This window comes from Corvus hawaiiensis, chromosome 14, assembly GCF_020740725.1.
Source record: "Corvus hawaiiensis isolate bCorHaw1 chromosome 14, bCorHaw1.pri.cur, whole genome shotgun sequence".
Classification (NCBI taxonomy): domain Eukaryota; kingdom Metazoa; phylum Chordata; class Aves; order Passeriformes; family Corvidae; genus Corvus; species Corvus hawaiiensis.
In genome coordinates this window covers 19988823-20060145 of record NC_063226.1, presented here as the reverse complement: position 1 = coordinate 20060145, position 71323 = coordinate 19988823, and the positions used below count along the sequence as shown (strand labels likewise).

General features: G+C 45.7%; 2 long non-coding RNA genes across 3 annotated transcripts; both read left to right on the top strand.

Annotated features, from left to right (window-relative positions):
- Nucleotides 1-35473: 35473 nt before the first annotated feature.
- Nucleotides 35474-54914, top strand: LOC125333463. 2 transcript variants are annotated; one of them, XR_007206865.1, is made up of 5 exons: nucleotides 35474-35700; nucleotides 35784-35905; nucleotides 41805-41879; nucleotides 42250-42303; nucleotides 45229-54914. It is a non-coding gene; the product is annotated as an uncharacterized LOC125333463 (long non-coding RNA). The 2 variants fall into 2 exon arrangements; XR_007206866.1 differs by lacking the exons at nucleotides 35474-35700; nucleotides 35784-35905 and adding an exon at nucleotides 37910-38096.
- A 10157-nt stretch (nucleotides 54915-65071) lies between these two features.
- On the top strand, nucleotides 65072-66090 carry LOC125333315. The gene is made up of 2 exons (XR_007206830.1): nucleotides 65072-65297; nucleotides 65795-66090. It is a non-coding gene; the product is annotated as an uncharacterized LOC125333315 (long non-coding RNA).
- The last annotated feature ends 5233 nt before the right edge of the window (nucleotides 66091-71323 follow it).

The window sequence follows — 71323 nt, the reverse complement described above, 5'->3', positions numbered from 1 at the left end:
AATGGACTCACTGTAGCACTTGACTATTATTGATCCCTGTGCGTGTTCGCCTGTCCTATTTCCCAGAGCCTTGCGAGCGTAAGGGAAACATCCTGAAGTGGGTCAGTCCTCCTTTCTTAGGCTGAGCAGGGGGAGCCCTTCCCAGCTCGGAGTGATGCTCAGAGTTCCTGCCCCGAGCATTTTTCTGAGGGCACAAGCACAGTTTAAACTCCCAGCCCCGATGTAAGAGGAGGTCTTGATTTTTATTCTGTGCATGCAGCTCTGCAGTCCTGGCGCTTACTGACCCAGAGGGGGCTGCCTTGGGTACAAAAGTAATGCACCAAAAGGCAGTGGTTTACTGAACTGAACTGTTTTCTGGACATGAGCATAATAATGAGCACAGATGATGGGGGCTGGCTGTGAAAGAGAATAGGAGCAGGGATTTTTGGGGTACAGTACCAGTAGGTCTTAGATTGGCCCAGCCATTTTTGGCACAATCACGCTTCTTTCAAGTGTGAAGAGAGTGGGAGAACTGGTGAAACAAATAAAGAGCCAGCAACTCACGAGCTACATGAATTTACTGCCTCCACTGTGCCACCCATTCTCAGCAGGATTCCTTGGCTGCCCTTATGCTAAATCTGATTTGGCAGGGCTGAGGCTGTAGCAAGCCAGGACATCGCTCTGCTGCAGACTTTAGAGAGGTGAATGTTGTGAGGTTAAGGTGGGGAAGCGTGGGACTGGGGCAGGGCCCTGGGCTCTCTTTGAACCCCTGGCTGCTGCAGATGCCTACAACCATGACAGCGAATTTCCCCTTCCCATCTGCTCCGAGAGGTGCCCTTTCAATCGGGCCCGGGTCTGCCCAGGGTGACCTGTGCATTCCTGACCTCCCGACCATTCAGCGAGGCCACACATCCCGAAAACTCCAGCACAAAAGGCAGCGATCAGCTCCCCTCGCTTAGCAACAGCCAGCACGGCGAGCACATCAGCCTGATGTCCTGCTCTGAGCACCACAACTGAATGCAGAGTGCAGGTCAAGGTCTCTGCCTTAACTCTCCGAGCCCTTTGCAGCACCGGCTTGGTCATTCCCCCAGGACAGCTCTGCTGATAAAATGGGAGGTGATAGGGAAGGCTCTGGGGCAATTTCAGGGCTGTGGAAGCAAGGCAGGTTGGGCTCCTGTCGTGTGTAAATGGATTTTCCTGAGCGTTTCTTCTTGGCCTCTTTCTTTTTTCTCGCATACATTTGGCACAGCGAAAAAAAATTAAAATCTGCCCTAGGTATTCCTAATATCAAAGAAAAAGGGTAAATGGTGCCTTTGTTTTGGTTTATAGGTGTTTCTAAAGCGTTTGAGTGCAACTGGAATGGGGCAATAAAAGCACCTAAGGAGATCTCAAGAAGTTTAAGTGCTGAATCTGAGTCTGGGAATGATGCTACATCCATAAATCAAAACGATCCAACCAGCCCCTTTGGAAAAAACCATCCTGCAAAGCAACATCCAAACCTGCAGACCATGAAAAAGCAACAAAAAATTACCCAAAATCCCACATGACTAAGCGACTGGTCTTCTGAGATCAAAGTTTGGCTTCCAGCTGGTCTGGATCCAGTTTTTATTTGGGAACTCATTCCTAGTTCAAACATTATTATAGACAAATTCTAGGAGGAAAAAAAGAAAGTTAAGAACAAAATATTGAAAGAGTTCTAGGAGTTCTTGCAGAAGGAAAAGGAACATAACCACAACAGTAAATTTAGCTGCTTGGTGTCATCTTCTAGAAAAAAAAAAAAAAAAAGATGCCTAGCATCACTTGTTTGAATTTTGTTGGATGGAATGGAAAAGGATATTTCCTAATGATCTAAAATTACCAATGAGTATCAGATAATGATTAGAGAATTGCACTGGTAATTTGTAGTTTATGGTAAAGGGCTATAATAATCAAGATATCCCGTGTCATCCACAGATACCATGTTTGAGGTCCTTCTGTCTCATCCTGGTGTCAGTTGTTAACCATGGCCCCAGTTCAGTGGCTTTCTGCTCTTCAGTAAAGGACAAGATGAGAGAAATCCACCATCACCTGTGATGAGCTGTGAGAACAGAGCCAAGTAAGTTTTAACTATTGAAATCAGGGAAAAATGTGGTGAAGAGTATAACTTCCCTCTCTTTCCTTCAGAAGTCTGGTGGAAAATGTGATCAATCTCTGCAGCCTCAGAGGGAATCAATTTACTTTCCATAATTTCACTCTATGTCACCATTTCTGGACCATGCCTGATGTGCAACAGTCACCAAAGTTTGGGGGAATTCTCTGTCGTTTTTCCCACTTTTAATTTCTTCCTTAATACCATTTTTCAGAGTGACTAATTATGGTATCTAGAAATGAAACGAGGTTATGCAGACATGGGTCAAAGGACATGGGTCCTCCTTTCCAAGAAAATGTTTGAAAGCCACGCCATCCTCTCCCTGTGGTGCTGGAACAACTTTGGCACCTGTGAAGAGCTGCTCTGTTGTATTTATGGTAACTTAGCTGTAAATAATTATCAGCAGCTTCCTCAAACACCTGACACTGGTGATTTGTAGCGCTCCAGAAGCACAGTTTGTGTGTGCACTGTGAGCACAAGCAATATTTTTATCTGGGGTTTTGGGTCATTTAGGAAATTTGCCTCAACAGGAAAGCCAGATTTCATTTTTAATGTCAATATAATGACTCTTGTCATGTTTTAGGCTGTTATACTGTTCTCAGACTTTCACTTTGGTACAAGCAAATGCTTCATTCCTGAATAGGTGTGTTTGTCTCCTGTATGCCCAGACTGTGATTTGCTTACACGATTGGGACTGTGGATTAAGACTTGCCATTAATTAGGCTTTTTTTCCTACCCATTTTTGCACTGAGGGTGTCCTGAAGAGCTGTGTTCCCTCTTTGAGTCCCATGAATTCCCCCCGTGCTTATTTTTCATTCACTCTCCTCTGTCCTGTGCTGGAAACCAGAAATGAGGTAAGTTCCAGTGTGAACTTTTTACTCTGTGTTAGGAATTTTGGGTTTTGTCCAAAAAAACTGTGACCAGCTAGCTGAGGACAGCTTCCAGAACAGTGGATACTGCCTGTGGGAATACAAGAAGGAGTAAAATTTCGGGGACAGACTGAATTTTCCCAAAGGGGAAGGAAGCGGCAGCCACCATTATTATTATTATTATTATTATTATTGTTATTATTATTACTACTACTACTACTACTACTACTACTACTATTGTTTTTGCAAACATTAAAAATGGTGAACCTGCTAGTCAAGGCCCCAGTTCAGCTCCTGCAATTCAGTGCCCCAAAATTCAGCTTTTATCTTTGGGTGCCTCAGATGTGTTCATGCACAGCTACTGCAGCTCTGAAAGGGGACCCTCTAAAACCAAGGTGGCACCCTGAACACTTCTTTACCTCTGCAGAAAACCAGCTTTCACAGGGTTATTGCAGGTTGGGCTGGGGTTTTCTACCCCACCACATGCACAAACTGCTGCTGGTTCAGTCTATTTTAAAAGTATCTCGTTTCTGGCAAAATATTTGCAGAGAACAGCTGCTTGCTTCAGCTTTCTAAGTGGAATTTTTCATTCATTTTTCACTGCAGAATTTTTACAGGAGGTTATATCTGTTAGGATTATTTTCTCTTCTTAAGCTGCCATTGCCCCTTTCCTTCAAAGGCTTATCTTGAGAAATACAAGTTTCCATGGAGATTTTATTTAAATAGCTCCTAGCTCCTATTTAATTCAGAGATCTATAAATCAGAGATCTATAAACCATACTTCTTTCTTTTTTAAATGTGCAAGGATATTTTTTTGAAAGGGGATGTTGTTCATTGGCTTGTCAGTCCAATGTGTATTTGCAAACACTGGGGTTTGGGTCTGGCAGAGCACAGACTCGTGGTTTGAACAGATTTAGTTTATTCATAAAACCAAGTTGGAAGAGAAGCATACTAAGCAAACAGCATACTAAGCAAACAGTATACTAAGCAAAATACAGATCATGTGATTTCAAAGCACCAGAAATGCTTTTTTTTCTCCCCAAAAAAGCCTTTTCCATAGTTATCTTGTGTGATATATCACGTTTTAAGAAGAAAATCTTTTATTTTAATCCAAATGAATGGAAGTCTCGAGCAGATTTGAATGTGGCAAACAAAATCATCTCCTGCATATTTCTAATATGATGAGAATATTTCTAATAACTGACGAGAATCAGCAGGAGAAACCTTTGCTAAATTAATGTCTCTATCAAACACGGGCACAGGTAGAAGCCAATTTTATTAACTAATACTTGGCTGTTTTATGGCACTCTTGCCCATAGATCTCCACAGTTGTGGGTGACTGCCCCATCTGCCCAGGGAGGAAAGGGAAGCAATGCTGTATCCAGGTTTTTGACCCTTCGGATCAACTCTTGGCAGCTGCTCCCTGCCCCAGTTCACCACAGTTTTTCTGCACAGCTTCCCAGACTGGCCAACTTGCCTATACTGACAAAGGAGGACCAGATAATTAACCCAAAGCACCTCAGACTTCCAGCTGCTTTCCCAGTAAAGAAGGTGGGCAGGGGAGTGAGGAAGTTTATGGAAGCAAGGAAAATCTGACCTTAGTGGGAGCAGCAGAAGAGCCAGAGCCGTGTAAGCACTCACACAGCGAGGCTGGGACACTGCAGTAAACACAACATCAGATGCATTTTCAGCTGCCATAATCGGGTGAAAGAAGGAAATAAAGAGAAGGAGAGACGGGATGATGAGGAATGCCTGCAATCACTGCAGTAGCCAGAGCCCAGGGATGGGATCTGGGGCAGCAGAGAGTGGCAGGCACCACTCACGGATTGCTGGGTCCAGCAGGGAAAACGCAGCCAGCCACCTCCAGGGGATGCCAGGTGATATTTAATACAGACAGCACAGCGTTAGCGCTGGGTTTGGCAGCTACTCAGGAACCCCCTGAGAATTCCTGCCACTAAAATGATATTCTTGGGCAGCATTTTGGAGAGAAACATCCTCTCTGAGCATTGTTGGTGTGTCCCGAGCCACAAACTCCTCTTTGAGACAACTCTAATCCTAGCATTGTTATCAGAGTATACAGCACCCTCCTCCAGCAGGATCAAAATAAACCTTTGCGTAAAGTTTTTTTCCTTATTACTCTGAGATGGGATGAGAGGGGAGAAATAAAACTGCATTTCAGTTGCAGTGAGATATTATTCTAACCAGAAGTGTGCTGGGGAGGTAGGAAATGCCAGCTCAGGGCACTCATTTGCTCCATCAGTTGAACAGTTGTCCCAAATGATGGCTAATCAGAGATAAAGCAGGCACCAGCCGTGCAGTTTCAGTAGTGCAGCTCCAGCAGATTTGCAAGGGAAATTCAGATCGACAGGTGGTCCTTACCTTTGGCAGAAGGTCAAAAGAACATCACAACTTTCTTATCTCCCTGTTTTATCTGCCAGAGGTGGGGAGAACTGGGGAAACAATCTGACTTTTTGTAACCTTAACCATTTAAATTGAGACACACCCTTGCAGGGGCTGAATGATGTTTTCAGGATTTTAAGGATGGCAAAATTAAAGGGGTTTTTTCCACAGTACAGAGCTGCAGTTTAGAGCTTGTTCTCTCCATGGAAAAGCTATGAATCCTGATATTCAGCTCCATGAATATTTGTTTAAAAGTTACTGTGGCATTATTTTTGACAGCTTTTTCTGCAGAAGGAAAAGAGGTTTAAAACTGTAAATTTTGTTGATTCTCATCTTCTGTATCATTTCCCCCTTGCTCAAGCCCTACAAAAATCTTTGTTACACTGAATAAGCCCAGTAGTTCAGGTGAGATAATGACTGATCCACACAACCCTCGATGTCAGGTCATTGCTGGATGCCAGGGTCAGGAGTCAGATCCAGATTTCTGACACTCCTGCTCAAAAGGCTGGAGGTTTGGAGCACCACAGCAGCTCCTCAGCAAGATCCCTGATCAAATCAACTGGAGATTTTTCCAGTCTGAGCTATCTTTGGTATATTGGTAGCGATATCCTGGTGTCATTCCTTGGGGATCTGTGAGGATGGGAGAAGTTTTGAACTGGTGTCAAGGTATTTGTGTGTATTTTCTCCAGCAAACCACATCCACTCAGGTGGTTTTCTGTGCTGGAGCTGTCCCTGAAGCAGGTTGGTAGTGGGTACAGAAATCTCCAGCTGTTGGTCTGCCATCTTCTGCTATGCAGCTGGAGCTGTGTGGGTGATAAAGTGGCTGCAAAGCCACTTAAAAATAATGTTTTAAATGTAATTGAAGGAAAAATAATTAGATTATTCACAGCTGGAGAGCCAGAATCTTTCTTTGTAGATCAATGATGAGCCACACAACAGAGCTAAATAAAAATTATGAATGTTCCTTTTCTTTTTGCAAGAATAAAAAGTTCTGGCTCATTCACAGCATTGTTGCACAGATGGACAAGGGGAACAAAAAGTAAAGGTGATTAATTAAAAGAAGAAGAAGAAACAGAGGGTCAGGAGAGGCAAAGTGATGTGAAAGACAAGGTAATTTGTACTCTCTGTGCTGTATAGTTGTAATAAATGTTACAGATAAATTTGTTGTTTGAAATACATGCCACAATTGTTTACCCAACTGCACAGCTAGCTCGGGCTGTCAGCTGAATTTCTGATTCTGTGATAAAAACTTGTGTTTGGTCTCCCCAAATGCTGAACATCTCCTGTTCCTGGGACCTTCAGAGACCCCAAAGCATTATCATTGTCTGCCTTTTCCTTTGGCTGAGTTTTAGAGTGATTTTAAATTCCTCACTCGGATGGTGTTGCTGTTCCTTCCTTGGGAAATTCTGAATACCTGTAGATTCCTTTGTATCTGCTCTTCTGGATAATTCTTTGAAGAGAAACACGACTTTCAAAAGAACAGGAAAGTTTATTTTAAGTGTTTGATTTCCTAGTGAAGAGAATCAGCTTTGCTTTTAGAGCAGATCTATGCATCTGTGGGCAGACAAGATAGGTTTGAGTTCCAGTTTACCAAGTTGGAGAAGAGCAGGTAAATCTTTGGTTCACATCTCTCACTCTTTTTTGACTTTTTTGTGGTTTTTTTTTGGTTTTTTTTTTTTTTTTTTTGTTTAGGAAACCTAATCAAGGTAATTGACATTTAGCAATCAGGTTTTAGGATCTTGACAGTTCTGCAATGTGGTTTGTGTCACCGCTCTGGGAAAGCAGCACTGAGGAGGAAATGGGAGCTATCATGTCATGGGGATGAGTAACTGGCTCAGACAGAGCTTCCTTTGTGTCAATGCTTGAAGTCACACTGCTGCCTTATTACAGCCTGTGGCTATTGCAATAAAAAGCAGGTGCAGAAGGGAAATAGGAGGAATGGGAAGGTTTTTAAAAATTCCTCTTTTTTTATATATGAACTCTCGTTTTTTTAAAACTAACTATAAGTCTTGGGATGTATTTGAATTCTTCAAATCTCTGTACAAAACTGACTAAGTAGATTTTGTCTGCAGTGTAATTTACTTTATCAGTAATCTCAGCATGAAGCAGATTTTTAGCAGCCACTCTTGGGTGTTTGTATCACTCTCAATCACACACAGGTAAATGTTTAGCTCTTAGGAAAATGACTCACCTGTCTTAGGTGCTTGTAGCTAAATATTTATGTTCTTTCAACCAAATAAGAAACAATACACAATTTAAACCCTCGCCATGTTCTAAATCATAATTTGCCTTTGAAGAACAGAATTGAAACTAAGTACAGAGTTGAACATGGAAATGCATTCACCAAATCTCCCTGCTATCAATTTGGCAAAGTAAAAATCCTTCAGATGCTTGGCTTTATGTGTTTAGCTTCTCACTCAATTCCTGTTTGCTATTTGTTTTATTTAAGCTCCTTTATTTCCTTGCTGGGAAGAACTCAGCAGAATAGCACTGGGAATTAATTACAGGCTCAGGAGTGGTGCCCCTCAGATGTCTGCACAGCTTCTCAGGCACCAGAGAAGTACAAAAGATTCTTTTGCAGGATCTAGCCTGTGTTGCAGCACAAAATTTCAGATAGATGTGTAAGTTGCTGTTAAGAGCCTGTAATTGCACTTTGACTGATTTAAAAAAAATCTATTTAGGCGCAGCAGTCTGTGTATCCTCACAGAGAGCAATTCTAACTTCAGAGCTTTGAGTAGACTTGAGTGGGTTTGTTGTGGTAGGTGACTTTAATTCCTGCAAATCTGCTTTAGAGAGTTGACCATCACAGTCATCCCTGGATTCCCCGGTACAGTGCCTGGATGCAGCAGGCTGTGTGGACAAAAGAGGTGGTGGGAATTCTTCATGGCCCTCTGATACTGATAAAGATAATTCAGCCTCTCATCAGCAGCCCTACAGAAGATTAAAATGTTTCCGTATGCAAACTCTCCAGGAATGCTGGTTTTGGGAAGCATGGCTCAGCTGATGTGGGTTATTCTTCCAAGGTGTCATAGCCAAGTTTGAGACACTTCTTGGGAGGTTGAGTTACCTCAGGCTGGGCAAAAATATCAGTGGGAGTTTTCCACAAACCCCTGCTGTATTCCCATGTCTGTGTTTGCATTAACAGGGCTGAGCAAGGCCATGCTCTGCACTGCTGGGCTTTGGAAACACTTTGCAGGTGCAGCAGCATTTCTTTCACCTCTGACAGCTCAGGTTGCCCTCAGACTGAGGACTCCCCATCCCTGGAAGTGTCCCAGATCAGGTTGGACAGGGCTTGGAGCAACCTGGGATATTGGAAGGTGTCCCTGTCCATGGCAGGGGGTGGAATGAGATGAGATTTAAGGTCCATTTCATCCCAAACCATTCTGGGATTCTATGCCAGGATGTCAGACCTCAGCTGGCAACAGCTCTGGGCAGAGAAACCAATGCATTTCTTAAATTCTTAAGCTTCCCTCTAGTAATATATGAATAAGCCTAAAATTAGTTAAATAATTATGAAAATACCAGAATTGTTGGTGGCTGTAAATTGTCTCAGCTGAGCTCATGTGAAAAAAAGGTGGCTCTAGTTCTAACCCTGCAAACTGAAAAATCAGGAGTTCCCTTCCCTGTGGGGTATTTAAACCTATCTCATGCTGGGGAATACAGATGAGAAAGGCAGATATCAGCATATCTGAAATGACTGCACTCACACCAACCCTGGTATCTCTTCTATGCTTTCTATACAGCTAAAAACCTTGGGTCTATTTTTATAGAATGTCATCATCATCATTATTATTATTATTATTATTATTATGATGTTATGACAACTGTAGAAAATGTTTTGAATTGCAGGAAGTCTGTCAGGGAAATAGTTTGTCATCTTGTTTGCCTCTAGCACTGTTTTGATAAGGAGTACTAACAAAAGTTTATTGCCTAAGGTGTTAGTGATATGTGTTTTGTTAGCAATCTGTATGGAAATGCTTTCATGCTCCCAGATTTTCCTTCTCTGGTACCACTTCTAAGATTTGTTTCTCTCTTACATCAATACCATCTCGTTTATGTGCCTGGCATTCTGGAACTAATAGAAAGATCACAGTTAGGGTAAAAAAAACACCCCAAAATCAAAGTAAGCCTTGTTTCCTTGTGCTTAAACGTGTCCCACAGTCTTGATAGGTGTGAAAATTAGAGGTATGTTGCCAATAGGTTAAATCATGGAAAGGAGTGAAGATCACTGATTTTAATGTTTAAATAGTCTCCAGCACTGCTTGGGAATAGCTGCTATATATTAATTACACACGGAGTAGGAAGTTTTAAGACAAGTGGTACTGCTAGAAATTCTGCCTGTCAAATTTGTCATAGTTTATTTAATTACAAGTATGAAGAAGAAACAACCTGGTAGCTTTTCACAGGCTCCCCCCAAGGGCAGATGGGTATTAAAGCCAATTCAGTCTGTTTCCTGATTGCTTCAGGCTACAGAAAATTGTTCCCCAGGGAAGAGAAGTAAATCAGTTATGATCTTTAGTCTCTCAGAGGGAGATTAGAGCCAGCACACTGGTGAAACAGCAGTAGGCTTCCTCTGTGTAACTGATTTCACCTTTAATCCTGCCATTGATTGAATATTGCTAAGAACACTGCCATGCATTTTAAGGTCAAACCGATGATGAACACCCCAGGGAAAGGAAGTTATTTACACAGAAAGGTAAAGACGAGCCTTTAGCTTTACTATTTCAAAAAAGCAGTAAAACATCTACTTTGGGGGAAAAAAAAAATTATTCCAATTTCAGCCATCAACCTTTCCCAAGGTTTTGTAAGGCTGCTTATCACAGTGGTATCTGATCATCTTCCAGGTAATATGGAATAGTGAAGGCTTTTGTGGGTTTTACTGAATGTCTCACTCTTCTTTCTTTTCCAGGTAAAGGTTGCCCTTAATGTGAGGCTTTTATTCTTTGTCTGTTGGTGTTAATTTTCTTCTAGGATTAAGTAGAGTTGGGACAAAAAGTGACCCTAAAGTTGCAAGAGTGATTTTATGGCAGAAGACGGTTTTATAGGAAAGGGGAAAAAAAAGTTTTCTAAGAACCCCTAAATTTTCAGCTACTGCTGAACCTCCTCTCTTAGCCTGTCATTTTATTTTTCATATCACAGTGTGGTTTTTTTTTCCTTGATCTATTATTTGTTTTTAATCAGTACAAGAGGATTCTTCTATCTCTGCTGGACTGGAAAGCACAAAATGTGCCTCACAGGAAAGCTTTGTATGGTTGTATGCAAAACCTGTGTGCACAGAGCTGTGAGAATTACTGAGTATAGGCTGTGAAAAACGAGCACAATGTCTTGCTATGGCTGCAGGTGAGATCTGGCACAGAGAGGTTCTCTGTTGATTTTGTGTTGCTGCTTAGAAACACTGATTGTTGAGAGATTCATTTGCCTTTAATAAGGATGCACCTACCCCTGGAAGGAGAGCGAGGGTAATTTCTTCTGCCCTGGATGTTTCAGTAAGCCTTGTAGAGCTGTTTATTTGACATGATACTTGATTAGGTCTGCAGATGTTAGTCTGCTGGGAATCTATAAAGATCAATCTCTTCTTTTTATTCTGATTCTTTTGTGATTTTATATATCCAGCCATAGCAGGATTTGTTTCCACTCCTTCACACTTGAAATGAACCTCCCTGGTTTTCCATTGCAGAGGTTTTCCTCTAGAGTGAGAACTTGTATTTAGAGCTCATAATTACGTGTTCCTGTCTCTGGAATGCAGCTCTGATCTCTTGGGTTATCTTGGACTCCTATTTTCCTTTCCAAGTGATATGTGTGCCTCATACTGGACATTGTTGGGGGCAGAAACTTGGAGGAGCCAGCTCTTAAAAGAACTTCAAAACTTTTGGGAATTCTGATGATGACATATTTAGGATAATACAAACCACAGTGAGACCTAGAAACACATGCAGAATAGGTACTTGGAGATAAATTACTGAACTGAACCAAAGTTGAGAAAACACATTAAATGAGAGGCAGCCCTCTTTTAAAACAACTTTGTTTATTGCTTAGTGTTTGGGACAAAGTCCTGCCTCCTTCATGCGATCACAGAATTTCTGAGGTGACCTTTGCCTGCCTTAGGTACCCCCTGTATCTCTGGTTTGTTGCTCCCTGCCCAGGACCCATCTCACATGATGCTGCTTGGTGCCAAATGTCCTTTACCTGCAGCTTGGGTCCCTGCCCTTTGTTGCCTCTTAATCCCAGTATTGTGGGAATCCTGTCAGCCACTTCTGTGCGTGGGAGCATGGTTTCATCAGTAGCCACAGAGCCAGTGCTGGTCCGTGGGCAAGGAGCAAGGACCCAGCCACCTCCCTGCCACGCCAAGGCCTGACTTCGAACCAGCAGGTCCCTTGCAAGTCTGGGGCCATTTAGGACCTGCCACCCACGCCTGGCCTTGTAGGGGAGAGTTTGGAGTGGCTCCAGCGCATCTCCAGGATCAGTGGGCAGCAACCATTTGGGCTCTGTCCGACACCATCAACTCCCCAGAGCAGGTTCCCCCCAGCCCAAGGCAGCAGGGCCTGCAGTGCCTCTGGAAGGTGGAGGTCAGTGCTTTACTGACCACTGCAGACCAGAAGCCAGTCCCCAGGCTCAGGCTGACCTTCTCCTCTGCACAGGAGGGGGGCACCCAGCAAAGCTGGCCTTATTCTCAGGGGCTCTTGGTCGCAGCTCAAGCCTGGCTCCTTCCTGCCCCTCACACAGGGGATTAGATGGATTTGCCGCTTCACTTCGCCCAGGGCAAGCCCCACTCCCCTTCCCCCTTCTCCTGCCTCCTGCTGGGAGGAGTTTTAGGGCCAGGACTCCTGTTTGCATCCCAGGACTCTGTGAGGGACTGGGGGGCACGGGGGGAGCAGGCAGGCAGGGGTTGTGCCCTCCTTGGCAAGGGGGTGTCTGCAGAGTTACACCATTATTTTGCAGCCTTTTCTTGCTGTTTTCCTGGCTCACTTCATGCGCGTTCCTATTCCCAAGCACTTCTCTGGGTTAGCCACAAGGTGCCATCAGTAGACACTTCTACACCAGTATTCCGGGGGCTGGAGGCAGAGAAAGCCAGGCAAAAACGCCCTGATGGAGACGGAAAGGCTGATTAATAAAAACCATAAGCAGGAGGAGATCAAAACACAAAGGAAAACACACCAAGGACAGGCAGCTGGACCTGTGTGTCCCTTGCAGGGTTTTTGCTGCTGCACTGACCATCTCATCAGTTCAGATTTTGGTGGGGTTTTTTGTTAAACTGGTTTTAATCCCCAATGCCCCTAATGACAGTGGCAGCAAGCAGTGTCCGTGCAGCCCTGCGTCCCATTGTGCTGGCTGCTGTGAGAGCACAGATCAGAAGGCGTGGCCCCTGCCTCCGATGGAAGGCAGGAAGCACATCAAGGGGAAATAATTGCAAAAGGGAGAGCCAGAATAAAAGAAAAGTTAGGGGGAGAGCAGATCTCCTGGAGCATCTTCCTGAATGTGGAAGTGCATTTTCTGGTGAGCTTTTGCTGGGTCCCTCTCAGGTGGCTGCTTCACACAGGCAGAGGTCTGCTAAGGCAGGTGACAGTGAATTTACAGAGCAGCTCTGGAAGGAACAGCAAACAGGAAGGGAAGTACAGGACCCACTTGAAATCCCAGCAGCAGATCTGGTGGAGACAGGTGTTGTTTACAGAGCAGGGCAAATTGAAGTCTTTTCAAGTGTGTGATGCCTCTGCAGAGTTAACAGTTGTTTTCTTACAGGCTGAGCTTTGGAAATTGGGATGTAGCTCTTGGAAAAGCAGGTTATCCTCCCTGGGAAAGCAGAGGACATCAAGGTTTTCCCAACATGAATAATTATATTTTTTGCTCTGTGGCAAAGTTTGGGTGGTAGGGGCTGATTCCCACTAGTCTGGAAAGGAAGAGCCAGGATAAAAGTAGGTGACAGTGGGAGAAGTGAAGAGGATAAAGATGATTTTGGAGGAGCTGCTGTGCACAAAAGCACAACACCAGTGCCAGAGCATGGGGGTGAACGGGAAAGCTTGGGAGGAATGTGGGCAATGCCTGGAGGTGAGGCATGTGTTACCTTCTTGGATGTGAGGAACTTCTCCCTAATTGCATTTCTGAGTGCCTCTGACACAGCCTGGTTTGTTTGCCGAGTTTCCTTTTTGGCTCCTTACAAATTGACCCATTTGCTTTACTTTGTGTATTTTTTAATTTTCCTTTGCAAAATAGCCTCACTTTGGGCTCATTTGGTAAATTAATATTAGCGTTTCAATAAGGCTGCTATCACTCCTTATTTTACACTAAATCTTCCCTACAAGTTTTTCTTTCTCCCTCCTCCTCTCTATGACTAATAGATATAATTCCAACAGTTTGACTAACTGCCATGTTACAGAAAAGGCAGTAATTTATACTGATGTAATGGCTGTGATAAAAATCATTTGTGTGCTGATTTTATAAATTAGGTAGGAAATGTGAGTGCCTCTGAAAAATGAAGTGCTACCACATGAATTCCAGTGTTGTTAATGCTTCATACCTTTCTGCTTCATTAAACCAATTTCACGGGGAGATGAGTTAGAGGAGGAAGCTGTGCTGCTTAAGAGACGCAACAATGGTTTATTGAAAGAAATGGGGATAAGATTAAATTAAGTGCTACTTGAGAAATATGGAAATACAAAAATATTCAAGCTTAGAGATGGCGAATTCAAAAATATGATAAGTTAGCTCTTTCATACCCAAAGAACTGTCTCATCATAATTGCATAGGCTGAATTCACAGGCTACTAATTAATATTGAAGGCTTTCTTGAACCACTCTTATAAATGAATCAGAGTGCCCTAGAACTAATTTATAACTATTTCCTTTTGGAAATCAAGACAACTTAAAATGCTTTGCTTTCTGTGCATTCCTGTCTTGGCTGCTACATCCTTTGAAATGATTTCTGCCATATATTTTATATTTATTTATTATTTCACATGTTCCATTTATCAGCTGAATTTAAAGGGAGCACTAAACAAAAGGTGTAAGATTAAGAAGCCTTCAGGTCTGGTAAGACCCTTTTAATTTAGGATAATGATCTGGAGCAGCCTAAAATAACTTTTCTGACCACTTTTTGATCTGAATTCAGCTGCATTGAAACCAATGCGTTTCAGTTAGATTTATACCAGAATTTTATTCTGATCGAAGCTGTGGAATATGTAACTTAAGAAGGAATATGTTTATGTCCACAGAATGCCTTGGAGATCAGGTAAGATCTACAACTAAGAGGCTAATTGATTTTTTACCACTTCCATAAAATAGCTGCAACTATTTCCACACACCGCCCCCCCCCCCCCCCCCCCCCCCCCCGAGGACGAGAAGTTTTCATTCTCAAACCACTAAACCCTATTTGTCCTGTGGATGGTGGAACATGTAAATACAAAGGGAGTCATTCATTAAATAAGAGGCTTATGCATACACAAGTTTTAAAAAATGCATAGTTTCAAAGCCCAACTGCGAGGCTGCCATTTTCCCCCTGCTTCACAATGAGAACCCTGTGTACAAGTGACCCAAGTGCTGGGATTTGGGCCAGCTCTCAGATTAGCACAGAAAACACGTCGAGACCCCATCCCCCTCCCCCCGATGATAATGGGGGCTCAAACTGTGCCCAATGGGGCCGTGTGTGGGATCTCAGGGACAGCAGCACTGCCCTGCTTTCTCCTGGCCACATCTCTGGGGGTGCATCCCCTCATGCCAGCACTGCTGCCCACATGCTCTGGTTTGAAATAAATCACCCTCCGAGGTGGGATAATGGGCCAGGCAGCTTTGAGGCCGCATCAAGTGCTCTCGATTCCCCACGAGGGGTAATCAGAGCTGAGGATGCTCAGTGCTTCTCTGGAGCAGCTCTGGGGTATCACAACACTGCTCATGGCAATGCTGGCAGGGATCTTCCCAACCAAGTGCTGGGCACCATCCAGTCCCAGCGCCGCTGGATAACTCCAGTGGGATTTGGCACCTCCTGGGATTGGCCTGTGAGATGTAATTAACCATTCAACTCATCTGCAAGCACAGTGCATAGCGGGGTTTACTTCTCTTCCTCTCTTGCTTCCAAATCTGTTTGTTAAGGAAGGAAGGAGGGAATAAGGTAGCAATAAGAATGGAATTTCTATTTGTGCAAAAATTCTGAGGGTCCAAAGCCTTCGTTACTGCACGTAACAGAAAGTTACAACCTTGGAATTTGGAATGATGAGATTTTTGAAAAAATCTTGTAGAAATAACATGTTTTGACAATTCTTTTTCAGAAAAACAAAAGGAACCTGTACATCCCCATCAGGATTTTTAGTATAGACATCAATTTCCAAGAAAAAACTTGTGCTTTGAAGTAGCCATAACTGCACAGGACCCATATGGCTCATCTTTGAATTACTCCTTCTGTGAGCTTCTCCCTCCTAACTGTACCAGAATAATGTTTTTCATTATCCTGTGGAGATACCCAGACATTTTCTCTGCAATTTGCTGAGGTTTTCAGGGGTTTGAGCAGGAAATTTCAATCTCTGTGTAAGTTTGTTCTTGCCCATTTGCAGGCAATCCTTTCTTACTCCTGCTTGGATGCTCAGGATGGAGCTGAGGCTCCTGCTGGATTTGGTGTGAATTCCTGCCTGGCACTGGTGTGTCACTGGTGTGTCACTGGTAGTGGTTGTTGTCACCCAGGCTGGCAGTGGTCAGATCTTGCTGCCACTGGGCTCTTCTGAGCAGGGATGAGGAGCTCTGCTTGCTCCTGGGGGAACTCAGTGTGTTTATTTTTAAGATTTAGATTTCTTTCTCTCTTTGATCATGTATTTGATTTTATCTTTCTGTCTCTTTTGAATAGTTTTTTTTCCCTTTTTTTTTGTCTCTTATTTTTTCCTCACTCTTTCCCTTCCCCTTTACTTTTTCATCTCTGTACTCTGCCTTTTATCCTGCACTGAGTGAATGCAGCTTGTTTTGAGTCCAGGAATAGAAATGCTTGCCACTTCCCCTTTGCTCTGCTCCAGGCATGTGTAAAGCAGCAGATAAATGTTGACAGCATTTTGTCTTTGTACAAGTTGGGCTTACTGCAGGCATTGAGTGCAAATTGCAGAATAAATTCACGTGCTGAATACTGGAGAAGAATTACTTCAAAGATCTAATAATGAGCAGCAGAAGCTGCCCACAGTTGCTAAAGCATTTAGCTTAGTGAGACACTTATAAAAGGTAAACATAACCACAAAAAAGAACTCTGTAGTTTGCCTGTAGAGATTCTTGAACTCCATTCTTTTTTGTATCAATGTGCATTTTGAATCAGTTCATTAGAAAAGAATGAAAAATAGAGTTTGGTTTACAGTGGCCACAAGATTTTGGCACGTTATGAGATATCTCACTCTTTTAAACACTGAGTGAGCTGTACAAGAAAGTCTCACTTCCTAACATGTTTTCTACCCCCAATTATATTATTACCCTGGTTGGTTTAATTTGGAGGCTTTCTAGACTGAACATTCAGTATGGAAGAATTGCATGTTTGCTTTTATTAAAAAACTGCTTGTGCATCTTGGGACCAGCTTTGCTGTTTATGTTAGAAAAGTTGTGGGTTTCTTCTATATTTTAGACAATCTGTATTAATTTCAGAGATTTAGTGGTAATGAGTGACTATGTCCAGAAGTAGAACTTTGTAACAAAAGTGTGAAATTCCCAGGATTGAGGCGCTTGACCTCTGCTGTTTGTGTCAGTTTGCCACAAGTCCTGCTGCTGCTGCTTCCAAATTTCCTTCCCATTGAAACCATGGCTTGGTAGGCGAAAGGACTGAAATATTCTTTATCTTGTCCTAAACTGGTTCTTCTTTGTTCTTCCCAACTGCTCTCAGCTCTACCAAGTGAACAGTTTGTGCAAAGGTGTGGGATTTAGATTCTCCTCTCTTACTCCCCACTGTCATATCAATGATTTCCTACCCTCAGAACTTCTGGTGCCAACAGGAGGGATTGATTTGTTTTGCACAGTGGGAATGGGAGGGCTTGGTATGCTCAGCCCATGGAAAATCTGGGCACAATGAAATGCTTTACTGGTTCACCTCTAGGTGAGTTTCATGCACATCTCTTGCAGAGTTACGAAACCAAACTCTCCAGAGTGCAAAACAAAAGTCTGAATAGTTCTGTGGCCCTGCTCATCAGCTGGCAAAAAATCATCAGCTCATTGAGGCTGGATGCCTCATGCTGTACATGGCACTTTCTGGAATGTTTTATTCACTCACTGAGCATTTTGAGCCGTGGAAGTGACTCATGAGCACAAATCCCAGTACGTTCAGCCTTTTTCACTTTAGGTTGTGTGCTTCCAGCATCAAACATTTGTTGGATTTTCCTGTCAGAATAGCAACCTCTAAAGTGTAGATTCAGTGCCGGCATCAGAACAGACTGGTAAAAAATCCTCTGTCTGATATCAGAATGGGGCAAATACCTTTCTTTTCTATCCCCCATTGAGATGCATGTTCAGACTTTTGAAAACAGCATCTGAAGTTTTACATTTTGTCTGATTTCACAGCCAAGACACTGGGCAGAAATTTCTGGGGGGCTTTTAGTGCAGCTTTTCTCCTTTAATGAAGCTGAGCAGAGCTTGTTCACCACCAGCTTTAATTGTTCACCACCCCTGTGCTCACCAGGCTGATGATGCTACTGGTGAAGTAGAGATAAAGTTTACTCACCAAAGTTTTTTACTCACTGAAGTCTTGCCATCAATCATTTCTAAACAAGAGTGACAATCCTTGGTTAGCAGAAATGTCAAAGAGTGGGTGGAACGTTCATAACAAGGAGCTATCGTGATATCTCGAATAAAATAGGAAGGAAAACATGATCACGGAAGGGACCAATGATCAACACCATTTGTAGGCAGTAAGAGGCCTCCCATCCACTCCCCCAGCCATGGGCCTGGGGTTTTCATACTTTCTTATCTCTTGACATCACTGTTTCCTTTATGTTATTGACCTGCAGGATGTCAAGTGTGAGGAAATGAAAAGTGCTTTTGGCAATAATGTGCATGACTCCAGAGATGTGAGGGGAAAAGTTAAACTGAGAACTCAGCAGTGCAGTGGGAAGTGGTGAGTGAGCAGAACTGGCCCTGATAAATAGCTCGAGTCAGTACCATAACGAGCAGTGCCTCTGTTCAGGGTGTTTTTCTGCAGGAGGTTGCTGTTCTTTGGCTGTAGAAGTGACACATTTGCCTTTTTCTGAAGGCAGTGGTCTTATTTTCTCTAAATGTGCCATAGTAAAAAAAAAGCCATGACACGCAACCATGATGACTTGGCCTGCCTTTATCCCCGTGTTTCCTTTCTGGCAGTGCTGGAAGGAGAAATGCTGCGCTTGAAAGTCATGTGGCTGATGACTTAGCAGAGTTGGGCATCTTCTGGCACAACCAAATATGTTCTAATGCCAGGAAAACATTTCACAGAGCAATGGGCCTTTGACCCTCTGTTGGAGCATTAAAACAAGGTATTATAAGTTAATTTTAACATCCAGCTTCTCTGTCTGTTGAGGAACTACAAATCCCCTTCCCTCCTTAAGAGTTTCAAAATCAAGTTGTGGCCTATGTAGCCTATTCTAGAGACCCTCATAAATGGGAATAGTGCCAAGACAGGCCATCAGGAAGGTGTTGCTATAATTAGTGCTCTTGCAGAGAAAGAGAGAAAACTAGTCTGAGGTTTCCTCTTCCTTTTATGGATAAGAAATATAATAATATATTACCTGATGATAGCATGATTCCAATGCAAATGGCAGGGGCTGGTGGCTTATTTAACAGGTCTGGCCTGTAGCAAGCCTCCCTTCCCCGCTTCAGTTTGAAATTGATTATTTTAATACAGAATTCCTGAATGAAAGAGGTTCTTGGCCTTTTCCTGGGCTGTTGAATAATGTATGTGGGAGAAAGCAAATAGAAGCAGAGGGTCTCAGCTGCTGGAACAATGGGCTGAGCACAGAGCTGAGGGGGCACATTAGTTTATCATTGCCTTGTCAATCCTCATAGGCTGGGAATCGTGGGATAGCCTGGAAAGAAGCAGCTGCTGAACGTGTGGTAAACTGACCGGGGCACTTTGGAGAGACGACTGCATTTACACATCTGAAAACAAGATATTGATTTTCCCCACAAAGCTGGGGAGAAATGGCCATCCTGAAAAAATGTATCTGGATCGTGGCTCGTTTGCAAAGCCCTGGTGCTTTCCTGGCTGTGCCCAGAGCTGGGAGCTTCCTCGTGATGGGGCTTGCAAATCTAAAAATAGTCTTTGCATAAACTTTGCTTTTCCTCCTGGTTGATTGACTGCCCTCCTAATCCTTTTAGTGATTCAGTACAAGTGAAATGTAAATGCAAGCCAGCTTTGTGAGTGTCAACAAAAATATTTTCCCTCGATTAGTAGATTTCTCTTTATTTTTTAAAAGTTACATATTCCCTTTCGTGGGCCAAATTGATCTCGAAGATTCATTTGTGTGATATCCCTGAAATCACAGCCCTGCCCTTTCTAATGGAAGTGGGATTCACTTCTGAGTGCCAGTTTTGGTTTAGGACACATCTTCAGGCAGAGGAGTTTCTTCAGAGCTTTCAGAAGCAACAAAAATAAGAAAGTGAAGCAATGCTTGACAGGAGCAGAGTGGGATGATTAATTATTTTAAACAAGGAAAGGTTTAAGGCAGAGATGAGCACCCATTTCCGAGTGATTAATATTCTGTAAGACGCTGATGTCTTGCTCTAGGCCCAGTTATTATCTGGCTTTATTGCCACAAGTTTATGATTATTATTTTAGCTATCAAAAATCCTATTTATGACGCAGGGTTTTCTCTGCTGGGTGCATACAAGAACGTGTTCACCATGTGAATCACAGTATGTTAAGAAGTTTCAACTGAAAAAAAAAAGTGGCTTTCCAGAAAGGACACATTTTTTGTCTGTGGAGGTCTAATTGTGGATCCAGATTCCCCACAGGAGTAATGAGTTGGTTTGTCCTTATCTTTGCAGCTTGAATGACATTGCAAACATGAAGATTCTTGGCTTCATGAGCTGCTTTCATGATTTTGTCTGTCAAAAAGCAGCTGCCTCAATACTCACAAGCTGGTGTAAACCTTCCATTTTAGCACTCACAGTATGTGTTGTAAAATAAAACACTTAATGCTTTGATATTGAATATCATCATCCATAGTCAAAAGGGCCTCCAAAAGCAGGACAAAATGAAGGCATGAATTTGGCCAGGGTATTTCCAGATTATTACAACGTTTTCCACCTGGGCAGATATAGGAAATCAGGCTCCTCATTGCCTTCCAGGCTGGTACTGTGAGAGCAACAGTAGAATAAAACAACAGAACAGAATAAAAAGAATTTTCTGCATCTTTTTAAAGTCAAGGAATGTTTAACACCTGTAGTGTGGTTGGATTCCTCTATCAGTGAGCTGTATCACAAGGTATTACAAAATATAACCCCTTCAAATCAGGGTTCTAAGTCTGCATCTGATAAATGAATAAATGCTCAGAATGGTTTTCTGGTGTTCAGAGAAGCCAGATCTTCCTGCTGACCGCAATGAGAATTCAGTGATTTTAAAACCAGTTTCATTCATTCATATTTAGACTCATTTGGGTATAGGCAGCTGTTGTCTTAGTTAATCATTTCAGAATAAGGGATCAAGGCAGATTTTGCTCTCAAATGTGATCAAGGTTAACCTCTTAGGAATTCACAGGTTTCCCATAGAAAACCAGAGGCTTCTCAAAACACAGTAATTGTGTTGTGTGATTTCCTGACATCTCTGGGCTCTGGTTTGAGCTGGTCCCTGTGAATGCTGTCCTCAGGAATACCCACAAACAGAAAATGTGAGGGGAGACACTTAAATTCTGTGGTGAGAGAATCCTGACTAAGCAGCGAGGAGAAAAGGCTGAGTGACATCAGCCAAAACCCAAGGTTATCACTTACTGGAACTTCACATTATATTTGCTTCAGAGATCTTTTTTGAACAGTCACAAGCTCAAAGTGCCCAGCCTTTCATTCCTTTCCCTGTGACTTCAGCAGGAATTTTGCACAGGGTGAGCCAGAAAGGATCCTCTTAAACTGTGAGATAAAGGAAGGGTTGTTTCTCCTCATAGCTGTACATTCATATAATCCTACAAGGTTTACTTGAATTAATTGCATGGGCAGAAAGTAGTAACAGAGCAAGATGAAGTTTTGACCAAAAAGATGCTGTTTCAGTATCTTTCCTTGGTGAAATAAATGCCAACAATTTATAAACAAAGGAAGATTTGGTGCAGTTTTACTGAGCACTTTTAAGACGAGCCACAGACTGTAGATTCATTAAAATTCATTAAAATTCATGACTTATAGAGTGATGTGCCTGTCAGCTCAGCTCAGTTTTCATTCTGGTGGCACAATCGTGCCTCTTGTCCATGGGATAATCTCATAAGCAGCATGTCCCAGGTTATATGTTTGTCCCTTTTCCTTAAACTCAAAGCAAGAACTGCCTCAGAAGTGAATATAATGAGGGAATACACCCAAATATAGGCAAGTGTGCTCAGTCTGCAGATGCAGGGGTTGTAGATCCCAGACATACCTGGAAAAACCAGCGGAGATGGTGGGTTACTCTCAAATACCACTTGCAGAGTTAGCTGCCACCTTACTCTTCTCCCAGCTGGACAAACACTCCGTTCTTGTCCTGCTCTTCCTCACTGAGCAGTGCCCAAACCCTGCTGTTCTGGCCATCCACTGCTGGCACAGAATCTCCTTTCCCCTCTTCCCACTGCAGGTCAGGGACTTTTGTGCCTCATTTCCCCCCCAGACTGGCCCTGCATTGCCAGGCTCCTGCAGCATCCCTTGCTCGTGGCTGTTCCCATCACACCCCAGCACCTTTCCCTGTGACCTTTCCTTGTTTCTATTCACATTTCCCTTCTCCCAGTTTACAAAGCATGCTGCAAAGTTAAACACTGATCTGCCCTCACCTCCCAGCCCCAGAAAGGTGCTACCACGCTCTGAGTCCTGCCTTGGTAACAGGGCCTCTATTACAAGGAGAATAGCAATATTAAAGTAATTTTCTCAAAATATTTCCTTTCATGTGTGTGTGGTGTGGGGGAGAAGCAAGAAGGAATACCTGCATTTTCCTTCAGAGTAAATGCTTTTCAAATTACTCATTCTGCAGAGGAGCTAAATGCCTTTCATATTCCCCTAGAATGTCTTTTTAAAATAGGGGCTGATAGGTGTGCTCCCATTTCAAAATATTTTTGGAATATATGAAAAGTTTTAATACGGAATAATTAGTCTTGTTTTGTTTCCACTGATGTTACAAAAACATTTCATTCTTTTTCCAGACCAAGAATGCTTCGTAGAATACACTTTTAGAAAAGGTAATCCATGTGTTTTGTTTCAGAGGACAGAAATAAGATTAATCAGAGCTGTCTCTGTAGCATAAAAAGTAGATAAATTTAACTTCAAACAGTGAGGGGGTACAGAAAGACTTTGAATGTCCTCATTCCTTCTTGTCCACAGTGTTTGGCACTGGATGTGGTCTTTCACATCAATTTTTTTGTGTATAGCTGGCACAAATTACCTGTTGGTAATGTTGGTGAAAGTGCAGGGAGCGAAGCCCTTGATTGAGAATCTGAGTTGAGTATCCTTTTCTTTTAGTAAATGGTTTGTTTCAAATTTGTTGCTTCTGTGCCCTTCCTGCTGTGTTAACCTAGAGGGAGAGGAAACCCGGCGTTTTTTGCTCCTCCTCTCCCTGAGTCCTATCTCTAAAATCAGTGATCTCCTTAATCTGGGTCCCCCTTATCTGCTAAGAGATAAGGCTCAGTGGCTTGGTCAGAAGTTAAACTCTTCTCTTCCAACTGGTTCACTGTGATTTATCACCTTGTTATTGTTCAGAGGAGATGTCCCAGCCAGGTGCAATGTCAAAAAGCAGCCCTTTGCTACCAGAGTGCCTGTTGGGTTTGTTGTTTTCAATACACTGCATTTTCTTACTGTTCCACTAGGAATTCATCTACCAGCTGATGGTCTCCACTCCGCCTGTCTTTCATGGAGAAATTTCCTTCTCCTGCTAGCAATTGCACTGTCTTCCACTCCTGGAAGAGTTACCTTACCCTGGGGGGGTGAGGAGGGGAATTTGTGAGTGCTGTCCCTCCGCATTCAGGGTAGTAAATGTGTTCATTTTCCCTTGGACTTAAAATGAAGCTGGTGAAATATAAATCCAGTTTAATGTCATCTGATGGAGCAGGACCTGTATTTTTCTGGGATATCTGCCAATGCATCTTGTTGCCACACCTGAGAGCTTCCAGGCTTCATCTCAGCAAAGCATTCATCAAATTAACCAGTTCTTTTCATGCAGGATCGAGTATCTCCAGATGTGGCCAAGCAGCGGCCGCAGGTCCTCTCTGCACTCAGGCCCACAGGGAGGCGGCTTCTTAACCTCACTTGTGGTGTGGAAATTGAAAAAAACAAACCATTTTCAGGTAATCTGTAAATACCTCTGTTACATTATGCACTTTTCACTAATTATTTTCCTGTATGAGTCAGACTGAAATCAAAGGCAACTTTCTGTCAAACCTTGCTGACACTGCTGCAGTACGTGCACCCAGGAATTCCCCTGTTTTCCTAAACCCCAGCATTGTTACACTGCTGCTGTCAGGGACCAAACATGTCACTGTCAGCACTCACTGCAGCTTCTCCTTTGTAGGAAAGGCAAAAACCTGGCCTGATGTGTGAGAGATCTTTATATAGGTGTCCATACAGAAGTGAATACCAACTTCTCTATTTAGTGAGGTGAATCCCCCACCAAAACAGTGGTGCTGCAGAGGTTGTGTGTGGAAAAGGTGTCTGTGGTAATTTGTCCGGTGAAAATGTATTAATGTGGTTGGCATATGTCTAATGCCATCTGTATTCAGATAAGTCGGGACATCAGTGAGATAAGATTCGTGCAGGAACTCTGTCTTCCTCCATTCCCCACAGATTTTAGGAGGTTATTAAGGTCTGTTTGACTTTGCTTAGTTTAATGTTGTAATGAAAAGTGACTTCTTCTACCTCCACAGCATCAGGAAACTCGGGTCTCTTCTGGGGGATAGGGATCTAAATCAGAAAGTTCATCTGGATGCTCAGTGCTCCTTGGCCAGCCTTGGCTTCAGGCAGCACTGCTCTGCTGCTGGTGCCACTCCCAGTCAGAACCAACTGCAGGAGAGCAGAACTTTCCAGGTAACACTCTCACAATTGTATTCTGCACAATCCAAGGACTGCACAACCATTTCTGATCTCCTTGGAGAGAATCAGCCTCCTGCTCTGCTCCTCCAGCACAGACCTGCTCTGCTAAATGCTGAATATGGTCCATGTGGGAAGCCCAGAATGGGACCATCTGCTCTGGCCTAGAAGAGCATTTATTAATGTATTAATCTGTATTAAAGTATTAATACAGATTAATACCTCAGCTTTTCCTGGTCAAAAAATATAGTCTGATGTGGCAGTGTAAGAGGAGAGGTGAAAGGAAAACTCAGTCCCCATGGGGGAAGGAATTTGTACATTGATAAAGCAAAGAAAATCTCAAAATTACAAATGTTTCATCTTGCTTATGGCTTCACTGATTGCTAAACTATGGAAAGGAAATTCCTAACCATTTTCTTAGAGGTTACTCCAGTTTCCCCAGTTAACCTTTAGATTGCCTAAAATGCTAACATTTTCAATAATCCATGAAATAAATACAAAGTGAAAATATTCAATTAATGGGAAAAAAAGAGTTTAAAGATAATTGTGGGCAACTATATAAGCTCAGCTTATGAAAGATCTCTTTATCCCCAGTCTCCTTACATTTTTTAAAGTCAGCCTAAAGCATATTTTCTTGTGCCAGCACTGCTAGAATTCAAGCTGCATCTTTAACTGGTTTAATGGAGCCACAAGGCATTACATTAGACAGCTTTTTCCTAGTTCACAGAGGTCATATTGACATGTAACTCGTGGCATTTCCTTGTTTCCAAGATAAGATAAAACAAAGGGGAAGCGTTCAGTTCCAGGTGAGTGGGAGAGGGCACAAGAAATGGGAAGCAGATAAGAGTGTTTGATGCAGGTGGGAATTCATCATGCAGAGTCTTTTTCCTCTCAGGTTGCAGTTGCAGAGGAGGCTGCCTGCTCACAGCACCTCAGCCCTGGCTGAGGAATGCAAGCAAATAAGGGAATGATCCAGTGGAGGAATGAACTGTTGATCAGTCAGTGTCTCCTTTCAAATCTCGTAAGGCTGCAGCAGGTTTCACAATGCAGGTGGAAAGATGCTGGGATAATTCCCGGGCTCCTCTCATGTCAGAATAGCAGAATAAATGCAGGTAAAGGCTTCTAGTGGGTGGTTTTTCAATCCTGTCCTCCCAGCAGAGTCGAATAAATTCCACAGCTGCAAAAAACTGGATTGGATGTTAAAAGTGGAACACAACTTCTTTTCAGTAAAGAGATTTATGAGTCTTCTCCTCTCTTCAGTGAAGTGTCTTCTACACCAGTGCAACCTTGGCTGGCAGTGATGGCAGTGGTCCCTCAGTGTTTACTGCTGCCCTTGCTGAGTGCAGCTGAGCAATGGCACAAAGCTCCTAAGATTCCCTTGTTCTAGGATTCCCCTTCCCACTGGGAACAGCAGCTCTGAGCCTTCTGTGCAGCTCTTGTAGAGGTGAAGATGTCCTCTCAGTCTTTTTCTTAGGATTTTCTTAGCATTTCTTGGACACCAGGAGGAATTTCCTCACAGAAAGGGCTGTTAAACTTGGGAAGGGGCTGCCCAGGCAGGTTTGGAGTCCCCATCCCCAGCGATGTCTGGATGTGGCACTCAGTGCTCTGGGCTGGGTGGTGAAGGTGGGGATGGGTCACAGGTTGGGCTTGATGATCTTGGAGCTCTTTTCCAAGCCATTAATTCTGTGATTCTGTGATTTTTTGCCAACTCGTGGCTGCAAGGGACAAACTGGAGTTCATGATCAATGGCATTGCACACGGAGGATTATTCTTAGAGTGGCTTTTTGTGTCCAGTTATCTTGAATGTGAGCATTATTTTTGCTTCCAGACTTGGGGCTCACTCTTCAGTGGATGCCATGGATTTGAAAGGCAGTGGGGATGACTGTGGTCATCTAATTTAACTTCAAAATCTGATGGGAAAAGTTTCTCCTCACAAAATACATCTCAGAGCAGCTCTGTCTCATCACTGAGTTTAAATGAAAGGGGGAAATAACCATAATGTTGCCTGCTCCCAAATTTTTCATCGTCCAATTAATATTTTACTAAAACAACATATTTAGGCAGAAAAAATGCTTTGGAAAAATCATGGTGAGTTGTCAATTGTTTCTCCATTATTGCCTTAGCAGTGCACTCCCCTGTGAATTATTGCTGCAAGATCAGTATGTCAGTAGAATATCATCTTTAAAAATGCTTTTACTCATTCATGCACCATTTCTCTTGACCCTTGGATTCTCTAGTATTTGTTTTTGTATTATAAAGGCCAGATTTCAGGAACAGTAGCACCAAGTCTGGGTATGAGGGTAAAAATCCTGCTGTTCCTGGAGATTCTTCTGCTTGTGTGCCCCAAGATTACACTGGCTCCTTGCTCCTTTATTATGCAGGAGATTAATTTTCATCCACAACCCCACAGATTTTTTTTCAAAGTTTCCAGTCCCCCAGATAGATTCCCCAGCCTGCTATTGTGGCCTGCATACTTTATTTCCAGGTTTGTAATCTTATATTTGGCTCTACTGAGATGTGTATTTGTTCATATTTGTGCACAATTTACCAAGCCATCCAACTTACTCTGTATTGCTGGTCCAGTCTTTTTTAATTAACTCTAAAAATAATACCATTGAGACCAAGAAAATATCCATCTTCTTTACTGATGGATTATTTTTAAATAGGTAAAATAGCCAAAATGAAGATTGCACAGATAAACATTGTGATGATTTTTTTTTTTTTGAGATCTAATCATCATGCAAAGCAAGAAAATAAAATTACTTTATGATGCAGTGATAGCTAATGTTGAAACATGTTAATATCTAGGGGTAAAATACTTGCATTAGTATAATGCAGCACAATTATTTCTGTGCTGTTAGATTGTATCTAAGTACAATCTGGAGTAGCCTTTGTTCAAGAAAGCAGAAATCCGTGAGCAATAATACCATGTGTATATTGCCTTGTGTGTCTCTTTCCCTGAATATAATAAGCAGTAAATCACCTTCAAAATCTGATGGGAAAAGTTTCTCCTCAAAAAATACATCTCAGAGCAGCTCTGTCTCATCCATGTGTTTAAAGAAAAGGGGGAAATAACTGTAATGTGGCCTACCCCCAGATTTTTCATCATCCAATTAATATTTTACTAAAACTTCATATTTAGGCAGAAAAAAATGCTTTGCTAAAACCATGGTGAGTTGTCAATTGTTTCTGTTATAGAGCCTCAGTAGCTGCAGATGCAGATGAGCATTGCCAATAATTCTTCAACAGAAAATGCAATGTATCACCTGTATACTTAAATTCACAAGCCAGAAAACTGGATAAATGATACAAAGAAACAACCTGCCCTCTCTGTTCCATAGGAATTTTGAGCAAAGCATTCTGGATTTATAGAAAAATTAAGAATTTTCTGAGAACAGTTCTTAGAGCGGGTGCTGAGCTGCTGCCTGGTGTGTTGACACCAAGTCAAAAACTCATTTCTGGAAAGCCAACGCTGCTTCTTTCCCCCTTGGGGTGGGGGGTGACCCTCTCTGCTGTGGCTGTGGTGGCACAGAGGGTGCAGTGGGGCTCTGAGCAGGAAGGGTTATGCTTTTTGGGAAGTGCATTGTTCGGAGTTTCCCAGCGGGCGGCTCATCTGGCAGCGCTGCATCGAGGTGCAGCAGTCACGGAGCCTCATGTCCGGCAGCCACGAAGTCACCTAATCAGATGTGACTGACGCTATTTGACATGACAAGTCACCCAGGAAAGTGCAGGGAAACAAAAAGCATATTTTTTAATGAAAATTTCTGGTGAAAGCCGCTGCGTTTCCCCAGGTTTTGTTCTACACCGCGCCAAAGAACGCGCGTTTGAGAACGGGGCAGGGGGAGGGAAAACGCATGAAAAGGTTTCCTGAGGTAGAAAAAACACAAGCTGCTGTCGTGGGGGCACAATAAAACTCGTGCAGAAAGTGGTTTCTTGCAGTCTTTTCACAGGGGAAGCCCTTGGGAACATGATTTGTGTTTGGGTGTGAGGAGCTGAAGGGCCAGCAGTGCGTTTGTGACGCAGGAACAAACACACGCTGCACACACGGGCAGGAGGGCTTGGGACAGGATCCACAAAAGAAATCGGCCACCTGTGTAACTTTATATCATACTGGAGATTTCTGCTGTTTGAAAGTACAGTTCTGGCAAAAAAAAAAAGCACCTGAAAAATACCCCTGGGTTTCGCAGAGCTAAGGAGAAAGGCTCTTCTTCCAGCAGAGCTGCTCTCTTTGCTTCTGGCTCCGTGCCGTGCTCAGGCCATGAGACACAAAAGTTTCACAGGACTTCCAAAGTGATTCTCAGGATGAATCACAGCCTTCTTCCACTTCTGCTTTGCCTGAGCATCCACGCACAAGGAATGCAGCTGAAAAACCCCTTGTAAATCCTGTTACACCTGCTTAGAGTAGGGATGTTCTTCACTTTGATTTCACTTCTCTTGGAATGCTGCATAATTAGAAATGTCCAACAGGTTTATGCAAAGAAGAGTTCAGCTATGCCTTTGCAATGGTGTTCTCTCTTTTTTGTTAAATAAATAATTGATGGCTGTATTTAAAAATTGATTTCTTTTTATTATTTACATATTTATATTATACAGATATCATTTATATATTTATTATGTTTATGTTTATGTTTATGCTTATGTTTATATTTGTGTAGATGTAGATGTAGATGTATATTTATATTTATATTTATATTTATTTCTATGTAGTTTGGACATTATGACAGTCTTGTAGGAGAAATGCTTGGAAGAGGTTTGTGAGAGTTCAAACAACGTAAGATATAATAGTTAAAACTGGCTGAAGAATGTTCAGGTCCTAAGAAAATGATCCCATAATTAAATTCTTTGTGGTTTTCTATTTAGCTGTCTTACTCCTTGTAGCCTTTTCTCATTCTTTCTCAGTGGAGTTAAGCAGGCAACAACTTACGTGCAGGAAAGCATAAAGGTGTAATGTATACATACATATAATGGTATAAAGTTCAGGTTTCTACTGCCAGGCAATGAGACATCAACATTCAAAATAATGAAGGCATTTGCTTCCTTTGTTGTTACATAAATGTGGATTTAGGAGTTTAATTGTAAGTCCCTGAGTTGATGTTTTGTGCCATGTAACAGTCAGATCCGTGCTGTGAGAAAGTGGCACCTCAGGAAGCAAGAAACTGAGGGATCAGCTTTCAAGAAGCTGCCTTTCATTTTACTTCTGCGGTATTTATCCCCTAAGACTCCTGTCAAGCACAGGAGGAGAAGCAGCTGTTTAAAATTAGAACAGTACACATGTTAACAAGTGCCCGTACATCCCCTAGCAGGGGCACGGGAATACACTGGAAAATAACAAGCTTTTAAGGCTGCTTTAGCAGCACTGACAATTGTTGGTGTCTGAGAGCTTCAGGTTTCTAGGTGTGACGTGTTTTCCAGCCAAGGCTCCTCAGCTGCCTGCACATTTTCTGTAACCTGCCAGGGAGCTGGGCAAACAAGGAGGAGGCAAAACTGGCAGGACACCCCTATTTTGGCACAGATTTTGTATTGGCACAGAGCATTCTGCTCTAGAGGAGTTTCTGTGATGTGAGCATTGCTCCCATGCACAGTGTAACACTGGAAGTCTCTGATTTCCTATATAGAGAAGTGTTTATATTCAGCCAAGCACAAACCAATGTGCTGAGTTGGTGACTTGCCCTGCCTGTGAGTGTCAGTCTCTCCTCCCAGGTAATGAGTGACAAGCTAGGAGGAAACAGCCTCAAGTTGTGCCAGAGGTTTAAGTTGAAAATTAGGAAAAATGTCTTCATGGAAAGGCTTGTCAAGCATTGAACAGGTTGTCCAGGGAAATGGTGGAGTCACCACCCGTGGAAATGTTCAAAGAACGTGTGGACGTGGCACCTGAGGACGTGGTTTAGTGGTGAGCACGGTGCTGGTGCTGGGCTGATGGTTGGAGTTGGTGATTTCAGAGGTCTTTTCCAACCTGAGCAATTCCAGGATTCCACACCTGTGCTTAGGGGTAACTTGGCCTGAGTGGGGCTGGTGATCTTTAGTTTTGGGATAATTTTGCTCTCACTGAGAGCAGGGAGAGCATCACTCATCCTTCCCCTTGCCCTGCCCTGGATGTGCTTGGACAGCTCCACATCCACATCTGCTGCCCCTTCCCAGCTCCCAGGGTTGCCTTGTCCTCAGAAAGACCCTCTCAGCCTCCTCTCCCCTGGGGGACTGGAAACCTGAGCCTGTGAGCCTGCAGCTCCCAGGGGAAGAGCTCTGCATTAGCCTGGAATGGTGACCTGGCCAGTGGTGTTTCCCCAGGGGTCTCACAGGATATTATTTCAAACCTGGGATCGCCTTCCCAGAGCCTCAGGACTGAGTGTCAGCAACATCCCCTCTGTATTTCCAGAGCTCTTCCACTGTAATCCTTCTGCTCTCCTTTTCTTTCCCTCCTGCCCCTCTTTTCCCCTCACAGCAGCTCAGTGTCCAGGTGAATCTCTGCATTCTTGGGCTAAGTTTGTTACTGTTTGTGTTCTATAAACCCCACCCTTCCAAAAACATGGATTATTGAGGTTCTTAAATATAGGTACCTTGCACTTCCCAATAGATGGTTAAGGGTCGATTTTGTGTGTTTAAAAATTTCTTCCTGGAGTTTTCCAAGTCCACTTAAATAAAAACCAAACAAATGAAACACTGCAAGGTGGCAGTAATAGAGTTCTTGAAGATGACAGTTGAGACCCATCTGTGAAGATGAGTCTGTATTACTTCTGTTTCAATCACATGGAAATAAGGACTGTACTGTAGACAAGTCCTTGGCTACTCTTTTGTAGTATCAAAAAGAGCCTTTCCAAAGTGCTGTGGTTTTGTTGCCTGTTACTCTGACAAGAGGTTGCAGAAAATATAAGGTTAAACTTCATGTTGCTCTCCCAGTTCCCTTAAAATTCTGTTTGTCATGCATGATACAGTCATTAACACCTGGATGAACAAAGCTGTCTTGCAGAAGTACTTCTGAATATTTGATTCCCAGCTTAGTGGATTGAAGCAGGAAACATAATTATTCTGTAAAGTATGTAAAAAGAATTATTTCTCTTCTCAAAAATAATAATAGACCCTTCTAAATTAATTTGTACATATCCTTTTTTCAGAGGAGATTGTTTTATTCCTGCTTACAAGTGTTTGGCTTTTGTTACTGTGGTTTTGCTGTAAGTTCCCTCCCCCCCTTTTTTTTTTCTCTTTTTCCCATTAGAAAGCCATGCTGCAACCTATTTGCTCAAACAAAGATGTTTCCTCTCAATAAATCATCAGATGAGCTATTGGCTTCATAATCTTTACTTAAACCCAAAAATATCCACATGGGTGCACAGCATTTGGCTAATTAATTTCTGATAATTTGCAATGTTCACAGCCAGCTGCCAGGGGCTCCTGTGAGTGTTAATCTGTTAGCCATGGTAAAATGATTGGAGATCTGCTCCTGCTGGTTGCCAGATAAATTCTTCCTATGACAATGTCACTAGGTTAATTAATTCAATTAATGACTCCCAGCGCAATGTTTTTCTTTGTCTTTTTCATTTGCCACAGGCTGCTGAACAGGTACTCCCAGGGATGTATTCTGGAGCTGTGTCACAGATAAGGAATTATGTACCATTTTCATGCCTAGTTCTGAAGTGTCTTAATTTTTTAAAATGAACTTTAGAAGCTGTTAATTCCATCAGAAACCAGTTTGTTTTCTGTTTTCTCTTACATGTAAGCAGTCAAAGACCCATCACCTTATTATTTTCAGGTACAGTCATGATTTTAGGTAACTTTATTGTTAGATAATTTTTATTCACTGTGTAACTTCACTCTACAGATGCCACAAACTGCAAATTTGCTTTCATCCTTGAAAAGAGGAACTTCCAAGCTGGACCAGACCTCAGGTGTATCTTCCTTATCACCCCAGCTCCAATAATAGAACTGTTCTCTGTTTTGAAGTTCAAGAAGCAGAAAAATGCGTCTTACATAGAGCTGGTGGTTTTTTATTAAGGAAAAAAGTGAAAGGAAAAGTGCTTCCAAAAGGGACACGTGGAAAGAATCTCAGAGGCACCCTCAGAGACTCTCAAGACTCCTCTATCCTGAATGCCACCTCATTTTTCTGGGCAAAACTGGGAGGGCTTGGAGAGAGCAGCCTTCATTTTTCAGATTAGCTCAGATAAAAGTGTGAGTAAAGCATAGAGCAAGCAGTGAAGTGAGAATGAAAATCAGCTTTTCTTCTCGAGCTTCAGCTAAGGAGCAAAGCAGGGGCATCGTGACACCCATCCCAGTTATGGTCTCTGTTGATCTGGTTGTGCACCACCACCCCTTGGACTTCCTGCAGATCCCTGTGGATTTACGTTATACACTGATATTTGTACTGAGCTCACCCTGTATTCACTCTTCTCTGCTTCCCATCCATGGCTTTATTTTTATTCCTTTTCTTGACTATGAGGTGAAAACATGTTTGAATGTGAATTCTGCATTTGGAAATGAACTGAAGCAAGTTGTAAATCCAAATACCACCACCACCACCACCGAGGTTCTGCCCTGGCAGCTGTTTTGGGTTAGCCCCCATTTGGTATGTGACTAAATCAGACTTAGAATAATTTTAGTCATCTGGATGACTGATTTAAACCCAGTGAAGGCTCTAAAAGGCTTCTAAAAAGCTGTGTCTTGCCCTGGGGCATCACAGCAACCCCGAGTAAAAACGCAGTGAGGAACAAGTTGAGCTGTTAGCAGGAGATCCGTGCTGGCTGTTAGCATCCCCCAAAAGCTGAGGAACAGCTGCCAGCTGATGTCACCTCTGCAGTAAAGGTGTGAATGTGAAAAAGGGGCTCTCTCTGAAGGATCAGAGGGAGCTGCCTGTTCCATTCGCCCCGCAGAGGAATACCTGGCATTTGGGACTGTATTTTCAGAGACTGCCAGCTGACTCCCAGTGCCTTCTCTCCTTTGCCATATTAACCTCTCTGAATTGTGGATTCCAGGGTCAGCCTCCCCTTCCCAGGTGAGCTGAGGGCGAGCTACTCCCCGTTGGTTTGTGAGGTGCCTGCTCTCCCCAAACCAGGTGCCCACCCTTGAGCAGCCCATGCAGGGTGGGGAGGGAAGGGGGGACACCTCAGGTTCACTGCTGAGCCCTGTGAGCCTTAAACAAAGCCTGCCCTGAAGTTTATGGCATCTTCTGACACTTGTCATCTAGTGAAAAGCCTATTATCCCCTCGAGGGGGAAATCACCATGTGCTTCTCTTTAAATTCAACCCAAACATATAGGTTTTAAATAGAAACACTCTGGTGGTTCATGTCAGGGCCCTTTAGCAGAAGCAGCTGCCCAGGCTCGAGGAGCAGCAGCAGCAGCAGCAGTGAAGCTGCCATTTCCCTGCAGTAAATGCTGTCCTTTGTCTCTGGGAGCTGAGTGATAGAAATCGGGATATGCAAATTCGGGCAATGGATCTTAATTATGAGCAGCAGGTGTCTGTGCAAGAGTGCTCAGGTGAGGGGGGCACCGTGGTTCCCCTGACTTGCCCCTTGTGGTGTACAAAGGGAGGGCTGCAAAGTTCCAATTAATTATCCACGTTAATGAGCTCGGCGACCCAAGTGAAAGGAGAGGGCCTTGTCTGCTGCTCCAATTTAATCTTCTCCACAAACAGTGGTTTAAAAGCCAGTTATGCTGCTCAGCCTCTGAAGAGCAGCAAGAGACAGCAGCAAGGATGAAATTACCATGATAAACCTCAAGAAATCAATTTGTGGGAGTACAGACTATGATGGATCGTCCTGCTGGAGAAATTAATTGTCTGAGGAACATTTCTTCAGGATGTCTTGACCAGAGGAGCATCTTCCCAGCGTGTTGGGTAATGTGACCATCTTTGGGGAGACAACGCTGTTTACCTTTCACTGATTTAAAAATGGGTAATTATTAATGATTCTTTTAAAATTTTTGTCATCGCACCACTAATCACACTGAAAGAACTAGGTCAGGTGAGCTGGGGGCATAATTCATGGCTAAAATAACACAGATTAGTGTTGGGCTGTAGTGTCTCTGCCTCATGTCTGGACAGGCACAAGTAAGGGAGGACACACAGGGATGGTGCCTCCAGACCAGGTAAAATCCACACTTTGTGCACTCTGAACCCTCATCTGAGTGGATAATTCAGTTTCTATGTCCATTCAACGATGATTTTTGTACCAAGGGTGTAAATATTGTACTGTTTATTGAAAAATTAACCATTATTTTTCCTTTTTGCTGAAGTCTGCTTTGTAATGAAATGTGTAAAGTGCAAATTATACACTGTGGTTTCAGCTGATTCAAGATCTGGCTGCTTTGTGAAAGAGAGAATCTCTGTCCCTGGTTGTGTGATGCTGCCCTGGTCCTGGCTTTGACACGTGAAGCTCTGTACTGAGTCCATTCAACTTGCTGACCAACAGAAAACTAACCCAGAAAAAAGCGCAGGTGGCTGAGATCTTCCTTCTTCATCCCTTGGGGTTAGACCGTCCCTTTTTCTCCCACCAGAGACATCATAATTCTCTTTTAAGTAGGAAAGTTTAAGTAGTAGCAGACAGGAGCTCCACATGTAGGGAACAGTCTGTCAGATAGAAAATGTATTTTAATTGAGTGTGGTATTTTTGGGTTGAGACTTTGGGCCATTTCTGGCATAACCCAATTTTGTTATTACACAGCTCTTGGGTTGGAGCAGATTCTGTTTGCAGCCTTTCAGCTAGTCACCTTCCCAAACTTGTTTGTTTGTTTGTTTTATTTCTTCTTTCTGCCCTCTCCAACTGTGGCAATATCTAAGCAGACATCTGGGCCCTGATTATGCACACCTTGTGTGGCCACTGGCCCAAAGTGGGTGTTAAACAGCACCATCCTTGTGTGGCAGTGCTTTACACCGCCTTGGTAAATGATTACCCGAGGTCCAGAGAAATAAAGTGTCAGCCTCAGTGCACCGCAGAGCAGTTCTGCCACAAATAGGGAGCGCTGCAGTTTGAAGGAATCAAATCCTTTCCTCCTGTGGGAAACAAAATCCAGCCCCAAAGACACAAAACCTCTATCCACTGTCACCATGTGGAGGAAAGGCGTTCGGCTGGCTTACAGCAGAATAACTTCATGGGTGACCTCACATGCGAAACAGTCTAGAGAAACAAATAATTATTAAACAAAACCACTTCTCTAGCCCTGCTCCTTCCTGCAAAGTCCCTGGTTTGTTTTTCAGTAGAAAACTTGTGGATACGGGTGCAAGTTTAAAATTGTGACATCCTATCCATTTGTAACTCTCTTCACAGCCAGGAATATTTCTGAGTGAGAACTGAGGCATCTCTGCTCGTTTGGAGGAAATGCTGTTACACAATGCAGGACAAAACAGTTCAAGCCACTTTAAACAGGATAAATGTATGAAGGCTTCAAGGTAGGATCATCTGTTTATTTACATCCATTGTCCCCTTGTTTCCCACACAAATATATTCTGTGTTTAAAATTTATAAAGCTGGGCAAGCCCTTCTCACGCTGTTCTCAGTAAAATATTGCTCGCTGCATCTCTCTGAGGGGCTGCTGACAAATAGGCTCTTGTTGTCTAACTTTCCCTCTGCTGAGGTTAATGATTAAGTGGTTCAGGAGGTTAATTCCTGGAGATAGTGTTGTCTTTGGCTTGAACAGATGTTGGTAGTGCTTTAATGTGGTTATCAAACTCTGCTGCCCTTCATCCTTTGCTCTGTGCAGCCCTGGGCATTGTTCCCCCGTGCATTCCAGGCCCCCTCTATGGAGATCTAGCAGAGCTGAACATACCATTGCCTGAGGGCTGCCTCCCCCGGGGTCACGCTGGGTAATGCCCAGATCTGCCACACAAACTGATAACAGCGAGATCTGTAAATATTTGTCTGTGCAGAAAGGTGCAGAATACCTGTTGAGGCTCATCTGTAAAGCCACTTTATATCATCCAAAGCCCCCACAGGGCAGAGCATCACCCCGAAACCTGCCCCTCCTCCCCTCAGCACCTCCTGTCTTGCCAGGATATGAATCTCAAGGGTGGCTGAAGTGTTCTGTGGTGTAACCAGCACCTTTAACAGCCCGGTAAAACCCCTGGGGGTTGGACCAATATTTGCAGCTTGAAGCTGCATCATTACAGGAGCTGCTGGATGTGTGCAGAAGTCCTTTATTCCCACATCCACATGTCATAACCAGCCACCAGCAGTTAAAAAATTAAAAAAAAAAAAAGATAAACTTTATGATTTCTATAAACAGACCCTGAAAGGGTTAATTTTAGGCTGGCCTCAGGCTGGAATTGGGTATATTTGAATGTCAATACTGCCAATGCCAAGTGAAACATCATCTTGGATTTTTCCTGTTTGCCGTTATTTGTGAAATTACCTCCTCTCCTCTCCCTACTCAGCTCCAGACCTGCTGGCAGGAATCCAGCTGGAGCTAAAAGCATCTAACCTCACTCTGTCTGGATACAAGAGTATCATTTTAATTACTGCATTGGTTTTCTTATTATGTGCTCCTTGGTATCACTAGCTGATAAATTGTATCCAGGTCTAACCCAGTGTAAAGGACTGAATTTTAATTTGGGGAAGAACAGTGTTAGTTCGGAGGAGTTAACTGGTTTGTGGAATCAGGGCATTTCACAAGAACCTTGTGTTCCTGTAATATTGAGATTTTTTTAAAAGAAGTTCACAGCTTCAAAGAGAAGCAGGGTCCTGTGACCAAAATACACACTGGTATTTTAAATAGTAGGATGTAAAAAAAAAACCAATACCAACTTTATGATTTCTATAAACTGTCCTTGAAAGGGTTACTTTTAGGCTGGCCTCATGCTGGTATTGGTTGTATTTGAATGTCAGTACTGCTTGGACTTCACCTGTTGGTCATTGTTAGTGAAGCTGTAAACGGAGAGGAATTGTTGCTTTTTGCTTTTGTTTCATGACAAGCTGAGATGAAACTCTTTGTTGGCCTGTCATTGACTAGAAACTCCCTCCCAGCCTGTCTTTCCCTTTCTCTCTCTCTTCCATCTGAGGATCTTGTCCTCTCTGCTTTTACTCCTTCTTTAGAGCTCCCTTGCTGTATTTGCTGTTGGTGCTACAGAAGACACAGCTCTGATTTAAAGGTCTGGAGTGATGAGAGCCGTGGGCAGGGACACCTTCCACCATCCCAGGTTGCTCCAAGCCCCATCCAGCCTGGCCTTGGACACTTCCAGGGATCCAGGGGCAGCCACAGCTTCTCTGGGCACCCTGTGCCAGGGCCTCCCCACCCTCGCAGCAAAGAACTTCCTCCTGATATCTACTCTAAACCTTCTCTCTTTTACTTTAAATCCATTCCCCTTTTTTATTCCACTCTCTTGTAAAAAGTCCCTCTCCCTCTTTCTTTTAGGCTCCCTTCAGGCACTGCAAGGCCACAATTCGGTCACTCCAAAGCCTTCTCTTCTCCAGGCTGAACACCCCCAGTTCTCTCAGCCTTTCCTCACAGGAGAGCTGCTCCATCCCTCCAACCATCTCGGTGGCCTCCTCTGAACTCTTATACGCCTGATGTGAGATAAAAATTGTAGTGATTCTATAAAACCCTGGAGGAATAGCTGCCCCGAATATTTCTGTGGAGAACCACAGGTGTGGACAGATGGGATAGCAGGGGATGGAGGGGACAGGAGCAGGGAAAGGAGTGGGGACAGGAGCCGGGACAGGGACAAGAGCAGGATAGGAGCAGGACAGGAGCTGGGACAGGGACAAGAGCGGTGACATGAGCCGGGACAGGGACAGGAGCGGGACAGGAGCGGGGACAGGGACAGGGACAGGGACAGGAGCGGTGACATGAGCCGGGACAGGGACAGGAGCGGGACAGGAGCGGGACAGGAGCCGGTAAAGGGACAGGAGCGGGAGAGGAGCGGGACAGGAGCCGGGACAGGGACAGGAGCGGGACAGGAGCGGGGACAGGAGCGGGGACAGGAGCGGGGACAGGAGCCGGGACAGGAGCGGGACAGGAGCCGGTAAAGGGACAGGAGCGGGAGAGGAGCGGGACAGGAGCGGGGACAGGAGCGGGGACAGGAGCCGGGACAGGAGCGGGACAGGAGCCGGTAAAGGGACAGGAGCCGGGACAGGAGCCGGGAGAGGAGCGGGACAGGAGCGGGGACAGGAGCGGGACAAGAGCTGGACAGGAACCGGGACAGGAGCGGGGACAGGAGCGGGACAGGAGCCGGGACAGGAGCCGGTAAAGGGACAGGAGCGGGACAGGAGCCGGGACAAGAGCCGGGACAGGAGCGGGGACAGGAGCGGGGACAGGAGCCGGGAGAGGAGCGGGACAGGAGCGGGGACAGGAGCCGGGAGAGGAGCCGGGACAGGAGCGGGGACAGGAGCGGGGACAGGAGCCGGGAGAGGAGCGGGACAGGAGAGGGGACAGGGACAGGAGCCGGGACAGGAGAGGGGCCGGAGCCGGGAAAGGGACAGGAGCCGGGACAGGAGCCGGGACAGGAGCAGGGACAGGAGCAGGGACAGGGACAGGAGCGGGGACAAGAGCCGGGCTCGGGGGTGCCATTCCCCCAGTCGAACAGCAGAGGGCGCAGGAGGGCCCGGCCCGGCGGCGGATCGGCGAGAAGAAAAAGGGGTGGAAAAGGGGCAAAATCAGGAAATTAAAGCTTTTATGTGCTTAACACAATGCCTGGCACATAGAGAGAAACGCAGGTAACCACACAGAGCTGGCTGCAATACGATAAAAAGAGCGGGTGTGCTTCAAACTCACAGAAAGTCGCTGTACCCCAGCATCGAATCCCCTCCACACCATCCCTGCCTTTTTGGGTCCGTTGTCACTGGGAATGAATTGGAAATCATTTTGACGCTGTCCATTCTGAGCAAAAGCAGGGATACACCTCAGTGAGGGGCTGTGGATTTCTCGGGGGCTGCGTTTCTCCTGGTGAGGTGCCGGGCACCCCTGTGTGTGCCTTGCGCCGGGATATTCATTCCCATTGCTCCATCGCCGCCTGGAGCGGCAGGGAATGCAGAGGATGGGAGCGGCTTGGTTGGCATGTGTGTGACTTTGGGGTGGCTAGCGGCGTTCCTGTGATGTATCTGCGGTAACTGGTGCTGGCAAGCTCCGGGAGCAGATGAGGGCTGCAATAAGAGTGGCTCCCTCTGAGGATGCCTCGCTGTCCCCTGATCCTTCAGGAAGCGTCTCCTCTGCCGAGACTCAGGGGTGATTCGTGCAGAAAGGCAGCCCCTTGTCCCTGCTGCTGATTTCCAGCTCTTCTCTGGCTGCGGTGCTTGTAAAACACATCATCAACTGCGGCTGGCTGAAAAGTAGCCCAGCAAAGATAAGGAAACGATCCTCTTTCAGCTGGAGCAATTTCCCAGCTTGGCTCATCACAGAACCACACACTTGCCTGTGCTCTTGTGGCACAGGCACAGGAGGAACAAGAAAACCAGGATGGAGAGGGCGATGTGTTATCCCTGGGCCAAGTGCCTTTTACCAAGCTGGCACTGAGCAAAGCTTGTTCTGAATTAGAATATATGCTAAATAAAAAATTGCTTGTCATCCCTGGAAGTATAAAATCCATGTTCAGCACTTTCCCACAGTGGGGGAGAAATACAGCTCAGAAAGAACTGTTTTTGTTTTGAAATCTTCCAAGGGAAATTGAGCCCAGACCTCCACCTCACGGGGCTGGGGGACGTGACTACTTAGCCCGAGCTGCAGGACTGAGCCCTCTCACACCACAGGAGCCTGGAAAACCTGGGAGGAGAGTTAATTAACCATCCAGCACAGAGGAATGATCTTGGTGCTGCAGAAAGGAAGCTACTAAATAAAGGGAGCTGGTCCAGAGGAATTAGGGAATTAGGCTCGCCACTGGAGCAGAGCAGGCAGCCCTGCGGTGGGAAAGCACCACGGGGCAGAAAGAGTTTTCCCAAGGTCCTTGTGAGGAGGAGGTGAGTTTGGTGCAGGTGTTCCAGCATTTGGGACACGTCACCCCTGTTCTGCTGGGTGCCAGAGGTGATGGGAAGCAGTGACACTGAGCTGAGGCCTTGCCATAGATCAGTGACAGAAGGGTTTGGATTGGAAGGGACTGCAAAGATCATCTCGTTCCAAGCCCTGCCATGGGCAGGGACACCTTCCACAAGACTACAGCGAAGAAATTCAAGTTGTGTTCTTAAAGAACTGTACAAACCTCAGTGAAAAGGAGAAAAGTGAACTACAAGTAAGCAATCTGGTGAAGTTTTAGAATAGAGAACAATAATTGCTCCTTAGCTGAATTTGCTATAAAGGAGCAGAAAGTCTGGAAGATTTTTTTTTTTCATGACTGTCAAGGCATAAGAAAAAATCCATGTTCATTTTTTTTCCTTGGTTACAGGTGTGAATTTTCAAAGTCAACTAAGAGAGTGGGGTACAAAGATTACACTAAGATTAAAAACCAGCTAAATACTTACAGGCACCATCAGGCCCCCTTGGAAAGCCTTGTTGGCTGCAGAATGTGTATGTTTAATTCGTAACTTTTTGGAAAAATGACAGTTTATTTCCTGCAGCAGAACATTGGAGGTCTCAGGATCTATGAAAGTCCTTTCAAGATCACTCTTTACTTGTGATAGCCAAGAGTGAGACCACAGTGGTGCCCCTGTTATTTAAAAGTCTGCTGCACTCTAGAGGACGAAAATATTTGTGGGGCAAAGACGTGCCTTGGATCCTCTCTTCTTTGCCCACCTCCCTGGGTGAGGCATTTTTGCACTTTGAAACAATGAAAGTTCACAAAAGAAATGTTCAATTAACTGTTAAACACGCTCATCAATTCAGGGATCATTTCCAAATCTGATGGATGAGTTCAAAATCTCCAATTCATTCTAACCATCAGGCGGAAAAACAGTTGAACTCCTGAGGAGAAAAGAGCAGATAAACGCTGGAATGAACTTGCATATCTTTGAGAGGTGCAGTGCTCTGCAGACAGTGAGTTATGAACAGGGAAACTTCCCAAGTGTGTACTGTAAGCAGAATAATGATGGTCAGTGGCTCAAGCAAAGGGTTTTCTTCCTCTGGCTTCATTTAGATCCCAGTTTAAAAGGCATGGAGGTTTTTTTTGTGTACACACGGGGAGAGTCTCACACCATGCACAATTAAATTATTTCCCATGACAGTGAAAAAAAAAGGGAATTCTATTAAAACCAAGAACCTAAAAAGTATGCAAATATTCAAGTGGAAGAGGAGAAGCTGAAAGAGGACTTTATGAGTTCTTGGCTGAGGAAGTCATTTCTAGAACTCTCAAAATTAATGACAATTTTAAGTTAGTTTATTTGGATAGTTAGGATATATTCTGAATTTTTAATCAGTTCTGTTTCTTACAGACACATCCGATGGACTCGCGCTGCAGGAACTTCTGAGGGAGTTTTGAATCAATGCACCCCATAAGCCACTGAAAAGTGAGTGCAAAAAAAATGCAATTCCCTGCTCTATAATGGTAGGATTCTGTTTTGTCAGCAGCACTCTTAAACTCACAGATTCTCTATTTTATTAAAAATAGGTTATGTAATATGAAAAAAAAAACGTTGTGGAGTGTATTTTTCTGAATCCCATCAAGGTTTCCTGTAATTCTGCATTATTCATGAACAGACTCAATTACACTTCCACTAGATTTTTAGACTCTGGCTCCACTGGCGTCCATTCAAACCTGCATTTTGAATATGCTGAGCTATGAATTAAAAAAACAAACCCAAACAAAACCAGCAGTAGGTGCACTGATAGCAGTGGAACTGTCTTTTGCCTGGTAATATCCCTCCTGTTACTTTTCAGAATATCCAGATTCCGGCTGTTTCTGCTCTCATGGAGTGATGTGACCTGGCACAGGTGAGCCATTCAACACAGAATAGAGGTCGGTGTGTTTGCTTAAACAAGCATTTAAATAGTAATGAATTAAATAGTAAAAAATGTTAATACAAAAAAATGTATCCCGGTTGCTCAATGGATTCCCAGGAGCATACTGTCCATTCCATGCTGAGGGTTTTGTGGAAAGGGCCAGGAAGCTGGGAAAGAAGGAAGAGTTCTGCCTCCCATTTTGCAGGCAGAGAGTTCTGTCATTGAGGCATCAAGAGACAAATCCAAGCTGATTCAGGGAGCTGGTAAAGGAACTAAACTAAGCCTAAAATTAGAGAGTGTCAGGGTGCAGTTCCATGATGCAGCTGAGCTGCTGAAGCTGCAGGTCCTGCTGGAAAAGGAGACTCATTGAAAAAGGAGATTCATTGAAAAAGGAGATTCTCTGACCCAGAGCAGGGGGTCCAACAAGCCAAAATCCCAACTCACCCCTACTCCTGGGAGTGGGAGAAAGGAGAAGGCCGCAGGGCTCCCCTCACTTTCTCCTGCTGTCTTTTTTTGAGTGGTTGCAGAGCTCTGAGGATGCTCTGTGAGCCTGTCCCAACACCACAATCCCAGGGCAGCAGAGATCTGAGAATGGAAAGGGATCCTGCCCTGCTTTCCACCACCACCACTCCTCTGGTTCTGGTCTGTCAGGGTCTGGCACTGTTCCAGCACAGCTGCCTGGATTTCACTCTTAGATCTGTATAAAATACCAACAGCGCAATCAGTTTCTCCTCACCAGCTAGGTACTGTGGAATAAATAAACTGTGGGCACATGGAAGAAAGTTAAGTCGGCAGAAAATGGCATTTATGGTAGGTATGTATCACTTCCTATCACTTGCCAACTCTTTGAAATAACAAACTTCACTCCTTGACCCAAATATAAGTCCTAACAATAAACAGATCAGCACCACTTTGCTTGGTTTTTACAGAATAAAAGGCTCCTGTTATTTTCAGAGCCTGATTTTTCCATTTCCCTTAATGCCCTGACCTCTCTTTACTAGCCCACTTATTAGTAACACTTATTTTGGGAGATTGTAAAGTTGCTGAAAGCACGGAAAATACAATTCCTCCAGCCATTAATCCTTGTCTTGATGCTACCTCCACAGCACAATGCCTCTCTCTTTTACTCCTGGCTTTTTTTCTCCCTCTTTTTCTTCCCCTTTTTTATCCCCTCTGTTTACCCCAGTGCAGCCACTCCACGAGGTAATTCCCTTTGTGACAAGCTTGCTGCAAACTATCTCCTATTTACATTGGCTGCAATTTTCAATTAAAGACAAGAACTTAACTTTCGTGGAGGGTCCTATAGAAGTCCAGCATTTGGGACTTAAGATTTGCTTTCCCAGCTTGAGATTTGAAGTTGGGAAGCTTGAGAGAGAGCCTGGATGAGGTGGCAAAGTGTCTTTCACAGAAGAGCTTTAAAGCAGAAAACATGTTAACCCCCAGGCTCCGGGGCTGGGGAGAAACAAAAGGTAGAGAAACAAATCTCATGCAGAAATGATGCGCAGGCCTGGTACCCAGAAACGTGATTTAAGTGGCTGAGTTAGCCTTTGTACAGTAGAATAACGTCAGCAGCATAAAAACTGGACTGCTTTTAAAGAATATCTCCAAAGTGTCCAGTCTAAACCAATTAGGCTGGGAGCAGAAGACTGTGAAATGCCACTTAACGTGCTGTTTTAAGCTTATAAAAACCAACTGTAGGGAGGAGGAACTGTAAACTTTTTTTGTTTGCTAAATAAGCAGGACACACGAGAAATTATTGTCAGACAACGAGAAGAATTCCAATGCACAAAATTCCCCTTACAGTTTCTTATTTATGTATATTGGGATAGCTTGGGAGACTGCAAAGTAATTTTTTATTTAAAAGATGGCAGGTGCCATTTATTTTGTCTGTACCTACCACACACTATCTCACAAAAATTGGGAGGTTTTCTGGCTACATGAAGTTATATATAAATGATCTATATCTATATATCTTTATCTTGTAGTAGAGAGGAAACTGCCCTGACTACTTTTGATCCTGCCAGCCCCCAGCTGAAGAAAAACCATATCTAAACCAACCTTTTTTTTCAATTTCTGTCAGCTCATCAAGCTCTAAACCCCCTACACGTTGCCTGCTAATAAGAATTAAATCATGCAATAGCCAGTGGATAAATTAGCTGAGCACAAACGCAATGCTTTATTTAACAATTTTTATCATTATTTTGAAGCATCCAAGAAGAACACGGTCTGAAAAGTTTTAACTCTGAATTAGCTTAACCACTTGTGACAAGTTTACACATGAGAGACATCGAGACTGTGTGTTCTACTTGCTACTTTGAGGTTCGTCCTGGCTTTCTGTTTGAAAGATCCCAGCCAAAGTTAAATCAACCCACCCTTTGCTGATTTCCAACATTAGACATGTCCCCAGCTCTTTTTTTTCCCCCTAACCTTGCTTTCAGGCTGACTTTCTCCCAATTGAAATTCAGTCCCTGAATGGTCGGTTTTTCCCTTGCTTCTAAACGTTGATAAAAAAGGGTTTTCTTCACTCCCTCAATTTGATGTGACAGGGCCCTGACATGAATAATGGACGTGTTTCTTTCACAGGCAAATCAACTTAATTTAGCATGCTTTTATACTTTCAATAGCAAAGCCACAAGCCTGTAAATTCCATGAGATCCTTTAGGTTTGCAGAAATCTTTAGAATTAGCAGAAAATGTATAAAGTAAACAGCACTTATTTTGTCAAAATACTTGAATAACTTTTATACAGGAGCTAGAGATGAATATATCACTGCCTAATCAGATTGTGATTTACATGCAGTTGAGGATGGGCTGCCCAGGCTCAGCCTGCCCTTTTGCAGAGAGAGAAAAGAGGGGTAGGAGGACTAAATAATCACAAATATTAAATCGAATTAAAATCCCAAACTCTCTTTTGAAGGTGAAGGAGAAAAGTGGAATTTGAAGAAGGGGTTTATTCAACAGAGGCTCTGTCAGGAGAACTCCATTCTCTGCCCGTCTCCCTGGAGAAGTTGCTGCTTTTGCAGCTCAAGAAATGAGGAGAGAAAAAAGAATATTATTTATTATCTGCAGAGGAAGGTGAGAGACCAAAACAATCCACCAGCTTTAGGAAATAACCTGCCTGTGTGCACTGACAGGTATTGTTTTGGAGAGGTCAAACCCAGCGCCCTCGGAGCCCTGATGGCACCGTTTTACGTGTGCCAGCTCCATCTCTGTCTCCACTGTGCTGGACAAGGTGTGTTAAAGCAGGGCTGGAAGATTTCCTTTATGCTGAACAACAGCAAAACTCCTCTTTGAAGCTTCAGAAAGCAGCTTTGGGCTCCTCCTTGGCTGTGTGGTTTCAGGATGTACCAGAACTCCCTTGTACCTCCCTTCTGACCTACCATAAATCTCGTGTGAGGCCAACAAATGCAAGGGTGAGCTCTGCTCTCTGCCCCCCCAGAAATCCAAGGAGTGGAAATGAGGGGAACTCTCTCAGCTTGCCCTTTTCACCTTTAGGACTCATCTCCCAGCAAACAGCCTGGTAACACTATCAAAGGAAAATAGAGGTTAATTCTATTGTCATTACTTATTATTGTAACATCAGGCAGCTGTAACAGCTCATTCATTAAAATATCCTGATAGTGCTGATAATGTATCAGTGAACAGGAAATAGGTTGGTTTGGGGTGTACAAACTTCGCTGCTAAAAATCATTCTGTTTGCATAACAGAGTGTTAAAAAAAAAAAAAATCCTTCCCTTTCCTTGTAGCATTACATAAATAAAATAGAAGCTAGTTTAGAAAAGGGTCTTCTCAAATGAAATCCTGCTTGACTCGCAGCCATCAGGCTGGGTAGGGAAAAGCCAGCCCTCAGAGATGCTCTGCTGCATTCAGCCTTGCTTCCCTCGATGCAATCAACATGGCTAAGGGGATCCCACATACCTCCAGGTCTGTCTGCAATAAGTAGTTAATCAGCCAATTAGGGGAACCAACAATTACAAATTGGGAAGAGGAGAACAAGGGGAGTGAGTCAAGGTAGGCTGCAACCCCTTTGAAAAGGTTTCTAACATTAACTCCCAAAGAATTACGTTCTACCGTACCTTGACTGATTTGTTTCCCCCCTTCCTCCCCCTTCCCCTTTTCCTACTCGTTGGGTCAGTTAATTGGCTGATTAACTAGCAATTACCTCTGGGACCAGCTCTATATAGAGTCTCTTAATCTAGAATTTTATTGACAAAGGCACGAGGGCAAATTCATCTCTGGTGTGAGCTCGCTGAGTGAATGGACTGACACCCAGGACAAAGTTGATCCATTGTACCACAGGCACTGTGTTTTTAAAGCATTTGATTAACTTGGAACTTTCAAAATTACATTCCTTTTCTGCAAGATCTGCTCGTTTTGGGTAGGAGAGGGAACAAGAGCTGGCGAGGGAAGTCAGTCAGAGGGGCGATGATGTCTGGAGCAGCAATATCCCCCAGCCCCGCTCTGGTTGATGACAGAACAGCTACACGGGGTGACACCTCCCCTTTTTCTCAGGCTGGCACTGCTGCAGGCTTGCTGGCATGGGCTTTTTCCTCAGCATGTGCACAATGATTAATTGGCAGCCCCGGAGGGTGGGGGACATCTCTTATCTTTGGCCTGGTGTGCACAGCTGAGTTCCCCAGCCAGGGTTCCTAACAGTACTGAGGATTCAGTTTAGACAGTAAAACCCTTCAGCTTGTCCTTGGTCCCTTTTCAGGCCTTGTCTGGACCATCTTTTACATCACTTTCCTTCTCCTTGTTCCTGGCACTCTGCTGGATCCCTGCAGCCCTATGCTTTGTGCTGCAGGAATCAAACCCAGCGCATTTATTGCACCAGAAAGCTCAAATGGGACACTGCAATTAGAAATCCCTCATTCTTGCACATGCCTGTGTTGTCTGGAGCTGCTCTGCTGGGAAGGGAATGCTAAACTGGGCTGGACCCTGCACGCCGTTACCAGGCAGTAGGGAAAGCACGATGCAGGAGGGGATGGAGATCCTGTTCTGGGAGAACTCAGACCAAAGAGCCAGCTCTGAGCACTGGAGCCAAAAGGCAGAGGATCAGATTATTGAGGGATCTGGCAAATTCCCTAGAACACTGGGGCCTGGCAGGAACACATCCCTCCCTGCATGAAAGGGGCTCTGTGTTTCACAGTTTCAAACAGCTCATGGGTTAAAGATAGGCTAGCCTGGCAATAGAACAGCTCAAAGACCAGGAATATGGGATATCTGTGGCGAGGGAAATGGCAGAAAGAATGTCTTTTTCCCTTGCTGTGGCAGGACAAAAAAAAATCCCACTGCTGGGTGCTATTTTCTAGGCAGGCAGATGAGGCAGTGACACTTCTAGCTGCAGATACGTGTCTGCCATCCTGTTTGTGCTGCTCCAGAGACTGCCAGGAGCAGCACAGGCGAGGCAAAGCAGTTTTGCAAATTCAGAGACAAAAGGCAGAGGTACAAGTCATAAAAATGACAGTGGATATTTTATAGAGGTAGAGGGGCAGAGATGGGGCATAGAATTGCATCCTCTCCCTCTGCAGCTGTCCAGAATCAGTGGTGGCATCTTCTGTAGCGAGCAAGGCCAGCTGGAAATATCCCTGTTTCTGCCTGGAGGTCACCTCTGCATGGGTGCTCACTCTCAGTCCTGTGGTGAGGGCATAATGTAAATGTTTTCTAGGTACAGACCAAATTTTCCTGGCTAATCCAAACTGTCTTGTTAAAAATGTTTATGATACAGGCCCCCATATAATAAAAAATGCTGGCATTTTTGATAATGCCTCGTTGGTCCTTTCTCTTTCCGACTTCTGCACTTGGAATGAAAGGAGGTTTTGGCTGTAAAGAAGCATAGAAAAATGGGGGAAAAATCACTTTTTTTTTTTTTTCCTAATGAAAACATGCTATCTGGTTCGGGGAAGAGCTGAAAAAAATCGCTGGAAGAAAAGCCTTATCATAATTGGTCTCCTTGCAAAAGACACTTGCTTTGCTGAAAAAACTCCGTTATACTCATGGTGATAAGAAACTTGTAATAGAATTCCCGGGATCTGAGGGCTGTGGTTATCAGAGAGAGGAGCTTTGCCTATCTTTGAAGTAAGTTCAACCCCACAAGGTATTTTTGAGTCTGAGAACACCTGATACCCAGTTTACATGTGAACTAGAGAATAATGCATTTGAATTATCATAAAAGCGATAAAAAATGTTCCTCAGATCCAGACAAAGCCCGTCACTTTGGTGGTCACAGCTCTGGATTTCCCTGGAATACAGCTCATCCTAAAGCTAGATATCTATCAGTGTTGTGGAGGGATGTAGTGGAGAATTTACCCAGAAACCTTGTGGATTACTAAAAACCATTCCTGTCTCTAATGCTAGAAGGTTTAGAAGCCTCAGATTAAAACCAGATATTCCTCAGATGCCAAGATGGGCTGCATTGAGGCAGGAGGCTAGACAAAATTCTGTTTATAATCTTTCTAAAGCAATGTATATTTACCTTACCAAGATCCAAATTTCCAGGCAGAAGCAGTAGCTCTGTCCCTGGCCATGAAGGGAGAAGGGAAGTGCAGGCAGTCAGAGGCCCAGGAGTGCAGCAGTGTCTCTGATCCATCTCAGTGTAGGAGCTGCTGCTTCTTCATTCCTCCTTCTCTCACCTGTGCTCTTTCCACAAACCGTTACCAGAGGTCTTCAGCCATGGCAGAGTATGAAGGGAATGGGTGACGCTTCCAGGAACATATCCCAGGACCCGATAAAATCAGGATTTCCTATAGGTAGAAAAGTTCTTTCCATCCTGAGCCAGTGGAGGTCTATAAGCCAAGAGGCGGATGCTATGCTGGGCACTTAAACATTCCAAATCCTCTGTCCTTGCCAAGGGGATGAGGGAAAAGGGGTTTTGTGTGAATTGCTTAGTAGAAGACAATCTGGAGAAGGCACAGTCAGTCCTCTGTAGCAAAGGACACCATTAGGGATTTCATCTATCTAGAAAAATGCAGAGCCTGGTAGAAGTGATAAATAAAAATGATTTCTTCCAGCTTTTGAAACTCCACTTGTCGTGAGCAGACAACAGTCAGAATGATGGTGGAAAAGTGTGGTTAGTGTGGTTTTGAGATTTGCTAGAGAAACGAGGACCTGAATGCAGTGTGTGAAAGCCAAAGGAGTATTTTTGTTTAACACATTCTTATTCTCTATTCCTTTGATGTCTCTTAATGTTGTGCTGCCTTCAGTATTCTGATGGGGTGGAGGGAGTGGGGGTCTTTAATGGGTGCTAGTTTACACCTAACATGGTGTCACCAATTCACTTTTAGTGAAAGTGGCCTGTTTTCAAAGGTGTGGGATGGCAGATCCTCCTCCAGTTCTGGGCTGGGATTCAGGCAGCTTTTCTTCACTGCTAAACATGGATTAGACATGTCAGGAGTGACAGCTTAGGCAGTCCATCATAACAACAGTAAAGACATTCCAGAGCAGGACAGGAGGAAGAGAACAGATTGCTTTTTAGTTAATCAGCCTTGGGATGTGCTGTGCCCCTGCCCTGCAGCCCTTCTGGCCAGGAGGCTGCTCCCTCCCACTGGTGCCAGAAGTGACCACGATAACACAAACAAGTTGGGAGCAATGATACACTGTCACCTTTATAAAAAATGAAAAATACAGGAGTCCAGTTCTTCTGTTTCCCTTCTCCTGCCCCCATGCATCACTGCAGAGTCCTGAACAGAAGAGCCCACCATTACAATGTTGTCAGGGCCCTGCTAGTTTTCTAGTTCATGTCCTTGTTCATGCTGTTTGCTAAGTACTTGTTCACTGTGACAGCTTTCAGCAAAACAGAACACACTGAATGCTTCTTTCCAAACAGCTCTGTCCTGCTGGGCTTCAAGTGAAACAAGCCCTTCAGACTCCATCATGTGAACTTTTCATAAGGAACAATCTCCTTTAGACAATTCCTTTCAGAGATACTATCCGTGAAACTGGGACTTGGGGATGAGGTGACATCACAGCCTTCTTCCTCTGGCCAGGGTCATGGCCACCAAAGTTGTATTTGTTAGGAGGCCTCCACATGGCATGGTGCATGATTTCCTTAATTACCTAATGTTTCCCCATTAAAAAAAAAAAAAAAGAAAAAATTCTGCAACCCCTTGAAAGTGTATTTTAGTATGTTTTCTGTTGAAAGAAAAGCAAAGGCTCTTGTGCAGACAGTCAGATCCTGGCTTGTGAAAATCAGAACCGATTAATGAAAACATAGCTCGCCTGCAGTTAAATCTTAAAGGCAGATGTGCCAGAGCTGATGGACCAAGACAGGCAGGTCTTTGCTAATTCCCTGGCTGGTGTCTGGACCTTGTGCCATCCCCTTCACGTTCATCTGTGCCCTGGGTGGTGGCAGCCAAGTGTAGGAAAAAGCAGGAGGTTTGAAGAGCAAGGCAAGGTGTGCATGTCCTTACCACCCAATCAGCACATAAATGGGAGAAAAGGCTGGGTGACAGAGTCTGGGAGTGTGCAAAGTGTTCATGTGCACTTCAGCACAAAGAACCTGGCCCTGTGCATCTCCTCCTGCCTCGCTGCTGAGGGGAGGACTTAGAAAGGTTCCACCACTTTTCCAGGAGCTGGAATTGGAATTGCTGACCCATGAAAGGTGTCCCAACCCAAATATCACCGAATATCCATCCCCCCAAATATCTACCATGCATGGGCAGGGAAGGAAAAGTAATGTGGTAAAAGCAGAGAAGAAGTTACACTGAGGAAACGTTTCAGGTTTAGGATTGGGTGCAGAAAATGGTCCTTTGGGTGTTGGTGTGTCCCACTGATGTGGGAATAGAGATTTAAGTGGCTTTGTGCTTTTAACTATTCTTGGTTTGGTAAATTAAACATGGAAAAAGATATCTCATGAAGGGCTTGGTATTTTATACTCTTATTTCTCTTTTACACTGGATTAAAGAATTGTTCTTCTGCACTGCATAACAAAAAAAAGAGAACTCCAAAGTGCATTAAGAAGGCGTCGCCCTTAAATAACTTAAAATGCTAATTGGAAAACAAATCTAAAAAAATGTCCTTCAACCCAAGTGGTGTTTGATTCTTCATGAAAATGTGCTAATAGCATGTCAGCTGCCTAGCAGTGACATTTGTAGCTGAAAACATTTTGTTTATCCAACTTCCATGATGAAATGCAAGAGAATTGTGAGCTCCACAATGTGTCTTTCCCTTAACACCGTTGTAGAAGATGTTGTTTTTTAACACGGTGCTTTTTTCCCTCTGCGCTTCTCTAAATGTTATTTTCGGGACAAGGTTTAATTTATGTGGCTGAGTCAATCCGTGGGCCAAATTTAAAGGGCAAGTGATTTATATGAAAATTTTGTCTACCTGTGTATTCTTTGAGATACTTTCTGTACCATCTTTGGATGGAGTTAATTGAATAGACTGAAAAAATTTACTTTGTTACATGCAGAAGCAGCAATTTAGTTTTTCTATCTGACTTCCTGTAAATCTTCATTCATTTTCAGTCAGATCAGGGAATTCCATCACTCATCTTTGTGTCTGGCCAATAATTCAGGATTAAGAATGTGAGACACCAAAGCAGCAGGTCTCTCTTTTTATTCCACATGCTTCTAGCAAGAAATATTAATTCATAACTGCAAAAAGTTATGCATTTTGCCTGCAGGGTTCTAGATGAAGTCAGTAAAAATTGGAGCAAGCTTGGGGCACAAGTTACTCGCAGTCCCGTGGAATTTTGTGCACACGCGGAATTGTGGAAGCCATTGTTCTTCCCAGCTGCATCCCACCTCAATGAGAAACCACTTCCATGTGCAATTTCGCAGGTACTTCTGTGCCCAAATAAAGACGGAAAGTTTGAGGCCAAACGTTGAGCAGACAATACCTCTGCTACATTTCGGTTGGAGATGTAATAGCTCAGGACTTGTGATTCCCTCACTGATATGGAAAAGGAAGAACATCCTCAAACTCAAGTGTTAACATCTCTTTCTTTTCCTTTTCACAGCTCAGTGCTGTGTAATTCCCACTGAGGGCACTGGGAGCTTTTTTAACACCGTAATTTTAGATATTAAAGTAATTTTAGCAACAGTTACTGCCTAATTAATCCTGCTAAAAGAAAAAGAAAGCAACAGAAAAAAGAACAACAGAAGGCAAAGACCTCTGAAGAATCCCAGAATATTTACAAATCGATTTGCCTTAATGTCCATTTCAAATGTAACCATAATGAAATCATACTTGGCATTAATAATATTGCTTTGGAGTGGTTTGCTCTTAAAATGCTCACGATATCTCCAGCGGTCCAGTTCACATTCAGCTGGGACAGGCAGCGACAACAATTTCAGGGGCAGCCAGGTGTGGGAGTCGGTCACAGAGCTCGGGCTGTGTAACCTGCGGCTGTGTTGTACAGGACCTCATAAATAACAATTTGTTCCTGCCTGTTCCGTGCCTTTTAAACTCAGAACGCACGGAGGAAAGGAGAGCCAGAAGAGAAATGCCTGCGTGTGGGAGAACTCGAGCACGGAGCTATCTGCAATCGTGTATTGCCTTTGTTTATGTGCGCGGAGAAGAACAACTCCCGTGCTCCGCTATTTCCCTTTAAAAGCGCCCATCCCAGGTTTCAAGTGCAGGCTGGAATAAACACAAACAAACGTCGTATTCATTCAGCTGGGGGCTTCTCCCATTCACCGCTCCGCATTCTCTCATCCCTCTCAAAACTGAGAAACGCACGTTTCCAAGTGGGGGGGATGAGGGGGCGCTGGGACTGAGCTTTTTCTAAGCAACCCTTGCTTTTTCACGATTCATTAAACCCTTTCTCCCTCGCGTGTAATTGGACCCCTCTCATTTACATGCATGGGGGATGCATAACTCTGGGAGAGGTGCTGTGGTCGGGGGGAAAAAAAAAATTAGAAAAGAGAGGAGCCGGCCCTTGGGCCAGGGGAAAGGAGCCACGGGAAAACTTGGCGAGGGAGAGCCGTGCAGGGGCTTTGGATGTGTGGAAGGAGCTGGTGCCGTGTGCCAGGGCTCGGGGAAGGGACGGATGCTGGGGGAGCTCCGGGCTGCCTCGCCTGACCCCGGGGCTGGCCCTGACTTCAAACCCATCTGGGCAGTGACCCCGGCTCCCCAGAGAAGGGCTGCTCTGTGTCTGAGGCAGCGAACTGCGTGTCTGCCCGGGAGCCTCCGCACAGAGGCACCCGGCTGATTGATTAATTAATTAATTAATTGCTGATAGAGCGTTCGGGGTGATGGTGCAGGCTCCAGAGCTCACACCCCACCTGCTGAAGCTGAACTGGCAGTTTTGGGATGGTGGAAGGGAAGAGATCCCGTTCCTCCCTTCCTTTGCACTGTGGAAAATAACTCTTCACACCCAATGGATTTTTTTTCTTGCAAGACAATGTCAGAATTTTAGTAACCTTGTTCATGGTGGGGAAAAGTCTCCAGCAAGAGGGTGAAATATTTTAGCTGGCTTTTTATATTGTTAAATTTCTGCATCCTGCTCTTGGTAGAAACTCCTCCTCTCTTTCTCTGCACAGGCTCTGCGTCGCTCATCTTTGCTCAGCTCTTAAAGTTGCTGTGGCAATGCTGAGCTGTGTTAAAAAAAGCTCTAACATCATATCCCCCACCGGCAACTCCTGATTTATCAGTAAGGTGGAGATAAACTCAAGCTTGTTGAGATCTAGATACTGAAAAGCAAAGCTTATTTTTTAAGCTGTGTTTTTGGCTGTGCAATGCATGGGCCAGACTGCCTGGGTATGTCAGACAAAAAATGAGGGTCTGGTATCTGCCCTGCAGGAGAAGGACTGCTCCCTCTCCAGGAATACCTGCTCCCTCCTGCCAGCCCTGCCCGGGGCTGCGATTTCCAGCCCTCCCTCAGAGGGAACAAGCAGGAATGATACTTTTCCTGGTCAAAAGGAACACAAAAGGCATTTGCTGACTGGTGCAGTGGGCACAGTGAAAATATCTTTACGTTCCAGAGGAATCTGTGGGAAGGGACCCTGCATGGCATGGAGCCTTGGCAATTCACTTCTAGAGACAGCAGTTGGCTTTACATGTCTTAGGAGATGCTGCTTTATGGTGGTAATAATTTGGTAATTTTTAAACCTTTAACGGAAAACAAGGAATGGGATTTGACCCTGTGGCATAGCACTTAGAGCTGTGTCTTTTGTTAAGGTTTTTTTTTTTAGATTTTATTTGTCTCATGATTTTTTATAAACCGGTTGAGTACTTTTGATGGAAGAAAATATTGAAACACTATCAGGGCTAATATTTATTTGCCTGTTGCTGATGGGAAAATTTTTTAGGAATTAAATAAAAAGAGTACATAGATATATTAATGAGTGTTTCTTTTAAGCTCTTACTTTATATGCTCAAGCCCATCTTTTAGCTTAACTTCTATTTAAAAAGTTGAAAGAAACGAGGAAATCCCTGCAGAGAACATCCAGCCACACTTCTGAATTTCAATGTGTCCTTCTAGACGAGCGCCTTTTATTTTAGATGGTAAAGTTGTTGCTTTAATCAGGAGACAATCCTTATATATTAGTTGTACTGGCTTATAATTGTAAGAGTTAAATGATACACAAAACTGGATACACATCTTTGCAGGCCGATTAATGGGGAGGACTGAAAGCAAAAGTAAACACTAACCTTGCAAAATAAAAGAAGTTAAAAGATAAGTGTTAAGGACCTTTTTTTTTTTTCTTTTTTTTTTTTTTCTTTTTTTTTTTTTTTTTTTTGGGAGAATAAAACAAGATTTAGTAGCTTTCCACTTAATTTAAATGAAAAGAATTGCTACCTTACATATTGCACTGATAATGCGGGGGAGAGCGAAAACAAAACCGCCTTTGTGGCACTGACACCTCCTTTAGTTGTTGTGAAGAAACTTTTCCCCTCGGTATCTGCTAACCAATTCTAATTAATGCTGCACATTCCTCCACTGAAATCATTTAATGCATAACAAGGGGGTGGGAAAAAAAAAAAAAAAGTGAGAGAGAGAGAAAGAGAGAGAGAGAGAGAGAGAGGGAAGAGATTCTCAATGCTGATGATTGCCCTGTTCGAATTATGGGAGTGAAAGCCTGGGCCCCCCTAACCTACTGTCTATAAAGCAGAGCTTTGAAAGAGAGCTGCGCCCTACAAAAGCTGTCAATCTCCCCTGCCCCGAAAGCCTGGGTTCACATGGATTCCTGTGACAGCCCTCCTCCCCCACACACAATACATCAATCTGTCTCTCCCCCGAGCACCCACAGCCCATTGTCCGGCCCGCAGGTGCCTCATACAGCACCCATGGCCGCCCCCGGCCCCTGGGAACGGCCGGACAAAGGGCCGGGCAGATGGGCCGAGGGGAATGGGGCAGCCCACGGCTACTTGGGGTTTGGCTTTTTTGGGGGTGTCTCTGCTTCAGATTGGCATCTTCCATCCCCCTTGGCAAAGCTGGTCACCCAGCAGTGAGGAGGGTTTGGTGCTCGGTCTCTGGCATCATGAGAAGTGGGTGTTGAGGTGGATGGCGGCGTTTCTGAGGGGTCAGGAAACCCAGAGGCAGCAGCTGCTCCTGCCCAAGGAGCTGGGAAGGAGCTCAAACTCTCTTCCCAACATCTCAATGGGCAAGCAAGCCCTGGGCACCTGTCTGCTCTGAATTACCTGTGTCTGTCTGGCACAAGGGCAGGTGGGCACCCAGCTGTCCAGTCCTGGTGGCCCTGAAAGGAGCTGACTGGCCACCTGGTCTTGGGCAGTGAAGGTCTGCCCTGGAACAGCATTCCAGGTTTTCTGCAGACCTTGAACAAACTGCTGCGTCCCTTGGTGTCTCAGGCGGCCTCCATGTGTAATGTTAGTGTTAGATTTTCTTTTCCTTCCTTGTTGGTAGGAGCTATAAATTTTGGGAGAGGGGGATGTGTCTGTGTGATTGCACAGGAGGACATTCCTGCCCTAAATTAGTGGCAGCAGTAATGTGGATGGCACAGAGGAGCTTCTGACATGCAGTGATAAAGGTGACACTGGTTCTGCTGCTGCTGCTGCTGCTGTCCCCGTCTGAGCTGGGAATGTGCCGTGCTCTGCCTCTCCCCATGCCCCTTAGACCTGCAGGACTGAGTCAGGTTTGGAGAATCCAGAGGACAGCCATGGAGCCTGGTGTGACAGGGAACTGCACAAGGAGGCTGAGCGTGGAGAAGAGGGAGCTCATCCCTCACATGCTGGCACAAGGGGTGTGTGAATGGCTGTTAGCTGCTGGGTTTTCCCAACTCTTTAGAGCACAGGGCTTCTAATCTCTTCCAGTGGAAATACACAGTCTTCTCAAGAAGAATTGTAACCCTAAGAGTTGCTTAATAACCTTGCCTTTACTGAAGTTAAAATTTGCATGAAATAAGCTTCTTTCAATTCCTCTTTACGTATACCAAAATCAAGGAAGCAAACAAAAAATAACAGCGCAGGCTTGACTCCTTAAAGCTCCTTCCTAGATAATTTTTTTCTAGGGTGTCCCAGGAAGTCTCCTTTTCTCCTCAGCAGTGCCACAGCCCCGTGTTCCAGAGCTGCACCCTCAGCTGCAGGTTTGGCTGGGTGCTGAGGACATCCCAGAGCTCCGTGGTGTGGCTCCTGCAGCCCTGAGCTGAGTGCAGGCTAATTGCTGAGGGATTTCCTTTGCACTGGCTGAGGTTCTGCTTCAGTGCCTGCAAATTAAAGTGACACTGCAATTCAAGCCAGCACAATGCAACGATGCTCCTGCTGCTTTGATCTTGGTCCTTAGATAGATAACTCCTTAAAAATAAGAAAAAAGAGGAACTGCTGACTAATTTGGTACGAAGCATCAGCCAGAGATCAAAAATGTCCACATGCAGAGCCTGCTTGTAGGTGTGATGATGACATCTGTAGGTGAAGGCAGGTAAAAATCTGGTTCACCTGCAGCAGGTGTGCTCCACTTTGCTGGCTGAACATCTACATTTCAACTTTCATTTCATTTGGATGTTTTATAAACATCAGCCAGAGCTGGGGCTGAGAGAAACAACACGGTCCAGGTGAGCCTAAGGACAAAACAGTTTGCTTTGAGCTTATTTAAGGAAAATATCCCAGATGTAGGATGCTCTGTAGCAGTGAAGCAAGGAGCTGAGTGTCTGAACAGAAGTGGTTTCATGGCTGTTGACATTTGCTCAGTTTGGACTGGCAGAGCATCTTCAGGCAGATTTTGAGCCTCCTGCCAAAATACACAGCAAAAGTAAATTCACATTTCTGTTGACTTGTTTCAAAAACTTCTTACAGTATGAGAACAAATGATGCTGTTGCCTGATACTTCTGGTTTTCTGAATTCTCCTTCAAGACTAGGTGAGTGTATTCCTCAGTGTATCAGAACATAGACAAGCTTAGCTGATCCAAGCTGAGCTTTATTTACAACAGGTTCCTACTGCTGTCAGTAGTAACATTGCTCCAGCTTCAAGTGTAGGACCGAGTCTTAGAACAGGGGTTTACAAGCAATTCTCATCCTCAATTCTGTGAATGTTGCTGTCAAGCAGCAGCTTTTGTTTCCTTTTCAGGACCAGGTTGGCTCCAAATCTCCTCAAAGATTCAGTGTTTAATACAGTTCACTAAAGACAGGTGTGTTCAGCCTGTGCTGGGACAGGCCAACTGTGCAAAATAAAAATTAGCTGGGTAGCATCACAGTTTGCCTTTCTTCTGGACCTCAGCTTTTAAATCGTTGTGGCCACAAGTGACATGGAAATGTTGCCCTGAAGGCAGCAGTTCACCAAAGAGAGTTTGAGAGGGACACTCTCTCCTTGAGCAGGCAAAAACCTCCCTGATGTGCCTGACCACTTTGTTGTGATTATCTGCACAAGAAGTCAGGGTCTGGAAGTCCTGGCTACACAGTGCTCTGAATCAAGCTTTGTTCTCCTGAACTCAAACACCTGAAAAGAAGTTTAAACCTACAGGTACAGGAATAAAGTAGTGTAAATATGATACCTCTCTTTAGAGGTAGCTGCTATCACTCAGCAATAAATGAAACCCTCAAGGCTGGGTCTTTTGAAGACCTATCTTCTTTCTGATATAATCAACCTCTTGCACACACACGAGTTAAAAATAAAGGCACAGCCTGGCCACTGAGATGAGCTTAGTGAGATCTGATGTACGATTTGCAGTGAGGAAAGTGCAGCTGAGCTGTGGAAGTGATTCATTACCCGTGCATTCAGCTCCAGCACAGTGTTGCAGACAGTTATTCTGGGCCTTAATTGCTTCTGTTAACATCATATTCTAGAGCTCATTAGTGATAAACAATGTGTATTAATATCATTCAGACAAGAACTAAAGATTAAGGTGGAAATCCATTTGCTGTGATGGCCATTAGTCAATTCAGAGCTGTTGAATGATGCTTGAGAATCTAAGATGAATTGGGAGAGTCAATATTTCATCAGGCAGATCCTCTCATCCTCCTGTGAAAAGTTCTTTGTCTAGAAAAAAAGTTACTTAATGAAAAGTGCATGCTTGGAAAGGACACACACTGAGTCCTGCCCTGCTGGTCTCCAGCAGTTTCAGTCCTCAAGGGTGGATGAGGCCTGTCTTGGGTCTGAGGGAAGTGTGTCTACTTTGGGAGAATCATAATGCTTCTCCCAATGTAAGTCTGGCCCAGTGTTGCCAAATTAATTATTTTCAAATGTAGAGACTTCTCAGCTTCAGTTCCATTTTCTGGCCCAGGCAGGTCACTTGTTTTTTTAAGTGAATACGTGCTGGGATTTCTCCAGATGTGACTGACTGAGGGCACAGATTATTGCTTAGTTTGTTCTTAATTAATACTGGGGAGACCCCACAAATGGCTCAGCACCAGGGGGATGAACATGAACAGCACCAGTGGCACAAATAATATTTTCACACTCAGTTGTGTTGCCTGCTCCCTTCTCACACACCTTTTCTTCTCCCCTTCTTCCTGAGTGCCAGAAAATGCTCATTTCTCTTCATAACTTTGCTTTGAGTGTCTTTTTCTTTATGATATGGAAGATCCACGGTGCTGGAGCCTGGGTGATCTGAGGAACAAACATGGTGTGGGTGATGTAAAGGCAAAGCAGCAGCTTCAGTCTTGCAGTGGGGCTCCTGTTCCAGGGCCAGCTGTAGAATTTTTTAGTAGGATCTGGAATATCTTGAGAGAGTTCAAAGAAAAACAAAATATTTAAGATTAAATTCAAGAAACTGCCTTTTTAAAGTTTATTAAAAAAAAAAATAGTAGAGAGGTAGTATGATTATTGAGTTACTTATAAATCAGGGGGTCTGGAAAGGAGTTTATAAACACACCTAGCCCAGCTACAAGCAGGAATTTCCTATTTCCAGTGAAGGTGTGATTTCTTAATAATAAGAGGATTGTACAATGAAAGGTCTTGCTTGGTATCCTTGTTTGGAATACATCTCCAAGATAAAATCTGTTCAACTTCTGGGAAAAATGCTGTAACCTGCTTATGCAGGAGGTCAGACTGGAAGATCCCAGTGCTGCCCATAACAGCCCTCAGAACCCAAACTTCTGTGAAAGTTGGGAAAGTGCTAAAAATTCAGCTGGATATATTTGAATGAAATGATTTCCATGGATAAATTTTATGTGTGAATTGTCTGTCCCTCACCAAAGGGACAGAAATTTCTCCTACTTTTTCTTCTGTTTGTTTGTTTGTTTGTTATCTGGGATGCGATTCAACTAAAGGAGTTACTCCACCCCACACCTGAGAAAGTCAGCTGAAAGTTTCTGCTGTCAGAGATCACCTTTTGCCCGTGCTGAATGACTGCAGAGGTGTTTGGGGTGATAATTGCCAATGTCAGCACAATGATCTCATGTTTAGCCTCGCTTTTTATTTATTCTCCAGCGCAATCATTATTTTCTCTTTTCAGCAGCATTAAGGGGGCATTTCAGTTTACAGGAGGCTGCACAGCTGAGTGAGTGGCTGTCTTTGCCAAACCTCCGGGCTTTTCAGAGCACAAATGCCTCGAGTTACCCTTCTCACTTGGCTCAGCGAGAGGCTCTAGGTGTCCAATGCCCACGGCTAATCCTGCCTTTATTCCTCCCAGCTGCGAGCTGGATGGGCTTTGTAGCTCCCGCGGGAACCACTGAACAGTGCGGGGCTCTTCCCTTCTTCCCTGCAGCGGGGGAGGCTCCTCTGCCCAGAGCCGGGTCCTGGGGACACCCAGGGAGCAGCTCCCGGGGACCTGCGGACAGGGAGTGCCACCTGCTGCGGGTACCACAGCGAGCAGGATGCTTTAGGAGCAGGTACACAGCGAGCTGGGTGTTTTAGGGGCAGGTACGCACCGAGCTGGGTGCTTTAGGGGCAGGTACGCACCGAGCTGGGTGCTTTAGGGGCAGGTACGCACCGAGCTGGGTGCTTTAGGGGCAGGTACGCACCGAGCTGGGTGCTTTAGGGGCAGGTACGCACCGAGCTGGGTGTTTTAGGGGCAGGTACGCACCGAGCTGGGTGCTTTGGGAGCAGGTACGCACCGAGCTGGGTGTTTTAGGGGCAGGTACACAGCGAGCTGGGTGCTTTAGGAGCAGGTACACAGCGAGCTGGGTGTTTTAGGGGCAGGTACGCACCGAGCTGGGTGCTTTAGGGGCAGGTACGCACCGAGCTGGGTGCTTTAGGGGCAGGTACGCACCGAGCTGGGTGCTTTGGGAGAAGGTACACACCGAGCTGGGTGTTTTAGGGGCAGGTACACACCGAGCTGGGTGTTTTAGGGGCAGGTACGCACCGAGCTGGGTGCTTTAGGGGCAGGTACGCACCGAGCTGGGTGTTTTAGGGGCAGGTTCCACAGCGAGCTGGGTGCTTTAGGGGCAGGTACACAGCGAGCTGGGTGCTTTAGGAGCAGGTACACACCGAGCTGGGTGTTTTAGGGGCAGGTTCCACAGCGAGCTGGGTGCTTTAGGGGCAGGTTCCACAGCGAGCTGGGTGTTTTAGGGGCAGGTTCCACAGCGAGCTGGGTGTTTTAGGGGCAGGTTCCACGGCGAGCTGGGTGCTTTGGGAGCAGGTACACACCAAGCTGGGTGTTTTAGGGGCAGGTTCCACAGCGAGCTGGGTGTTTTAGGGGCAGGTACGCACCGAGCTGGGTGCTTTAGGGGCAGGTACGCACCGAGCTGGGTGCTTTAGGGGCAGGTACGCACCGAGCTGGGTGTTTTAGGGGCAGGTTCCACAGCGAGCTGGGTGTTTTAGGGGCAGGTTCCACAGCGAGCTGGGTGTTTTAGGGGCAGGTTCCACAGCGAGCTGGGTGCTTTAGGGGCAGGTACACACCGAGCTGGGTGCTTTAGGGGCAGGTACGCACCGAGCTGGGTGCTTTAGGGGCAGGTACGCACCGAGCTGGGTGTTTTAGGGGCAGGTTCCACAGCGAGCTGGGTGTTTTAGGGGCAGGTTCCACAGCGAGCTGGGTGTTTTAGGGGCAGGTTCCACAGCGAGCTGGGTGCTTTAGGGGCAGGTACACAGCGAGCTGGGTGCTTTAGGAGCAGGTACACACCAAGCTGGGTGTTTTAGGGGCAGGTTCCACGGCGAGCTGGGTGCTTTAGGAGCAGGTTCCACGGCGAGCTGGGTGCTTTAGGTGCAGGTACGCACCGAGCTGGGTGCTTTAGGGGCAGGTTCCACAGCGAGCTGGGTGCTTTAGGGGCAGGTACGCACCGAACTGGGTGCTTTAGGGGCAGGTACGCACCGAGCTGGGTGTTTTAGGGGCAGGTACGCACCGAGCTGGGTGCTTTGGGAGCAGGTACGCACCGAGTTGGGTGCTTTGGGAGCAGGTACGCACCGAGCTGGGTCCTTTAGGGGCAGGTACGCACCAAGCTGGGTGTTTTAGGGGCAGGTACGCACCGAGCTGGGTGCTTTAGGGGCAGGTACACAGCGAGCTGGGTGCTTTGGGAGCAGGTACGCACCGAGCTGGGTGCTTTGGGAGCAGGTACGCACCGAGCTGGGTGCTTTAGGGGCAGGTACGCACCGAGCTGGGTGCTTTAGGGGCAGGTACGCACCGAGCTGGGTGCTTTAGGAGCAGGTTCCACGGCGAGCTGGGTGCTTTAGGAGCAGGTTCCACGGCGAGCTGGGTGCTTTAGGGGCAGGTACGCACCGAGCTGGGTGCTTTAGGGGCAGGTACGCACCGAGCTGGGTGTTTTAGGGGCAGGTACGCAGCGAGCTGGGTGCTTTAGGGGCAGGTACGCACCGAGCTGGGTGCTTTAGGAGCAGGTTCCACGGCGAGCTGGGTGTTTTAGGGGCAGGTACGCACCGAGCTGGGTGCTTTAGGGGCAGATACGCACCGAGCTGGGTGCTTTAGGGGCAGGTACACAGCGAGCTGGGTGCTTTAGGAGCAGGTACACACCGAGCTGGGTGCTTTGGGAGCAGGTTCCACGGCGAGCTGGGTGCTTTAGGGGCAGGTTCCACAGCGAGCTGGGTGCTTTAGGGGCAGGTACGCACCGAGCTGGGTGTTTTAGGGGCAGGTACACAGCGAGCTGGGTGCTTTAGGGGCAGGTACGCACCGAGCTGGGTGCTTTAGGGGCAGGTACGCACCGAGCTGGGTGTTTTAGGGGCAGGTTCCACAGCGAGCTGGGTGCTTTAGGGGCAGGTACACACCGAGCTGGGTGCTTTAGGGGCAGGTACGCACCGAGCTGGGTGCTTTAGGGGCAGGTACGCACCGAGCTGGGTGTTTTAGGGGCAGGTTCCACAGCGAGCTGGGTGCTTTAGGGGCAGGTACGCACCGAGCTGGGTGCTTTGGGAGAAGGTACACACCGAGCTGGGTGTTTTAGGGGCAGGTACACACCGAGCTGGGTGTTTTAGGGGCAGGTACGCACCGAGCTGGGTGTTTTAGGGGCAGGTACACAGCGAGCTGGGTGCTTTAGGAGCAGGTACACACCAAGCTGGGTGTTTTAGGGGCAGGTTCCACGGCGAGCTGGGTGCTTTAGGAGCAGGTTCCCCAGCGAGCTGGGTGCTTTAGGGGCAGGTACGCACCGAGCTGGGTGCTTTAGGAGCAGGTACGCACCGAGCTGGGTGTTTCAGGAGCAGGTACGCACCGAGCTGGGTGCTTTAGGGGCAGGTACGCACCGAGCTGGGTGCTTTGGGAGCAGGTACGCACCGAGCTGGGTGTTTTAGGAGCAGGTACGCACCGAGCTGGGTGTTTTAGGGGCAGGTACACAGCGAGCTGGGTGTTTTAGGGGCAGGTACGCACCGAGCTGGGTGTTTTAGGGGCAGGTACACAGCGAGCTGGGTGCTTTAGGGGCAGGTTCCACGGCGAGCTGGGTGTTTTAGGGGCAGGTTCCACAGCGAGCTGGGTGCTTTAGGAGCAGGTTCCACACCGAGCTGGGTGCTTTAGGGGCAGGTACGCACCGAGCTGGGTGCTTTAGGGGCAGGTACGCACCGAGCTGGGTGCTTTGGGGGCAGGTACGCACCGAGCTGGGTGTTTTAGGAGCAGGTACGCACCGAGCTGGGTGTTTTAGGAGCAGGTACGCACCGAGCTGGGTGTTTTAGGAGCAGGTACACAGCGAGCTGGGTGCTTTAGGGGCAGGTACGCACCGAGCTGGGTGCTTTAGGGGCAGGTACGCACCGAGCTGGGTGTTTTAGGGGCAGGTACGCACCGAGCTGGGTGCTTTAGGGGCAGGTACGCACCGAGCTGGGTGCTTTAGGGGCAGGTACGCACCGAGCTGGGTGCTTTAGGGGCAGGTACGCACCGAGCTGGGTGCTTTAGGGGCAGGTACGCACCGAGCTGGGTGCTTTAGGGGCAGGTACGCACCGAGCTGGGTGCTTTGGGAGCAGGTACGCACCGAGCTGGGTGCTTTAGGGGCAGGTACGCACCGAGCTGGGTGCTTTAGGGGCAGGTTCCACGGCGAGCTGGGTGCTTTAGGGGCAGGTACGCACCGAGCTGGGTGCTTTAGGGGCAGGTACACACCGAGCTGGGTGTTTTAGGGGCAGGTACATAGCGAGCAGGATGCTTTGGGAGCAGGTACGCACCGAGCTGGGTGCTTTAGGGGCAGGTACGCACCGAGCTGGGTGCTTTAGGAGCAGGTTCCACGGCGAGCTGGGTGCTTTAGGGGCAGGTACGCACCGAGCTGGGTGTTTTAGGGGCAGGTACGCACCGAGCTGGGTGCTTTAGGGGCAGGTACACAGCGAGCTGGGTGCTTTAGGGGCAGGTACGCACCGAGCTGGGTGCTTTGGGAGAAGGTACACACCGAGCTGGGTGTTTTAGGGGCAGGTACACAGCGAGCTGGGTGTTTTAGGGGCAGGTACGCACCGAGCTGGGTGTTTTAGGGGCAGGTACACAGCGAGCTGGGTGCTTTAGGGGCAGGTACGCACCGAGCTGGGTGCTTTAGGGGCAGGTACGCACCGAGCTGGGTGTTTTAGGGGCAGGTTCCACAGCGAGCTGGGTGCTTTAGGGGCAGGTACACAGCGAGCTGGGTGCTTTAGGAGCAGGTACACACCAAGCTGGGTGTTTTAGGGGCAGGTTCCACAGCGAGCTGGGTGCTTTAGGAGCAGGTTCCACGGCGAGCTGGGTGCTTTAGGAGCAGGTTCCACAGCGAGCTGGGTGCTTTAGGGGCAGGTACGCACCGAGCTGGGTGCTTTAGGAGCAGGTTCCACGGCGAGCTGGGTGCTTTGGGAGCAGGTACGCACCGAGCTGGGTGCTTTGGGAGCAGGTACGCACCGAGCTGGGTGTTTTAGGAGCAGGTACGCACCGAGCTGGGTGTTTTAGGAGCAGGTACGCACCGAGCTGGGTGCTTTAGGGGCAGGTACGCACCGAGCTGGGTGCTTTGGGAGCAGGTACGCACCGAGCTGGGTGCTTTAGGGGCAGGTTCCACGGCGAGCTGGGTGCTTTAGGGGCAGGTTCCACGGCGAGCTGGGTGTTTGGGAGCAGGTTCCACACCAAGAAGGGTGCTTTGGGAGTGGGTTTCACATTGAGCACGATGCTTTAGGAACAGGCAGCAACCACCTGTAACATTTTAATTCACCTCCTTGTCCAGATTTTTCCAGGCTAGAGCTCAGGTAATGCTCTCCTCAGCTGCCACTGATGGTCAGGGTGCTACAGGAGGAGAAGCACTGACTGGATTGCTACAGTTTGTGTAGGAAAAGGAATTCATTGCATGTGAGTCCTCTCTTGATTTGATTTTTCAAACTTAGAGCAAGTTTTACTTTATATTTTAACTTCTGAGAAGCAGCACGCTTTCAGAAGTCTATAACACTGACAAAATTCAAAACTGTGTTCCAGTTCCATAATTCTAAAATGTGTACCAAAATGATATTTTGTAACCTTAGCCTTTAGTGGATCATACCAGCAGCTTATCACCACCGTTAATCAGAAGAAAATCTTAATTTATAGCAATTGAGGGTATTAATTCTTTTAAAAATGGTGAATAGGGAAAAAAAATCATTTAAAACGATCTGTCTGTGAGTTAGGATCCTCCCTCTTGCAATCAATGACTGTCAGAGCCCTGGGGGCACTAATGGGTCCTATCCCAGTCCCCTGGGTTATCCTATCCCTTTGCTGCAGCCTGAAAATGAGGAGCTAAACCAAACTACAGACCAGTCTGTCATGATGCAGTTTTAATAGAAATGCTGACACCCCTTCACTCTTTTCCACAGCTCAGAGAACTGGGAAGAAGAAGAGATTTCATAAAAAGCAAACAAACCAAACCAGAGAGGATGCACAGGATAAAGAGTATTTGGCTCCACACCTTTAATCACAGTGCCACGTCAGGGAGCGTTTGCATTGGTGTACCTGCTTTATTTTACCTTTTATTTTCACCTAAGAAATTGAAGCAGTTGTGACCCACCCTAATTTCTAGAGCTGACATAATGCCTTGGCAAGGCAACAAGACCCCTGTCCCAGCCAGGAGCCAGCTGCAGAAAAGTAGGGAAAATAAACTGCTCTGGAATTTTCTGGAGTGTGAAAGTGCTTGTAGGTTTTGAGTTTGGGTTTGGTAGTAGCTGAATTAGCTCACGCATCTTTTGGGAGGGAATCTTCAGCCTTAAAGCACATTGTCCTAAAAAAGGGCTTCCCCTGGTCAGGTCCCTCACACAGGGTTGTACTCTCTCGCACTCCTTTGGGTTTCTCCCACCTGATACTGGGCTCTGTGGATTGTTTTTCCATGTCCTGACAGCTGGAAGTCTGGCTGGTTCCTCTGGGCACTTAGGGCCCTGCTGTGGACGTTTCTCTTGTAAAGACATCACCAGAAGCTGGTTTAGTGCTTCTGGAATCGCCTACAAGAGAACATGAGCTGGTGAAGGGTGAAAACACCTTCCCTGCAGGCTGTGAGCACAGCTCTGGGGTGTTCAAAGCCATTCCTGTGTGGTGAGAAGATTACTCTGAGACCTTCATGACAATTCTAGTTCCAAAGCAGCTCGTTTGGGGGCCCTGTTGCCAAAGGGAAGAGTGTGCAGAGGTGCTGGGGCAGAACTGCCTGACCTGGGATGGGTTACTCCTGTCCAGGAGTAACTCAGGTTGGAAGGGACGTCTGGACATCACCTCTCCCGCTGCCTGCACAAAGCAGGCGCAGTTCTGGCAGGTGCCTCAGGACCCTGTGCTGCTGAATTTACAGCTGCCTCATGTTTTGAAATGCTGGAACTCTTTGCTGGCAGGAACAGCCCCCTCAGCTGTGCCTTGCCCGGGCTGAATTCCCGGTGGGCACTGCCCGTGGAAGGGGCAGCACACCCAGAGGCAGGCGCCGGGTGACTTCCCAGCTCGCAGCGGAGGTTTTTAGAAGCTGTGCAGTGATCCTTGGTTCTTCTGCCATCGTGTGGATGCCAGAGGGATGCTGGGCTGTGTCCTCTGTGCCGGGCAGGAGTTGGTTCCCTCAGCAGTGACAGCTTAATGAACCTAAGGTCTGCTAATGAGGACTGGCTGCGAGCTTCCTCCCTCGCCTCAGCCCTCCACCAGGAAAAGGGATTTACAGGACTCCGGCAGCTCCCACTCCTCACCAGCACAGAGGAATGGTGGAAAGGACCCCTCAGCTTGGGGTGGAGGAGTTTGGGATCTTTGTTCCCACAGAATCCAGGGTGCAGGGCACACACAGCCTCCAGGTGCTGGGCAGGGGCTGCCCCAGGGGGCTGGTGGGGAAAAGCAGGTGCTGTTTTCAGCCACCCCAATCGATGTCCAGCTCTGGGGCCCTTAGCAAAAGGAGGACATGGACCTGCTGGTGCAAACCCAAAGGAGGCTGTGAAGATGGGAATGGAGGGAGCACCTCTCTCTCCTATGGGGAAAGTCTGAGGGAGCTGGAGTTGTTCAGCCTGGAGGAAAGAAGGCTCTAGGATGACCTTATTGCAGCCTTCTGGTGCCTAAAGGGGTTCCAAGAGAGCTGGGGAGGGACTTTTGACAAGAGGCTGGAGTGACAGGACAAGGGGGAATGGCCTTAAACTGAAAGAAGCAGGTTTAGATTGGATACTGGGAAGAAATTCTCCCCTGTGAGGGTGGGCAGGCCCTGGCACAGGGTGCCCAGAGAAGCTGTGGCTGCCCCTGGATCCCTGGAAGTGTCCAAGGCCAGGCTGGATGGGGCTTGGAGCAACCTGGGACATTGGAAGGTGTCCCTGCCCATGGCAGGGGGTGGGACTTGATCATCTTTAAGGTCTGTTCCAACGCAAACCATTCCATGGCTCAGCTGTGCCCTTCCCGGCGAAGCTGAGTCCCCCTGGGGATTGTTACTGAGATCAAGTAAAGTGACTGGGAGATGCAGAGCAAAAAGGCAGAAGCTGTTCCCAATCTTCTGGTTCTTTCCAGCAATATTAGGGTGGGAATGACTGCAGTGTGAACAGCAGCATGTGTGAAAGCACAGGGACCAAACCCTTGGGCATGTGATGGGGTGTAAATGGAGGAAATCTGTCTAAGAATGAGCCCAAGTAGGTTAAATCGTGCTATCCAGAGATACTGTAAATAAATACAAGTTCTGCAAGCCCTCTCAGTCCTACAAAGGAACAGAAAGAAGAGAGCCTTAAATTTTCAATATTTATTTACATTAAAGCAGTACAACTCATTAATTTTTGACTGACTTATGGTCTTGCAAATAAAACAGATTTCTGTAAGGAGCTGAAGTTACACTTTCATCACTTTTGTGAAAAGAAGGAGAGAGCAAGGTGGTACAAGAAGACCATCTGTAAAGAGGGAGGAAAGGAAGGAAAAGGTGGGAGAACACTTCCTTTCCCAGCTGTGATGCGCTGAAAGGAGAGGGGTGATGCAGCTGGGAGATGAATGTGCCTCTGAGCAGTGGGATCTTCCCAAGGAGGACCTGAGTGAAAAGCAGCACTTCTCTACCTTCTGACCACCCTTGTCTGGGGTGGCCTTGTGCTTCTCACCAAGGCTGAAAGTTCTTTCTCTCTTTATTGTATTGACACAGCACTGCCCGTGGTGGTCCCTTGTGAGGAACTCAGAGCAAAACTGCAGTCAGAAGAACACAACCCTTGAGCCAGATCTCCCAGTGCCAGGTCTCTTGCCTATCCACAGGCATTTATTGCTCACAACACCAGACTCAGCTTCCTCCAGGACAGCATCGTTTGAGTAACATGGCAAGTCTTTAAATGGATGGCATCCACCACTCCCTAAGGCCAGAGCCTGGCTTGGTGCAGTGTTTTGGTCCTTTCTGCACCCTGCAATGTGTATTTACACTCCAGGTACAGGACAGCCCTACAGAAAGCTCCAGGGTGTCTCTTTGGTTGGCACAACACACTTCACTGTGGTCAGAACTGAGGTGCAGCCTAAGAAAGGCAAGTATTTATACCTCGTGGCTCAATGGCAGCTGAAGAAGTTCTCTCTGTGTTAGAAAGTGTCCAGAAATTGCCTCTTCACACATTTCCCTACCTTGACACTTTCCTGTTAGAAAAGGGAAATGGTGAAAAACCTCAGTGCCACCTCCTTTCCTTCAGCAGTGATGCAGCATGCCAGGGCAGCTGGTATTCAGTGGGGTACAGCTCTGAGCCCAGGTTATACCCTAAACCCACAAGGTGCAGCACACAGGGCGTTCAGGACATTGTCCCCTGCAGTTTCAGGAATGTGCCCGTTTAACTTGTTTATTTCTGACAAAGCTTTATTTTCTGACAAAGCTGTCCTGCTGAGGGGGCCGTGCAGGGCATGGAGCAGCACAGCTCAACAGCTGCTCAGTGATTCACATCTGGCTGTGGCTCCTTGGGCTGTCCTGTGCAGGATGAGGACTTGGACCCAAGGAGCTGGATGGGTTCCCTCCAACTCAGCACATTCCATGATTCTGTGTGTGCCTTCACACCTTGAGGCTTTCACCTTATTCCCAACCCTCTGCCACCCTCAGTGCATGCTCTGTGCAGACACAGAGCCTCTCTGAGAGCTCAGCAGCCACTGCAGAGCTGCCTGGGAAAGCTCATTCCCCTGCCTGGCAGCCACAACTGCAAGGTATAAAGAAGATTCACATCCTCCACACACCTGTCGTCTCACCTCTAGGATATTTCTGGATAGGTCCATTTCCCTGACAACCTCTCCCTCCTCAAACAGAAAGGGAATGCTCCAAACCACACTCCAAACCGTGAGTTTCTAAGCCCAAACGTTTAAGTATTTACACATCCAGGCACTAAAAGCTGCTTCAGAAGGTGAAGGACAGAGAGGTTGCAGACCAGGACTTAGCATAAAAGCAGCTGAATGTTTCACTCCAAGGGCACTGCAGCTCCAGAGCCTCTGCCCAGCATCACACAGGCCTCAGTCCACACATCCTGGAGCTCTTGACGGACCACTTGCTCCACTGTGATGCCTTTTCCTGGTCTTAAAATCAAGAGTCATACACGGTTAGAAGGGGAAAAGGGATTTTACCTCGGTATTTATTTTAAGGATCCTTAGGTGCACACGTCCAGGTCATGCATCGAGATGCACCCCGCCGAGTCTATGTCTGTCCCCCTCCCCCAACATGGGGTATAACATTATAGGTGTTACTAATTAGCAGATCTATCAAAGATTCCCCAATGAGAGGCTCAAGTGAGCCCCCCTCCCCAAGGAGCCTTCCCCTGCATGGTTCTATCTTAGTTTACAGAATGTGTTCTGGAGAGGACCTTGGGCTCTGGGGCACACTGATCCCTAGCTACAAAGCTTCTAAAATGTTGAGTTGCTTAGCTTGACAAACAAGTCCAAGAATGTAGGCAAAAAGTACTAGGAATACAGAAGGTGTAAAAAGGTATAACAGGGGTATAAAAGAAAAGGCAAAAATCTTCATGGCATCACTGTGGTGCAGACAAAAGGCTCAGAGCACTCAGCAAATGAAGATTTCAGAGAACACTTAAAAGCTAAATCTAGTATCACAATGATGCTTGGCAGTGCTCCTCTAATAAAAAAGTTATTTGCCTGAAGACTCTCACCTTTCAAATGAGAATTTGATACCTGATGAGAGCTGTTTTCCAAGCACCTTGTTTTCCATTCCTAGAGTTGTCATTGTAAAATCCCAAACGCTGTGTTGACTTGAATTAAACTGAGAACCTTTAAATGTCCATGCTGAAGTTCAGGCCCCTGAGGCAAAAAAAAATCAGTGCTGTTGCCCACCCAACAGTGCTCAGGAATTCAGTTACTCGAAATGAGACGTGATAATCCCCTCCTGTGGCTTGCTGAGGAACACAGAGCAGAGCCAAGGGCCGCTCTGGGCTCCCCAGCAACTGCCCCACAACACCCCACAAAGCACTTTGTCACTCAGTTGCTCAGAGTAGGACAGGGCAGTGCCACAGGCTTGGCTAAAGCAAGTAGGGCTCTTCCTCTGCTCTGTAAGAACTGAGCCCACTCCCATTTGGGAGGGCAAGAACCATTTCAGTTTTTACCTTTTTTTCTATGTTCTCTGTATTCTTTACATGTATATTTGTAGCCTATTGCATCAGTGGGTAGTTTTCCCAGTAATTTTCCGTGCCCTTTTCCCTAGGCAGAAAGACAAAACGTATTCCAAGGGCCCCTACCCTATCTTGGCTCTCCCTGGCTACCAAGGTTGAAAACAGCTCATAGAGACACATTTTCATAAACAAAGTACAGCCAGTACCAAGGGAGGGGCTCCAGAGAAGGGGTTTGACCTGGGGGGAATTGCATCACCACTTGTCCTCCTAATTGGTGATTTTTGTCAATTATGCTAAATCCCTAAAACCTATAAAACTCTATTCACCCCCGTGGGGGTGGGCTTTTTTGGACAT